Source organism: Sceloporus occidentalis, unplaced genomic scaffold, assembly GCF_023333645.1.
Source record: "Sceloporus occidentalis isolate IW3139 unplaced genomic scaffold, rSceOcc1.0.p SCAF_416, whole genome shotgun sequence".
NCBI lineage: Eukaryota > Metazoa > Chordata > Lepidosauria > Squamata > Phrynosomatidae > Sceloporus > Sceloporus occidentalis.
This window is the reverse complement of record NW_028317396.1, coordinates 542-72630: the sequence shown is the minus strand read 5'-3', so window position 1 is coordinate 72630 and position 72089 is coordinate 542. Positions and strand designations below refer to the sequence as shown.

The 72089-nt window shown below is 42.0% G+C and overlaps 3 protein-coding genes across 3 annotated transcripts; all 3 read right to left on the bottom strand.

Moving 5' to 3' along the window:
* Positions 1–4008: 4008 nt before the first annotated feature.
* Positions 4009–16114, bottom strand: LOC149272806 (sodium- and chloride-dependent creatine transporter 1-like). Its single transcript, XM_089506708.1, has 13 exons — positions 15919–16114; positions 12882–13013; positions 10432–10708; positions 10079–10211; positions 8380–8514; positions 7477–7580; positions 6693–6817; positions 6270–6382; positions 5675–5812; positions 5385–5487; positions 4867–4967; positions 4228–4398; positions 4009–4152 (listed from the first exon to the last, which is right to left on the bottom strand). The coding sequence occupies exons 1-13, from the start codon at positions 16055–16057 to the stop codon at positions 4009–4011; spliced, it is 1815 nt and encodes a 604-aa protein (XP_089362834.1). The 5' UTR covers positions 16058–16114.
* A 13461-nt stretch (positions 16115–29575) lies between these two features.
* LOC149272805 (ubiquitin carboxyl-terminal hydrolase 19-like) lies at positions 29576–50205 on the bottom strand. Its single transcript, XM_089506691.1, has 25 exons — positions 50064–50205; positions 47966–48094; positions 47587–47723; positions 47030–47482; positions 45780–46017; positions 44697–44853; positions 44298–44369; positions 44065–44180; positions 43370–43578; positions 42895–43084; positions 42639–42772; positions 42353–42511; positions 42144–42254; positions 41760–41870; positions 41568–41669; positions 41070–41210; positions 40472–40590; positions 40094–40231; positions 39623–39981; positions 39305–39415; positions 38903–39119; positions 38234–38386; positions 37549–37712; positions 36910–37088; positions 29576–29713 (listed from the first exon to the last, which is right to left on the bottom strand). The coding sequence occupies exons 1-25, from the start codon at positions 50203–50205 to the stop codon at positions 29576–29578; spliced, it is 4179 nt and encodes a 1392-aa protein (XP_089362817.1).
* A 4792-nt stretch (positions 50206–54997) lies between these two features.
* On the bottom strand, positions 54998–71104 carry LOC149272804 (laminin subunit beta-2-like). The gene is made up of 27 exons (XM_089506700.1): positions 70907–71104; positions 69977–70097; positions 69291–69479; positions 68914–69093; positions 68520–68632; positions 67217–67296; positions 66741–66876; positions 66428–66586; positions 65892–66019; positions 65358–65478; positions 64626–64818; positions 63950–64093; positions 63298–63529; positions 62768–62931; positions 60550–60774; positions 60239–60456; positions 59981–60077; positions 59425–59797; positions 58995–59179; positions 58396–58637; positions 57994–58197; positions 57758–57902; positions 57177–57384; positions 56417–56558; positions 55767–55943; positions 55526–55685; positions 54998–55134 (listed from the first exon to the last, which is right to left on the bottom strand). The coding sequence occupies exons 1-27, from the start codon at positions 71045–71047 to the stop codon at positions 54998–55000; spliced, it is 4614 nt and encodes a 1537-aa protein (XP_089362826.1). The 5' UTR covers positions 71048–71104.
* Positions 71105–72089: the final 985 nt, after the last annotated feature.

Genomic DNA, 72089 nt, shown 5'->3' with positions numbered 1-72089 from the left:
TAATATGTAACCACACCCACTATTAATCTCACATAGTGCCCGTAAACCAATGGTGCATCACTATCAACCACCCCCTATGTTGTATGCAAGTGACTTTGCTTGTTAACTAAATGAGGCGTTACGGGCAGGAGATCATACAATTTGCAAACAGCATTCTATCAAACCTTCTTGAGCTATCTGCCACTGAATTGGGTTAAAATGTGCAATTATGCTATTTAGGGAGAATCCAAAAAATGCTATTTATATTTTTTTACTTAGTAATATTTCCTCGAACCCTTCATGGTCGATTGTAATTATTGGCAAGAATAATATCAGTTTATCGGCATACAAAGAGTTAAAATAAGGTTGGCCGATCCATGAAACCTCTAGCTGCTAATGAACTAAAATTTTGGGAAGTAAATTTAAAAAATCTGGATTTATGCATCAGACAATAAGAAAAAAAATAATTTGTTTTATTTAAATATTAAAAAAAAAATTAATAATAATAATGAAAAAATCATTTATTTTGGCTACTACGGGTTGCACATTAACTTGCTATTTAATGTCACTGAAATTATAGGAATAAAAATAAGAAAAAGTGAATACAATAATCTGATTGGATGAAACGTCTCTACAGGGCCAGGTAAAGGAGGAATGGAAAGGAATCAGAGGGTTATCCTCACACAAAAGCCATACCATAAAGATGTTTCTCCATACAAGGTTGACTTGTGTGATCATTATTCGTATATTGGCCAACTCTCTACTTTTGGCAAACGTCCCTTATCTTGGACAGCTCGGTGTCTCTCAGCATGGGTATTTCCGAAGTGCCTATTTGCAAAAGTTCAAGGCATTGTAGAGGGAACTCATCTGACTTAACTCGAAAGCCAACTGGAACAGTGACTTGTCCGTGAAAAGTCAAGTGACTGTCCAGAAGTCCAGTTGAGTTCTACTCGATTGCCGTTGGGTTTGTCATCTAGTTGAGTTGCTAATGTGAGTTGGTTGTCAAGACGTCCATCAATCTTATGGTTTTAGTGAACTTCTATGTTCAACTTGGGCGCTCATACTAAGTTGGACCTGTCGCCCATGCATATGTGACATCTACAAACTCGGCTGTGCTTGACCTTTTGTGAATAGACCCATGAGAGATGCTTCCATACATGCTTCATTTTGGGTTGTAAAAGGACCTGCCATCATCCATTAGGTAAAACAGGGCATTTCTTGGTCAAAAGTAGCAATTATCGGCAGGTGACTATAGAATGATATTTTTAGTGCTACTTTGGAAGAGAAAACCTGAGAAGCACTGCTTGAAAGTCTCATCCTCGCCATTCCACCTGTCCTGAAATTCTGCTTAAAGTCCCTCTCTCTCTCTCGTTAAATAGGTGTTGGTATAAAAGGCAACGCGGCCTGGGTATTTATCTGTAGACAGCGAGTCTCTGCTGTCTGGGTCAAGGTAGGACGAGGCAAATTATTTTAGTTTTATAAATGTTTTGCCCCATTTTCAACCCCCAAAAAAAGACTAGGACTATTTTTTGTTTATGATAACGTCATGCGCAGCTTCCCCGATGGCCCTTTAAAAGTTTTAATGGCTGTATATTCTTTTAAGACACTATCAGTATCGGAAATACTTCCTTTAAGAGGACAGACAAATCTCCAAGCAATTGAGATGGCGCACGGCTTGTCTTAACACACATGCAAGGACATTAACAGGCGACGCTACAACAGACACGAGCGTTGGGTCTGAGGAATGTACCCCCCGTATCGCAAAACAGGGGGCACCGCATCTGACACCCAACACGTAAGGGCAAAGCGTCATGCTTACAGAGTGATGAGTAACAATGTATTGTGTCTCTACACGCATGTGCATGTACACATTAACACACGTCACGTGACCTCTAATCCTAAAAAGACGGGTGGGAGACTGGTGGAATGCTACGCAGCCAATGGGAGCTGGGATCTCTGTCCAGCTGCGCTCCCATTGGCTCGAAGTTGGAACACTGATGAGCTGATACGGACTCTTCCCATTCAAAATATATCTAATAATAATAATAATAATAATAATAATAATAAAAATAATAATAAATTCAAGGTATAGACTTCTTATTAGCAAATCTACGCCTATAAAAATACCAGTCTATTCCGTTTAAAAAATAAATTATTATCTTTGTTATTATCGGTTTAAATCTATTACTGTTACGAAAATAATAATTCCAGATACTTCTGACGGAAAATTGTTAAAGGATCCATTGCGTTTCGATTGGGCGGTGTATTCATTCATTAACGGAGATAGAAAAATACAATGTTACCCCGTAGTTAATCCGGGTTAATATAAATGCCGGGTTATCCCCAAGACTAGGAAAATATTATTTTATTTAATTAGTCCAGTTTTATCCAAATTCTGAGAGGTAGGGTATACATTATTCAGATTTAGGGACTACGGGTTGTGGATCCTTTTTTTTTTAAATAGGCGGTGTAGATTTTGTGAGCTTTGGACCTAGTGGTGCACAATAACAACAAAAAAATATATAAAAAATGTGCAACTATTTATCTGGCTGAGCAGGATAGGAGTTGGAGTCTGCAGCACCTTGGTTGCCTCTCAGTGGGTGGTTTAGTCGGGCTACTTAAACAGTTTTGGTTTTGAATCCTCAATTTAAATCATTTTAGGAGATATTTGTTTAATAATAAGGGACTGTTCAGCTCTTACCAATGAGAAGAAGTGACATTGAACGGGGAGGAATAATGATAATTATCCCAGAAGTTAATAGGGATACTACCACGATTTACAGAAAAGGCAGGTTTCTAATACTCATATTGATTTATTTAATCTCTGGTTACTATTACCTACGCTGATCCCTAAAACATAGGATTTGGGAATTTCAGCAGCTGTGGCCTCACCTCTCATGAAGCTCAGCCAGCCACCTTACCTAATAAATAAACATGTGAAGATATTAGGTAGGCATGGCGGGCATGGTCACCGGACGCACGTATGCAGCGCTAACCTGTGTGCATGCATGTTCACTGCCACGTCTAAAGCAGGGGACCCGTGCCATGGCTTATCCCGCTGCCAGGATATTGTTTGATGGGGTTGGGTGAAAAAGTGCCGCATTTTGCCCTGAAAAGAGACGGTCAACCTCTGGTGCCTTCGTTTCTATGACTACAACCCCCATGATGTGTATCCGGCACTGATCCCAGGGGTTATCCAGTCACGTGTTAAAGTTAGAATGTCCGTGAAATGATTTCAGAGCGTGGGCAGGATACACTTTGGAATTAACCCTTGGTAACCCAGCGCCATCACTATGGAACGCATGTTTAACACTGGGATGCTCCGGCATTCCATGTATTGTGGACTACCAATCTGAAGACTCTCAGCCAGGCACTAGGCTGGCAGTTGCACACAGCACAGCTAGAGGTTGTGTATCACGGGGTGTGTGTTAACCCTTTCTATCCTGCCTTTTGTAAATTTTGCATTAACCCTCCCAGGCTGAAGCATGCACAGCCCACCCTACCTCCAACCTTGGCTTAAGGGGACCCTGTTACTAAACAGCCTGAACAAAGCCGTTCAGGTCTTCTGGACTTGCAGGACTGCGAGGATCTGTTTGGGTCAAGTGACTTAAAAAAGTGCTTTAAAAAGTTTAGTTCCAACTTTTTATAACATCTTCATGGAGCACCGCATGCGGAGGAAAGACGATGGATTCCAGCAGCTCATTTGCATGCGTGGCCACCTAGGAATGTCATAACGGGCATGGGGTCAAGGAACATGATGATGATCTACGTGAAGGCTTATAGTTTTATGGGTGCGGATTGATTAGTTAGGATCTACACTCTCACTGTGAAAACTGTTTATGGAACAGGATCCCTTTAATTCATCAAGATAAGATTCAAATCAATTACAAGAATATTCCAAAAATGTTACTCTTCACGATGTCACCTTATCAGCTCTGCGGCATTTTGGAAAAGCTGCGTACGAACTAAATGGTAGGATTGGCACAAAAGACAATAAGCAAAACCGGGTGAGCCAGCGACGCGCTCCAATCAGATCACGGTCTCGAACAGGGTGGCTTTCTCTTTGCTGAGCGTGATCAGGGAATCCGGTGGGAGAAGTTTGGTCTCGGCCTCAGGAGTGAGATATTCCAAATGGTGGTGACCCCAAACTGGGGTGGTCAACAGGTGCCAGCGCTGTAATGGATCAACAGGTCAGACTGACTTCCGCACACATCAGGGACATATACATATTATATAACCCAAGCTCACCTCCCGCAGGGATCCCTTCGATCGAAGAAGCTTGATCACCACGGTCATCGGAATACACAACATTGATGACAACGCGAGCCCCCAGCCAATAGCTTCTCCCCACCAAGGGTAGACATAGGACTTGTTGTAAGTCAGCGGCTTGTAGTTGACAACATGAAACAAAAAGATACCCTGGAGAGAGAGAAGAACAAGAACAGCTTCAGCTTTATCCAAACTTTATTATTATCCGGTGTCTTCTGCTGCCAAATCATCTCGTCCTTCCTGACTTTCCATTCATGGGGCAGCTTTTCACAGCTAAATAACTTGGATTATAAAGAGGAAATCATCTAAAATGTCCAAAGTGCCCAAAGAAAACAGAGTTTGTGGTCCCTCTCGTGGTTTCACCTACTATGTAGTTTTACTAACTGTATCCTAAGCAAAGTATCAGGAGAGTTCCCAGGTATGGGACTGGAGACCACGGATGTTCTTCTGCAATAATTCTTGTTGGAACCTTGACACAAAGTGTATCATTTCTCGCGAGCGCCTTTTTCAGGCTCGTACCCCCTCTGTACCATTGGCAGCACCCTCTTAAAACATCTTGTTTCTTAAAGGATACATTGTATGGAGTGTGTAAATGGTGCAAATTGAAAACAACCTTACCACACAGACTAAAGGTGTGAGCACTGACCAGCACCATTTCATGTAAGGGAGAGGTCTGTAACCGATCATCCGGGCAATGTCATCCATAAATCTGTCAGCACCTGCGACGGAGAGCGACAACTTTTAATGGAAATCCGGATATTAAACCCAGAATCCCGGGCATCAAAAAATATTCTATGGGGTTAAGGAATACCCATCCCATTGTACAGTGCTACGGAATTTCATGGCGCTATATAAAACAATAAATAATAATAATGACACAAAGGAACGACAACCAGGGTTCGAAATTTGTTTCTGTGATGGCAGATACAATTTTTGTTGTTGCCTCCATAATTAAGCCTTGCGATTTAGTACATGATATACATTATAGATTTAAATATAGCATACTGATACTAATGTATGGAAATATTATGTCGTCTTTTTATTGTATTTTTTATTATTTAATATGGTATTGTTTGTTGAAATAATTTTTTTTTTTTTTTACAAGAAAATTGTATTACTTTTCTGAGCGATCTTACCATAAACCCAGGCGATGACCACACATTCCCAGAATGCCTGCCACAACAAAGTGATGCCGCTCGCTGAATAATAGTCGAAAAGCTGGAAGACGTACATCCCGCCCTGACGTGAAACATTCACAGAAGAAGACGTGTCAGAACGTTTCGGAGGAGATGACACCGAAGGCTAACGCGGGACATTGTTTTGGACTCTTAGGGTCGCCGGATCAAGTTTTAAGGTCATAAACCAGAACTTTGGGGGCTTCAATGAGTTCTAGGGCAAAGTTTTGAAGGCCATTTTTCACACTCACCTCGGTCACCATGGAGAGGTCAATGATGAAACATAAGAGGCAGCAGAGTGCAGCGGTGACCTCCCTGCGCACAAAGCCATTAATAGGGTGAGGAAATAAATCCATAATCCCGGTTAAGAATCCCTCGACCCCCACAAACTGTTTAGGGACAGAAGAGAAGATTGCATTGCGTTAGCGAGCATGGATAATCCAGATAGACTACCTAGTTCCCTAATTCCCAAAGCTCCTCTGCAGGGGCTGCTTCGTTGAGGTCTCATCTTTTTCTCCACCTCTGCTTTGTCAGGCTTTGCCCCGTGATGGGTTCAATATCTTCTCTGCCAGAGGTCCACATAAGAGTAGAGAAAGAGTGAAGAAAAGAGATTTTCCTGGAACGGGGCAAATTCTGCTCAGCACATAGAGATGTTAGAAAAAACCATAAAGTATATATATATATATATATATAATATATATTGTATCCTAGTCGTCTGGGAGGTGGAATAAAAAAATTGGAAGGTGGGGAAGAAGCAACTGGTTACTGGATCGGATCCTGACCCAACGAGCTGGTTCAGCAGAATGACAAATTATTCTACCCCGCTCCCAAATTCTTTGTACCTACCTGGCTATCTAGGCCAAGAACTAAGAGCATAAAGAAGAACAGAGCAGCCCAAATCGGTGCAAAGGGCATCAAGGTGACAGCTTTCGGGTAAGCAATAAATGCTAGTCCTGGACCTGGGAAATCAGACCAGCGAAAACCAGTTACAAAAGTTAGAACTGTTTGAACACTATTAATATCTTGCTAGGACCATAAGCCTGATAATAATTTCCCAAATTGTACCTACAAATATCTAGTTTTTTAATGTCTAAGATTAGCCTCATGCATTTTTCCCAGGATATTGTCAATTAAAAAAAATTCCCCCTGTTTCGCCCCGTTCCAGTTCGGTTACTGGGTTGCTACGACCTCAACTCAGCCAACGGAAATGGAAGCCCGCCAGCTGCAAAGCTTAGCTCCTCTTCTTTGTTCTCCATCTCCAGAACTCACCGGACTCTGCGACTTTTGATATGTCAACTCCTTGCTCAGAGGCCATGAAGCCCAGGACCGAGAAGACGACAAATCCGGAGAAGAAGCTGGTGGAACTGTTAATAGCAGCCAGTATGTAGGCATCTCTTTTTGGGAAGAAAGAAGATAATATATCAGAATCATGTCATCAACACCATGAAAATCAGATACATATTCTGTCTTCGTGGGCTTACAAATAACCTAACGAACCAATGAACCTAAGAACCTAATGTTCCAAAACATCTTCTCATCGCTATTAAATCCTAACTATTGTCAGGTCCCATCACAAGCTTAACAAAGTAATGATTGTAGGGTGGACCTACAACAAAGTAGAGGTTCTAATGATTACTGGGAGCTCTGTCTGCAGCTATGATGAGTACAAGAGTGGTGGACCCTTTGAGATCTACCTGGGCATCTATACACACTCTCAATACCCTTCTCAGACAAAAGGCAAGAGAGAAGACCACTAGCCCCTTGTTCCTGAACGAAGACACTCTAACATTGCTACATTGTTTAGTTTTTCCAAAGAACTTTTCATCCTAAAAGCAAAGCAACAACCTATAAAAATGTTTTGCAATATTTGTGTTCAATTCTTGGATCTAAGAGATTCCTGGACATAATAATCAAGAATGTTCCTTCTACATCTAACCTCATATGGCAGCGAATTCCATTATCTTAGCCGCTACTTTTTGTATAAAATAGACAAGTAGAAACCTTCCCTATGTTGAGTTTGTTTTATCTTGTCTTCGCTGATATATTTACTGACCTGTAACAGTTATTGTGAAATCTGTTGTAGCTACCGAGGGCTGTCAGGGCTCCTAACCCAATAGCATAAGAGAAGAATATCTGAGTTCCAGCATCAATCCACACCTGCCGGGGAGAGATGGATGAAAAGAAGCAGATTCTATTTTATTAATTATTAATCTTCAACGGAGAATTTGCAATGAATCCATCTGTACACTAGAGGGCAGTATAGCTCCAGAATTCATTTACAGTACAAGCATAATGTAAGGAATGAATCCATCATTCCTTATTTTAGCTCGGAGGCAAAGTCATTCAAGGCATATTTCACTTTAAATATAAAACATTATACACATATTTACACCTATATATATATATATATATATATATATATATATATCTATATACATACATTTAGGTTTTATAGCAACTTAAAAAAACATCATTTTATTCATAATAAAAATGATTCCGTTCTGGGAATTCCCATCTGGAATTATGATAATCACAGCTGGGATCAGTGATGTGTTTAAGTAGGGAACTGTCCAAAGCCTGACCCAGGGAAGTGCCCCTTTGCCATGAATAAGGAATTCAATTGGAGGGTCTTCTCCTACATGTAGGGGAAGAGATAATATGGAAGTCAGGGCCGGCCAAGTTCAGAAGCCGTGATGTAAATTGGTTACAAGGAAGATCTGAGATCTTTCTTGCTGGCCCGTCGATCCCCAATTGGGCGATATGCCCCTTCTCTCGTCTACCAATAGACATAAAGTACTTGGGAAGAGAGTATAAAGAGAGGTAAAAAAACAGATAAACACATAGATGATGGGAGAAAAACGAGCAGACAAATGGAATTACGAGAGACATTTAAATGTCATTCCATCAAAAAGCTCACCAGATTTACAACTTGTCCGAAATCTTAGTCGTAACTTACCTGAGCTTCAGCAAGCTTAGACCAGTTAGGTTTAAGATAGTACACAATGCCGTCCAGAGCTCCGGGGAGAGTGACTCCATGGGCCAAAAGGACTATCAGGACAACATACGGGAACAAAGCGGTGAAGTATACGACCTTAAATAATACATGAGTAAAATGATTACCGTTGGTCGTTTTTAAAGGCCCTGGCAAAAGACATTGCAAGCAATTCCATAAAATAATAGTAAAGATCTACAAATTAAAGGGTATTTTGGGTTTGAGATCCATATTTTTGACTCTGTGGTGGTTAGAGCGGAACGTGGATAATTTATATGAAATTTTGTTGCTGATGTAAAAACAAGTCTTGTCTTAGATTCAGGAGCCATATATCTATCCCATGTATTACCCTCTACCACTTCTGCTGGGAGGCTGTTCCACTTACCACCAGGAGGGTGACTGTAACAACCGCCGTTATTTTTCCTTATGACACAAAAACGGGGCTCATTTGATTTTCTTCATTAAATTCGGTCAGCGTTTTGATATATATATACGTTTGTATTATTACATTGCCACCAAACTAAACAATAAATCAAATAGATGAATGAGTCTCGTCGGGACTGTTACAGACCCAATAATATTAGATTTAAACATATTTTAGAACAATTTTATTATTTGTTTCGTCGGGCCCTACACTACTGTCTGTGGTGTAACTTTGTATCAATCATTGCGTTATTTCAAGCAATTGAATGAAAATGGACTTGAGCCTCTTCCCGTCTCTGGTCCTTTGATAAGCCCATTAGTATTGGAGGCAGAGCTGCAGAGATTAAACTCCGAAGCGACGTGATTAATCCTGCCGAGGAAAGCTCGACTCGTGACCTACATGACAATGAGCGCAGCGAGCTGAGAATTGTGCCTTTGGGGACGTTCAACAACAACAAAAAAAAAGGCGAAAATCTTCAGTACTTAAAGAGATTACTTATCAAGTATGATTCTCCCTCTTAGCACTTATTAGACATAAACCACGGACCGACCCCTGCATCTAGAACAAACAACGGCGGTTCGTGTATCAGTAAAGCTTTATGAGTGATACATTTATACATCTTCATGGCCGCCCACAGACGGGGAGAGGACAACCTCCTAGCCCTATCCAACGATCGATGGTTACCAATGGTTAAGATGCTTTATTAAGATCTTAAATAATGGGTTACATTTTTAAGTAGCACTTTATATAATAATTTGATACTATATATATATATATATATATATAAAAGAAAATGTATCTTTTAGGCTAGAGGGCTATTATTATCATTGGCACAGAGAGCAGAGGTTGAGGGTAACCTTGCTCCATTAGTAAAGGAAGCTCCCGAGACACCTATAATTAATTCATTTTTTTATTTATTATGAAAATGTATTAAGAAGTAAATTAGGAAATATTGTTTTGAGTTGTTCTAGGATAGATAGCTTCTTCTCCAGACATGGCGTATGCTGGTCTATCGAAGGTTACTCAGTGGTAGTCATGAGCTACATGTTGGGGTCTACTGCTTAGGATGGTGGTCTATCATCCTTAGTACATTGCTTTTGAGGGACCCGCAATGTCTTCACATGTTATAATGATGGATAAGACCGAAGATACTGCTGTTTGCAAAAGTTCTTTTAAGGAACAATGAGAACTCATTCATTAGCGGAATATACCGGGCTTTATCTATAAGAAGCTCTTTACCTTTCCCGTGGATTTTACTCCCTTCCAGATACAAAAATATACGATGACCCAGGTCGCCAGCAGGCAAAGTATCATCTGCCAGTTCAATTGGCCAGGTTCGCTCAAACCATTGGAGATCTGTAGGACTTTGTTCCTGGAAGAAACGCACAGGGTCAAGGCAGATAAGAACCAGTTGGCCCACAGAGGGTTGCTGGGTCCACAATGGAAGATTAGTGCCAAACGCTAGCAGGTGCATAGAGACATGCCCCAACCTTGTACATGGACCACGAAGGTCGCCCGTCCTACATCTGTGCCACGGTCATAAAACGAAGACCTCAGATCTACTAATATTAATGAGCATGTTTACTACTTACTCCCAGAACTCAATGACAGGTGAACGTTTGTTCACAAGGGCATCACAGCTGAGGTTGTAGACATTTCCAGAGCTTGTAACGTTGGCTGACGTCCCATTGATGCAATGGTCCAGACGGAAGACTTCAGTGCACTCCTTAGTATTCCACGCGTGGCCGCATGTGGCCCAGGGCAGGGTGTCGGTGAAGGAGTGCACCAGGTAATAGAGGCCCCAGACCAGGATCATGATGTAATAGGTGTTACAGAAGAATACAATCACCATTGAGGCAAAGCCGAGACCTGGCAGAAAGAATAAGCAATCAAACCTCATACTTCTATCCATACGAATTATTTATTGTTCCCAAAAGAAGGACATTTGGAAGGCATGTTAAATACAATAATACATAAACATTTTAGGATTCAAGCATAATGCTTACAAATATCTTGTGGCAAGCCTTCCCAGATGAGTGTTTTTACGGGTTTGGAATGGGTTGTGCAACAAGCTCATATAGGTGTGATGGTCAGGTGTCCAAATACTTTTGGCCATATATATATATATATATATATATATATATATATAATAAAACCATTCCTTCATATTATTGTTCACATGGCCTCGCGGTTTGCTTTGTACCGTCAGCTCCTTTCGTTATCGAACATGTGTTATTACAAATGTTCTCTCTTACATTTAAAAAAAATATATAAAAGGTTACAAACATAATGAAAGATTGTCAATTGTCTGCTTGATCTCATAAAGCAAGATTTGGGTGAAAGTCAGGATCAGATGAATTTCTTTTAAAGAGCTCAAACTCCGCTGCCTTCTAAAAGAAAATATTACTTTTAATCCAGTTCTTCTGTAAGTTGATATGCTTTTGTTAAACAGACATACCCCAAAAAAAAATATTTTAACAGCTTAAAAGTATTATGAACAATATACACTATTAATACAATAATATTGTGAATATTATATATTAACGCACGAGCACCCTGGGGGTTCTGATTATTAACAGCCAACAAAAATCAATGAATAAAAATGGTGTCAAGAGATTTATAGGGTTCAAAGGGCCAACCCTAGTGAGTTTCTCTCGCAACAAAGGCTGAGTTGACCCTGTAGGTGATTTGAGTTCTTTAACTCTCATCACCATAAATAAGAACTATCAGGGTTTGCCCCCGAGCCTCTGGGTGAAGGGGCAGATTCTCATGGTCCCACAGTCTGGATCTGACTCCTTCATATTCTCCCCCGCTGTGATCATATATAAGACTCCCGGTTTTGCTTTTGCTCCCAGTATGTTATGGTTGAGATCCCTGCTTGAATGCAGGTGACTCCATTTAGTGTATCTTTCAATAATGGCAAGTCAAGGTTTCCATGAGTACCAGTGTTACAGCCAATTGGTTAACAGATCCGGTTAGTCAGCATGTGCACACTTTTCACGATGGACTTATTATTTAAAGAGTCTCAGAGTCAGCTTATTTAGAAAGTTCCCAGGTATGGCCATCGCCGATTTAGCTATACATTGTACGGTGCACAGAAGAGGGCAGATAGGGTAGGCCATGCCATGGGTGGGCTGGACAGGATATGGATACCTGGGGTTTTTGAGACATTTGGGTCTATTCACTAAGAGGTTGAGTGATCAGTTGAGATAACCTTTGGCTCAACTGAACAGATTCAACTGAGTTTGCATGTCCTCGCATTATAACATACAACCGATTTGATATGTTGGGGGGTTTGCTAATAAAAAAAATAACATAATAAAAAACACTAAATGTATTCAAGAAACCATTAAGGGCAAAACTTATTTCTACATTATTTATACACCGGGTACAAATTCCCCACAAAAGTCACATTTCCTAAGTATTTTGTTATTTAACAATTTTGCAGAACCTGCGCGCTTCTGCCAAATAAACATTAAAATTAATTTAAAAACACAAATATTTTACTTAAATAAGCATTTGTTTGTGAGCTAACCATTAACCTTTATTGTTCTATATCCTTATCATCGAAATTGAAAAATTGGTCAACCGTGACATTTATCGGAAACAGCCTTTGTGGTTTAATCATTAAACAAATCATAATATTACGTGTAAGAAAACATTGGTGGATGTAATATTTATGATTAATACGGGATAATAACGTGTAATTAAACTATTATAACAAAGAGACAAGTGGACGGACTGTAGCTAACCTGTAGCTTTCCAGCTAATAAAAATAAACTATAATTCTCATAATGTTTCGCCGATCCGCAGCTACGCAGTCGCATTGTGCCCTGTCTAAGCCGGCAGTCCTCCCGCCGCAAAACCCTGGGGGGTGGGGGACAGATTGCCCCTCATGGTGTGCTGAATGGGCCAGTTACAAGGGAGATCTCTGATTTCCACCAAGGAAGCTGTACCAAGCCCCCTCCGTCTCTGTATAACCAATTTGTGCCTTTAGGTCACCCAGCGCCGTAATATGACGTCATATGTGACCGTTGGTTACCTTTAAATAATGGGGCGATGTTCCACGCTGCGATGCCACCTTGCTTCATGAATTGACCCAAAGCAATTTCCAGGAAGAATACCGGAATTCCTCCAACAAACACAATCAACAGATACGGGATCAGAAACACGCCTGCGTAGACAAGAAAGCAGAGTACGGTCATTACCGGGAAGCAGAGACCACCAACCTTCAAACAGAATAAACACACAAAATCCACCGGAGCGCCTCGGCAACCACCTCTCCGGACGCTGCGTGCTTTTAACCGGAATAATTACCATTTTTATATATATAAACCTCATTAAACACACATCAAATTCATGTGAACCGCTATATTATAAATAATTACACCCATGTAGTTCTTGGAACACGCTTACTTCGTTACAAATGTTAAATAAAATTATAAATTAAAGGACCAATCAGGACTTCTTATCACGGCGCAAGTCCAATCACTACCTTGAATCTGACAAATCCTGATCCACAAACTAATTAAAAACCTAGTTTTTCTCTAAATTCTGCTCTTACCTGTTATTTGTCCTCTTATATAATAAGGGTTTTAATATTCTGCTTCCATCATCTAATAATTACTGATATAATACTTTGACCATGGAGGAACCTGACTTTCCCCCATGGACACTGCTCCCTGAACCCAGGAGATCCGCTGCTGAATTCTTCCACATTCACATAAACCCATTACAGCGGAGTTCATGAGCTGTAGGTAGCCGGGGCTGTCATGGGGGGGGGAGGGAGGGTGGGAAGGTCAGTCAGAAAACAAGAACAAAATAAAAAAAGGAAAAAACAAACAAAAAAAAAAACAGTGAATGAGAACATATTAAATTACACGCAGTCTGTATTATATACCTAAGATCACATTATTTCAGCACGATTACGATATCACAAGGATAAATACACGGTAATTAGGCTAAATAATTCATTAAAATAGGGTTTGGCAGCCAATCCTGATCAACTGTTATCGTTCTTCTGATAATGCCCGTGTGATACAAAGGAAGAATATTTATAAAGAATAGAGACCAATGGACCAAAAAAACATAAAAATTTGTCTTTTCGTCCATTTGATAATGAATTCAGAGGGTTTTTTCCATCTTGGTACGAAATTCATTGATACTGACCCTTAATCACTCCTCACTCATGCTCATGCTCTCTAACACTCACGCTCTCTCGCACTCTCATTCCCTGTCTCCTTTTCCGCAGATGCACATCTTGTCTTCTTGTCATGGACAGGGTCACGGAAGCAGACAGCGGAGAAGGTAGAGAGACACTGAATGAGAGCATGAGAGAGAGAATGAGAGAGAGTGAGTGAGAGTGTAATAGAGAGAATGAGAGAGTGTGAGAGGAAATGTGGAGCTCTCTCCTTCATTTTCATTTGTTTCCTTGGGGGTCCCTCCTCGTTTTCAGGGAAATGCTAACAATTATTATTGTTATTATTATTTATTGTTTTATATAATGCCAACAATTATACACATTTTTAAATGTAGGCTTTTTGTTTGTTGAATTTCTGCGTCCTTATTGGATTTGGTTTTTGAGCAAAGCATTTATTTTTCTTCATTTTAAATTCTATCATTAATAGAAAATCACTGACGCCTGGTCCTTTACGGACCTTTTATTGTGGCTTCTTGCCATGTCCCCCCAAGGCCACCTCAGTTGGGTTGGTGAACTGAACCTATTCACTTTCAACAAGCCAAGAAGAAGAAGGACTATTTCAAACCTGAAGCAATAAGTCGAGGTTCAAGGTCCGTAAACGGGGTATTACGTACTTTAAAAGGTGTCATGGCCAAGAACCAGCTGTGTTTATGAATCTGTTCTAGGGGATGATGGAGGACGCTTAAAGAAGACCACTGAGACATTTTACGTGGACCCACCACCATCGTTTTTCTCTTTCAGAATCTGATGATGGTGTCCTCCTGTCCTCCTTCTCTAGACATAAATTATTTCGGGGCCAGACAGGGGAGGCAACACAGCATTGACGACGGTTACTTAAACTATCTAGGACCCTATAGTGCAGGGGGTCTCACCTTTCAAGGCTCGTCACAGGACGCTATGAAGCAGACACTGCCCCTAATTATTTCGGGAATATAATGTTTATCAAATTGTCTTAAATTTGGACGACATAAAAAACTGGCATCCTACACATGACTCGACATGCCAACGTCACGCGTGTGCAGCTATGTGCTCCATACATCGCCTCTGGCAGCTGCCTAGGGGCTGAGCCAGTTGGGTTCTCCTCTATATTACTAATAAGCAAGTATGCAGATATCTATACACATTCGTTACCTACGGCACCAGAAACCCTGGGCCCTGGGGACAACCCCCCCCCATCTATACGGTCTGCATGCTGGCGAGGGGGGGATGGGCAGCATTTTGTGATCCTCCATAGAATAAACGCTGTTCTAGTATTTCATGTAACGATATTCTTTTGTGCTTTAGCAGCTCCAGGGGTTTTGCAAATTACCGGGAGGGAACAAAATTGCAAACGAAATGGAGATACATTGTAGCAAAAATGTATAATTTATATGAGCTGCCATATCTGGTTCTCTGATCGTCCGCCCCGTTCCGCTCAGATCTCGGCATATTAGCTCCGACGGATGGCACTCCCCCCCCCCCTTCTTCCCTCGGCAGATTTCCATTTTTAGAGCGTGTGACTCTCTGTAAGTCTACGAAGTGGATGGGGGGGAGCGGAGTGGGAAACGGGCTCAGATTACTCATTTTTATATAGGTCATAGCGTCTTATTAGAGAAACACAAGCAGCGATTGCCCCGAAAAAAACAAAAAAAAACCCTGATTAAGGCGAAAAGGCTGAAAAATAATTATTGTCCCAGCAAAAGCAATGATATACCGGATAATCTGGGATCTTTATCGTTTAAAATTTCCATATTTTTACAGAAAGAAGATCGGAACTTACATCAGTTTTTTGTTTTTATTGGGGTGGGGGGGGGGCATATCGGTTAAATGGCAGATATTAAAGGGCCAAAAAACTCAATCAAAGTAACCTTCAACGTTCCATCGCGAACACGTGGTTTACCTCCTCCGTTTTTATAGCAGAGGTACGGGAACCTCCAGACATTCCCAAGTCCGACAGCAAATCCCACGCAAGACATGATGAAGTCCATCTGACGGGTCCAAGTCTCTCGTTCTGGGATGGGTATCTTGACTGGACCCATGGCAGGCGCCACCAAAGGGGCAACAACTGCCTTCTCATCCGGGATCGCTTCCCCCGCTCCCGTCCCCTCCATTTCTCGCGCCTGGGAGCATCCATCTTTTTCTGAAAAAGACACAAAAAGACATTTTATTCTACTTATATAGCTTGCTATCTCGACAACGGATACAACCCACGTCTTTCCACTAATAAATAATATGCTAACGCTCTATTAACCCTTTAAGGACAATGGGCGGTCCCTAAACCCATTGAAAACAATGCATTTTGAGCCCGTACATGTATGGGCTTTGTCATTAAGGGGTTAAAAAAGGTTATGGACCAATGGTGTATGCAGAATGAGTGTTATAGAGCCTTTAAGGAGGGGATACCATCATTTTTTTCTCCTCTGCATAAACCCCAGCGCTATATACAGTAATATAACCCCTAGCGCTGTATACAGTAATATAACCCCCCAGCGCTGTATACAGTAATATAACCCCCCGCAGCTCTGTATACAGTAATATAACCCCCCAGCGCTGTATACAGTAATATAACCCCCAGTACTGTATACAGTAATATAACCCCCCAGCACTGTATACAGTAATATAACCCCCCCAGCACTGTATACAGTAATATAACCCCCAGCACTGTATACAGTAATATAACCGCCCCAGCGCTGTATACAGTAATATAACCCCCCAGCACTGTATACAGTAATATAACCCCCAGCGCTGTATACAGTAATATAACCCCCAGCACTGTATACAGTAATATAACCGCCCCAGCGCTGTATACAGTAATATAACCCCCCAGCACTGTATACAGTAATAAAACCCCAGCGCTGTGTACAGTAATATAACCCCCAGCGCTGTATACAGTAATATAACCCCCAGCGCTGTATACAGTAATATAACCCCAGTGCTGTATACAGTAATAACCCCCCAGCGCTGTATACAGTAATAACCCCCCAGCACTGTATACAGTAATATAACCCCCAGCGCTGTATACAGTAATATAACCCCCAGCACTGTATACAGTAATATAACCCCAGTGCTGTATACAGTAATATAACCCCCCCAGCACTGCATACAGTAATATAACCCCCAGCGCTGTATACAGTAATATAACCCCTAGCGCTGTATACAGTAATATAACCTCCCCAGCGCTGTATACAGTAATATAACCCCCCAGCGCTGTATACAGTAATATAACCCCCCAGCACTGTATACAGTAATACAACCCCAGCGCTGTGTACAGTAATATAACCCCCAGCGCTGTATACAGTAATATAACCCCCAGCGCTGTATACAGTAATATAACCCCAGTGCTGTATACAGTAATAACCCCCCAGCGCTGTATACAGTAATAACCCCCCAGCACTGCATACAGTAATATAACCCCCAGCGCTGTATACAGTAATATAACCCCCCCAGCACTGCATACAGTAATATAACCCCCAGCGCTGTATACAGTAATATAACCCCCAGCGCTGTATACAGTAATATAACCCCAGTGCTGTATACAGTAATATAACCCCCCCAGCACTGCATACAGTAATATAACCCCCAGCGCTGTATACAGTAATATAACCCCCAGCGCTGTATACAGTAATAACCCCCAGTGCTATAAATTTCAATTTTGGTAGAAGCACATTTGCTGCTTTATAACCATAAAGAAATAACCCAGCATTTTTTTAAAGGTGCCCCCAGTAATTACTCAGCCCTGCTAAGTCTTCAGTCCGAAACATAAAATCTCCACTTAATTAATCACACGATTTTGCACAGTAATGTCAATTTCTCCTCCTTGTACAGCCAGGAAATTACTTGATGAAATTATGTAGCTGATTGGTTAATAATTATCTCCTAATTAGTGCATGGGTAACAAGAATCCGGTCAGGAAGGCTTTGGATGTGAAACTTAATCCAACTACAATTTACAGTAAAACTACCCAAAATAAATATAGAATGTGGATGTGTTTTATAGACAGTAGACTTTGTGCTGGTGAGATGTTTCTTGAGGCAACAAGGTCCTCTGCAACCTCAATGGCCTAGTAAGAAAACTCAGTATTGGTGTCTTCCGCACCCCGCTCTTTGTTATAGAATAAGAGGTTATGACATCATAGGTCAGATGAATTCCTTGGCTTATGGTGGTTGTGGAGTCACATGTTGATTGGTACGATGGGGTCTATGTCTTCTCTGGGACCAACAATGTAGAAAATGTCAAACTCACACTTGTAAGGATCCTTTCCTTAGGTTACTGCTGCTTATGTCCTCTGTCCTATCCAACTTCCATAGAAAGAAATGGTATGGCCCACTCCAAAAGTCAAGGCGCATTTGTGCAGCGTTTACTCAATGAGTGCTGCTAATGAGTGAATGTTTTGAGGGCCAAGTCCCTTTGTTAATGAACATATCTTGACATGAGTGGACCTTTATTGTTGGACTTTGTGAACCCTTTCTTTCAGTGGATCTTGTAAATAAGAGACTAGGCTGTTCTGGGACATCTTATACCACATCTTGGACCAAATTCACACAGAAAAACTTAAATTATGATCACACTTAAAGTGTCGGAGTGTTATTAAACCATGAACTGTTTAACCACAAGGGCAAATGTGTTCCTCTAGGCACCCAGACACGTTCTCATTGTTCTTCTTTGCTACACTGCAGCAGATACATCTTCATTTTTGCTTCTATGATTCCTGCCTTATGGACATCTAGAGCTTTTACTTTTCCATAGTAGTGAATCTACAGGAAAAAGATCCTAGATTGATATTAGATCATAATATATCATAATATGATGCCCTGCTTAGACTTCAATGTCTACCTTCAGGAGAAGACAAAGAATTCCAGCTCCAAAGATAAAGGATGCATTCTCGGCAAACTGTAATAGTTCTGGTGGAAAAGTGCACGTAAAATAGCGTGGCCCTTTATTTAAGAATGACTTATGGCATGTGCGCTTTGAGCAAAGAAGATCTGGGGTTAAAGGGGTTTGACTACAAACTCCGTAGTACTACATTTCTCTGCGGTTGTTTAACGAGCTCCTCTAGAGGCTACGTTTATATGTAGAAAAATGCCTCGTGACCAATCAGCAGCCTCAGACATGCGCGATATATATATATAAGTCGACTATGTGATAAAGTGCCTCCCGGGGCCTGCTAAGAGGATTCTGTAAAACGGTCTTCTGCTGGCGTAATTGATATGAGTGCTCGTTTAATCATGTAGAGCCTGGCCATGCCTGTCTGAGCCGGGATTTCAGCTGTGCTAAAGCAGTGAGAAGTTCACCGGTTGGAATGGAATTAAATGAGTAGAATAAGAAGGCGTCAGCTCCAGGCACGGGGAGGGCAAACCTAAGTGTGCTTTTATTGCCCTGTTACTCGTATGTTTTGGGTGCCCCTTAAAGCGAATGTTCACCTTCACGGCTTTCAATTGACAGGAGAAGACAGTATAAGAAACAGGGATAGTACCGAAGCCGTGTAGAAACCCCAAAAAGAAAAAATAGTATCCCAGGATCATTTGAACTGGAATTATGACATCATTTGGGTAACAAACCTTCCTTTCTATGGTTAACAGAATCAGAGGTTCTCAACTACGGTCAACGTTCCGTGATTTATCTATATCAGGTTCACTATGTTTTAGGAGAACATCATGAAATGTTTCTATTATGAAATTACTGAAATGGATGGAGAAATAATGCAATTAGAACCCAGAATCTTCGCTGTCATTTCTATGCCCGCCGTCTCTTATTAACCGTGAAACACTCAGAAGGGTCCAAGCTGGGTCAGAAGTCCTAAACCCAAGCGGGGAAGAAAGAAAGCAAATCTAGGTTTACTTCACCAATCCCAACGGGGGTGGGGGGGGGATTCGGGGCATCAGCACCCCTGACGTTTAACCCTTTAATTTCCAGGAGAGGCAAAATAATCCCATTCTCTGGCAAAGAAAGTGCAACATTCTTCTCTTTTAATGAAGCCAATGGCACAATGACAGATTTTAATTACTGAGTAGTAAATAGCAGCGCAACAGGGATCTGCTTCCAAGCAACACATATCTTCTGTTTCCTTCCCAATCTCCTGGTAAACAGGCATTCCAGATCCGGGCCGCAGCTTTACTTGGCTTTATTACGCTCGTACTATATCACTAATATAACAGCATCTTTCATTACACCAAATATCAAGAAGGGGGTAATAGTTTTGTCGATGAATTTGGCAAATGAAGTGATGGTGCCTAATGATCTCAAAGTAAAGTGTGGTTCCCTTTAACTCTGGGAATATCGGATAGAGGTATCCCGCGGTATTCTTCGTTAATTATTATTATCCTCCATAAATAAGTCAAAGTTTCCATGACATCAGAGCCATTTGGTTGCACGTTTTGAGAGCTACTACATAAAATCTTAGCTGTGGACTATTAAAGGGTTAATATTTCGTACGTCTCAGGGTCGGCTCATTGAGAAAGTTCCCAGGTATGACCATGAGGCCCAAAAATGGACACAGTTTCCGCAGTTTGTGTCAATATTGTTGAGATTTTTAGGGCTCTACAACCCTGAGCTCCTAGAAAAGAGGGGGGGGGAATCGGGGGAGGAAAAAGTGATTTGGGCATCAAAGAGGGAATCAGAATAAAAATATGTTCAGTTATTTCAATAAATGCTGCAGTTACCTAATTACTTATCAATAAGTCACAGGGTCGTATAAAAAGATCTTGCTGAAGACCATAACCCCCAAAGTAAAATTGTCCGTCTCCGAGGTGGTGGGAGATAATCATTGTTTTCCGGGGAAGTATCACAGGAAAACATCAATGAAAACATGGGAAAAATCAGAAAGGCTTTGCAGGCAGAACAATTAAAAAAAAGAAAACGTGGGCTTCGGAGACGACCAACGTTCTGGATTGAAGGTCGTTGCAGCCGACGATGACCTTGGCAGCTTTGGCTATGAAAACGGCCTCCTTTCCCCCGTCATTTGTATTCAAAGCTCGTTCCAGGATTAGGCTTCTTCTGACATCACAATGCAGAGAAGTGACTCATCATTCTAGCCCTAAATCATGGCACGCAGCCAGCCCACAGACACCTACACACGTTGGGGGAGGACTAAAAAATAAAACCCACTGCAGAACCAACGTGAGCCTCGCCGGCAGGAATTACGAAGGAGATTATCAATTCACACACAATCCGTCCCTTCGTCCAGAGCCAGGAGAGAATATTATCACGGCGGGGGGGGGGGTGTGTGAATTGGATACATTTGTCTGCGCCCTCTTGCCGTCTTTTGAATGAAATTATCTCAAGGACAACGTTAATGATCGGGTCACCTTGAACGGATAGCAGGGTTTTATATATAAATAGAATTGTTGGACGGTACGGTTTGAAAATATGAAAATATAACACGATAGAACAAACAGAATGGAGAAGGAAAACAGATGTAGGCAGCATAGTGAAATCACTAGGACGGAGGGGAAAGGTGGTCTTGAATATGAAACAAGCTTGAACATCGAACATGGGAAGAACTCAAACCCACTCTGGCATTCCCCACACTACTCTAGATAGAGAAGGCGAAGGGGATCTAGAAGTAGGTATCTTCGGGTACATAATAACATTCCAAGGTTCACACGTATGATCAACATTTTTCAGGGAGATGACATGGTGGCCCTGGCACTTTAAGGCCTGTGTGGCCGATGGCTATATATGCGCGGCTGCGCGCTTTGTTCTTACGCCCACGTATATCCAGTTTGCTACTGGAGTGGGAGATGTAGGAGTGAGTGGCGCCGTCGGCCAGCAGTTCACCGGGCAGTGGCCAGCTGTGGCAGATGGCCAGTCTGAGCCTCTGTGTTCCTTCCACTTGGGATCTGGAACCAAAGAGAATTAGGGGTTCTGGTGCCTGTGATTTGATGCCCCGTTGCCCACATCAAGTGCACATTGTATGAGGAGATAATGAGATGATGATGGATAAGCCCCCTGGATCCCACCATTGAGTTCTCAAGCAAGGAACCCAAGCTGACATGAGTTTTGGTAAATACAATGTATCCGCTGTTCCAATTATTATTACAGAGTGATTATTTTAAGGGTCAAAAAACGATGCTGGGGGTTCATAAGGTTGCAGGAGTAGAACATTATCATTGGAAGCTCCTCACATCCAGTTGTGTCCTACAGCATCATCCTACTCAGGAAGTGCTCCAGTGAGCAGGTGCGAAGGTAAATATCTTCCTCCCAGGCTGGAAACAGCACATTTATACCAAAGATAGAAGTCCGAAGTCAACTTTTATGCACCTTTGCTCTTGCATTCTTTTTATATCCCTCACACACCGGCAAGATATTTGAAAATGCCCAAATTATCAATTTTACAGACATGTCTCAGGAAAATGAGCACACGTAGCAATGTAGGATGCATTATAGAGGTCAAAATTCAATTTAACATTTTGTTTAAATCTCTTACGGCTCTCTGGCCAAGATATCATTTCCCATGGGTAGGACCTCAAACAAATCCAAACTGCATTACCAGCAAGCACACGGAAACGGCGCATATATCGCAGACCTTTACACTAAGACATCCTTCCTCGTAAATAAACGAATGGTATCGCGTTAGTGATTACAGGGTCATTCTCTGTTTAAACCGCAAGCCACCTACAGCTGTCGGGACGACCTAGACACAGCAACGAGTGCTGACGCATTCCGCCTCCTTAATCAGGTTCACGCAAGACTTCTCAACTTTGACTTCCTTTTCTTTTTAACTCTTAATCCCAGGATCATTTTCCAGTCCTTAGTGAGTTGGGACACCGTTAACCGAGCCAACATGTTCACGATCATTCATCGATCACGCTCATTCATGAGCATTTATTTTTTTTTGCTAAAACTCTCTGGATCTCCAAAGGTTAAGTGTATCGGTGTTGTTTCGTAGAGGAACAATGGCCACTCAGTGAGTGAGAGACGACACACACTGTTACCCACCTCCTATGCTCCTAATACAATGAGGACGTTTGTACATGCGCCTCCTGACTGTGGTCTCAATGCAGTCCCAAGTGCCGAGCTGCAGTGTTGACCTTCGACCTTCTGACTTTGGTGGAAGCTTGTGCTTTGCACTAATAATCATTAAGAATCTTTGGGGACCGTCAACCTCTTACATCATAGTTCTATTTTGAGCTGACGGTTAAGAAAGGACAATAGCAGTAGGTATAGACGGAACGCTCTTTCCAAACCACGTTTGAGGAGGTATGTGAGATAACCCCGGTTGCGTTGCATACGGGGAATATCCTTTTAATGAAATTATATTAAAATCAGCTGTGGCATCCATGGCACGTCCAAACCTTGTGTCATTGTTGGGTTTGATTTGGTGACCTTGAGAAAGCCAACGTCCTTCTACAGGGAAGAAGACTACAAAGCCAAGTTTGGGGCCAAAACGTGACGACCTTCTTAGAGCCCCGGCCGAAAGTTTTTTAGATGAAAAACACCTCTGCATTTCGTTTAAAAGGCTCTATGGTGCCCGCCTTGTCCGTAGGGGCCAAGGCTCAGCGGAGAGTCAAGCTTATCTACACTGTATTTTTAATAACGGTTCTTAACATCCTTGGGAGGTCACCCAAAATGTTTTTTGGCTCATTAAATTAATTGGTGGTACAAGAACCGAGAACGATTCACTCGGCCAAACAAAAGGGTTGACAGAATACGATAGGTTGGGATTATTCCTGCGCTGGCATCCAATGGGTTAACCTGACATGATTCTCTGTTATTACAAGGCTCTGTCGTGATGCACGTTTCATATGTACGTGGGGTTCATACCCCGTAACGTGCGCAATGCTAGGAACCCTTGGCCAGTGGAGGTGAACCCTAACGATAGAAAACGATGAATACTTGTGGCCGAGGTTACCGGCGACGGGAGGATTTTTTATGTTACATTAAAAAAAGAATATTTTGTATCCGTCGCAATTCTTTCATAAATCAATTATATCCCGAAGTATCCATCTCGACGAAAAGAGTCATTTGTAATAATTGTATTTATTTTAATTCACAAAAAAAGAATGTTTGTTAAATGAGAATCAGCAGTTCGATTACTGGGGGGGGGGGGTGTTAAACACTATAGTATGTTCATATTAATAATCGCGGCCGATAAAATAATACAATTTAAGATCTGATCCGTAGACTCCAGAACGGGGAGCAGATGACATGCGCATCCAGGCGTCCCACCGTTCCTCTGAATGGAGTCATTGGGACACAATACGTGCGTACGTGTCTATCCAGACGTAAGCAGCCCCCCACCCCAAACACTAATGCGGACTGCATATGCGGAAACGGGCACCAAACTGGGAGCTTTGCGCATGTACTGCGCTGCTAGATAACACACAAATCAGGCTGGAGGCAAATCAGATCTACACATCATATATATATATATATATATATATATAAATATAATATAAATCAGATATCGCATTTCTTTACACCAATTCCAGTAATTAAATGCTGTTTTAACGCAGATGTCATAAAACACGTATACAAAGACCATATATAATATATATATATTATATAATATATACTATATACATATTATATATATTATATACTATATAGCGTGCCACGCCATTCTTAACGGTCATGGCAGATGGCAGAATCTCTGATGCACACAGATGACCCTTATTTATTTTAATGTTTTTTTTTTTATTACTGTAATTATATATATATCTATCTATCTATCTATATATATATATATCTCTATATATATATATATATATATATATATAAGGGCATTGTAACATTGTAACATACCTGCGTGCTTCTCTTTCGGAGTCGTTGGTATACTTCTCATTTTTGATGTTTAGATTTCTTCTGGTTTTTTTTGTGTTTTTTTTGTTGTTTTTTTCAAAGCAAATAAAAATTGGTTTTACTTTTCTTTATTTTTATTATTCAGTCTTAAGACAAAAAAAAAAAAAAAAAAGATAGAGAGAACCTCGATGAGCCGGGGAGGGGGTTCAGAAGCAATCCACAAAACACTTAAACGTGAGTCTGAAGAACCGCATTGATGAGGTTTCCGAATGAGGGAATGAAGCGTCAGCAAACGGACCGCTGGCGAGGAGAGAGCTTCTTCAGAAACGGAGAAGAACGTCCATCGCACACGGCGTCTCACGAGCCACTGGATACTCGTCTCCAAATAAAGAATGGAAATAACGGTGGTGGAAAAAAAAAAATCCCAGCTCTCTCGCTCGCTCCCTCCCGGCTGATCCTGATTGGTCAGAGGCTTGTGCTGTCGGAGCGGCATCGACAAAGGGAGATGCACCTGCCAACGCTCTGCCGGAATCACAATCCTCTTAATATTTATTCTTTCTCTGCCAGACAGAAAACAGAGACCCCGCACCCCACCGCCTCCGACGACACATCGCCAGCCTGGGGGCTCTCACACGTCCCGCTTTATTATCCCCGCATACATTATATCCCCCGATTTCACAACGGAGAGACGGTCATTCCAGACCGTAGCGAGAATTAACCCCGCGTAGCCTGATTTAGAAACATAAGACTCTGCAGGCAGATCGGACCCCCACCCGCCTAGTCGCCCGTTTCTCCTGCTGTAAAGACTCAGACCTTAACCAGCTGTCGTCTCGTCTTAGATTCAGGAGCCGTATGCTTTAAATCCTTCACTGCGTTAATGTCTACCATTTCTGCCGGGAGACTATTCCACTTATCTACCACCCTCTTGGAACAGTAAAACCTCCTTATATTATATCAGCCTCTGGCTCTCTAGCTTTAGATTATGGCTTCTTGTTCTAACATTTCTCCTCCTTTAAAACAAATATACATTTTTTAATTCCCTTTAAGTATTTAAATAGTTGTCACATGGTCTCTTTCTCCTCCAATGTGCCGCAGTCTTACATAAAGCTGCGATAAGCGCCGTTTGAGGGTAGCCGCTTTTCCTTTCTTTTTTTCTTTACATTTTTATTAGTTTTATTGTAATGATTTTGCAGGGAGTGATGCAATTTTTTAATTACCTTTTTCAGATTTTTAAATATCTTCAATTTGCAATTTTTAGACCGTTTTAAGCTTATAGCCAAGAGACCCCTCTGTGGCAATGCTGCTTATTTTGTACCCCAAATTCCTGTACCCCTATTTCCTCCCCCGATGCCCCTCTTTTCTAGGAGCTCGGAATGTCTTGTTAAAGCCACGCCCTCTAAAGCCAACCTATCCATATATGGTTATGTGGAATGTGGGGATATACGATGATCTATTCGGATGCTGTTTTGTTTTACACCTATATACCCAAATTCTTTCCTGAATCAGTTACCTATAAATATATTTTATTTATTGCTAATTTGGGGGATTTGATGCAATTATTGCAGCATGCATACTTTAGTTACTCGAGATAGAAAATGATAATTTTATGTAACTCCGCCCCTCGGCTGCCTCATCTGAAACCAGGAAGCATTTCTATGTACACTTTCTGCACATGCTCAGTAGCGCTCCCATTGAGAACGATGACGCAGCAGCGAATTGTACGTAGGGCTAGCAAAACACTCAAGACAGCATGCATGTGATTGGCTGCTGCTGCTCCATACGATGGGAGTTCTACCGGGCATGTGCATTAGGCATACTGCGGTATGCTCCCTGCTTTCAGTAGAGGCGGCTGGGGGGAGGAGTTAAATAATTCTGCTTCTATCTGTGCGCTGGAGCCCACAACAAATAGATTAAAAGATGAATTTTACATAAAAATATATCGAGAGAGCAGGAATGCGTAACTACAGCAGGATCTCCTTGTTTCAATCAAGATAAACCAATGACTACGGGTCTTACGGAAAGATCCTCCGAATCATCGAAAATGAACGGAGTGGTTAAGGTCACGTGACTTTTTTTTTTTTTTTTTTAAGGCCGGTCCTAACGACTCAGCTACTCAGTTGGCTAATGACAGCGAGGCTTTCACATAAAACAGCGTATTGTGTTAACAATATGGTGACAACCCCACTTTAATGCCCCCCCCGAGGGGATTTAAACATGCATGCCACGTGTTTTCCAACAGTCTTACTTATACAGCCGAGCCTCCTTGTATTGCCGTATTATCAGAATGTTTAGGAGTCAGATTTCTTGAGTTTCTCTTATCCTTGTGACTGTAGTAGATGCAGGGATGACAGTCCCTGTACCTGCTTCTTCAGGATACAGGTAGGTTACTGGACAGAAAGTCAAATCCAAGGGAATTGCCAAGGTAGTATACATTGAACCGTCTGTAGGAAGGTCAATGGTTTCCATGGGATGGGCAAAAGACAGTACCTTAAGAGGGCCATCTGAAGAAGAGACCTCTGAGGCTTAAAATGCGAATCTACATCTGTATTGGTGATTGTTCTCTATCTGAAGCCTCTAGATGTGACCATGCGCGTGTATCAGACAAAAATAATCTCACACGCTTCATCTCTGAGCAGAATTTAATGATTCTTTTTCTGAAGACATACACCATATTTATAAACCAAAAACCCTGTGTACCCTTGTTCCACCCGCACCCACCGGTCCTCCGAACGCATTTCTTTAACTCATCTTCTGCAGGGGACGGGGGTCCAACCGCTAAGGGGGGGGACCTCTAACAAGATACAGTGTACATGCGCGTCCAATGAGGATTAAGGTTTCTTTTTTATTTTAATACAGCAGCAATTCTTATCACAAAGTGGAAATAGTTAATATGCATAGAAATCAGACTAAATCACATCCGGACAAAACCCAATCCATGTAAACACCGGTCAAAAAAAAAAACAAACCCACAAAACTTGCTTTTACTGGGTCAAGAGGCGATTAGAAGCCTCGATCGCTACGAGGTCCGCCCGGCACAGCGGATTAGCAGCTCTTTCTAGCATTTTTTTTTTGTTTGTTTAATCGAGAAAGATCTTTTGAGCTGAAAACAGAAAATCATGCGTTTCCAGGAAATAAAATGCAAAACAAAAGAATAATCTGATCTACTCAAGTGAAATATTCATTGAGAAATCGGCCCTACAGCCATGAAGGTGTTAACTCCCATACTACGCACTCATTGTTAATGTAACAATGTTACAGCAAAATCAGTAAATTACTGTAACTCATTCAGATTCCCACGAGTGACACCATATGCAAATGAATTAATCTCTGCTGTAGCTTCTCATTTGCATATGAGGGCGCATGTCTATGTAACAAAGAGAGGCAGAACTAAAATATCTTGCTGACCTTGTAATCTCACTTTATTACCTACTCTTTATGAAGCCTCGTTTAGGTGACAGAGCCTTTTCAACAAATTCCCAAATAAGCTTAACACTCGAGTTAATTAAAATGCCAGCATTAAGGTCGCCTATCCCCCAAAAATACATAATCAAAAGCAGTTTATGTTTATGTTAAATTTTAAACACAATTTACCCAAATATTTTTTTCCTTTGTATTAAGGTTTTTACCCCCCCCACCGCAAAAATTAAGGTTCAAGATGACATTTGTCCGAGTGTTTTATTATAGGTTACGGTTTGATAAGGAAACAGAAGACTGTATTAACAGATGTATATTAAAAGAGATGACGGTAATTACATAGCCAAGTGTCTAGAAATAAAGTTTAACCCTCTAAGCACCAGGGAAGCATGCAAAACCTGGTAGGCAAAGCCATGTCACACTCAAAGGGTTAAAAAAACAAAACAAAAAAACAAAAAACACACCCCAAAAATAAATCAGTCGATGGGCTGAGAGTTTTGTGCCGCGCAAGCGCCTTCTGCGAAGGAACACAAACATCTCGATGCTTCCTGCACTAAGGTAACATTTGTATTAAATCAATAGACGACCATTACAACGCGTTTCAACCGCGAGCCGGAGTGCAACGCCACGAAGACGAGAGCTATTTACGTTCAGTGCTACGAAACTTATCCTCTTTGGGTGGTTTTAACGAAGAACACAAGGTTCTCTCCGGAATCGGATCATCAAGGTCGACGTCGGAACGAGGTCATCTTTAATCATCGGAACGTTCATGAGACCTCGCGGCACTGGCTTCCATGTATTCTTTCATGAACCAAAAAAAACCCTAACGTTTTAGTCTTTTTTGCTTAATGCCATCATTATAGAAATCCGGCGTTATCGATGAGCCCCAATCTAGCTATGGGGGGGGGGGGGTGAACGCCGCAGAAAGCACCTCTGACGGCCTGGTATGGATTTGGGCACAAGAGCGCCATGGGTTAGTGTAAGTGATAGGAGGCCGTACAGATTACAAGCACATGGGCAATCAAAATTAACTATTTTCAAGCAGAGTGCATTAGGAGGGGGTCCAAACCACAACATAAAACAAGGTGCATGGGTGCATTAACCCCTACAGTGCTTAACGAGAATACAGTGGCTTTGATGGGCAACCTCTGACACTGCAGAGATTAGGGAGGAATTCCGATACGGTTGCGCAAAAAAACAAAAACCTAATATGGGTGAAAGCAAAAAGGACGGTGGTTTAAGACGTCCTCTCGCAGATCCCATAGGAAAGAAACCAAAATACAAAAAAAAAGCATAAAAATATTCAAAACGCTTTTAAACAGATATTTACAAATGTCCCAGATGTGCGATTCTAAGGACAAAAAGGAGAAAAACAGAGCTTTTCTTGTCTTCCAACGCTGCGGCTAATCCACGTCCTCCATGTTGCTGTAAGAGGTTGCGGGCTCCGCGGGGTGAGAGAAGAGATCGGAAACGGCTCCTGCCGTCATCGGGGGGGCATCGTCTGAGGCGACGTTGGGTCCAAAAGACACCTGGCTCCCTCCCTAGAACGGATTTGAGAGAGAGATTGTTACATCGGATCGTATAAGCCAGGGGTAGGCAATCTTCGGCTGTCCAGATGTTGTGAACTACATTTCCCGTGATGCTTTGCCAGCATTATGACTGTAAGAGCATTATGGGAGATGTAGTCCACAACATCAGGAGAGCCAAAGATTGCCTACCCCTGGTATAAGCGGTTTGAACGGTGCTCAATTAATACAGGGGACACTTCATATGACGTCTGTGTGGACCCTTTAAATTTTCATGGCGCTCCTTTTGCAAAGCCCCCCACATGCATTTGCCCCTTTACCCCACTCCCCAACCATATGCCAAGCAGGAGATGGGTTTGGCTGGACACTTCTCCCTGCGGGCGAGGGTCTATTCATGGACCCCTGTGCACGTGCTCGGCAAGCGCCCCCAATTTATTTCAGTTGACGGAGTTTCCAGCAACCGATTGGCTGCTTGGAGCAGCCAATCAGTGGCAAGAACTGTTGGAACACAGAGGAGGAGGGCAGCTGCAGCATCTATCCTAATGCTATACTTGGATTACCATTTAACAAAGATTTCTATAATGGTCAATGCACCTCAGAGGTCTCACGAGGTCTTTTTCAATGGCCATGAAGAGTCAAGTCAACAGTGAAATCAAAGAGCACTTAACACCCAGACACGGTGTTACTTACTGAATCCCCCGATCATTCCTCGGCCCACCAATGACACCGAGTTCTAGCAAAGTTGACTTATCTTAGTAGACAATCGCCATAATGATGCGAACAATGAGGGGTCAAGCTTTGTAAGAAAACTTATCGATTTTCTCAAAGAAGAGAGAATTCAAGAAGTAGAACAAATTTGTTTTAAGACTTATTGAATTCACGCTCATTGCGGGCAGATTTAACCCCAGATCCATAGAGAATACGGCCCCGTGTCCTTAGCAATGGCCCCGGTGGCGGGTCATCTCGGTAACGGAGAACACGTCTACCTGCGTCGAAGAGCGTTTTAAAGATGAAATCCTGTAAATAAGTCTTTACTCAGACTGCTGCTTTTACATTAAATTTATTCGTTTAAACAAGATATTTTCTTTGTAACGTTACACCGTATATATATATTTTTTAAACGCACCATTTAACACGGCATGAAAAATAGAAGACAGTATTTTAAAACAGTGTTGTGCAGAAAGCTTGGCTTCTTATAAATACAAAATATATATATATATATCAGATCTAATGCCCGTCTGGTGTTAACAGTCAGAAGTTATTGCAAATAGTTTTTTGTTTTTTTAAATAACATTGGACAATCATTCAAACACTCAGCCATCAACCACCACTTGCTACTAAAGGGTTAAGTCTCCCAAAGACAGAAGTTACTGTGCTGTCGCATTGCAACTCCCATCATACGCAGTCATTAAGTTGCAATCCAGAAGGCGGAGATGTTAATTCCTAGGAATGCATGAAATCGCTGCCTCGAACATATTACATGTATGTTCTGAAGCCGACCTTCTCAACAATGTATCTTCCAAAGTCCATTTGAAATACAGATCACGTCAACGTTTGCCCACAAATCATTATCATGTGCGTTTGCTTGTTCCCGAATATATGCAATAGGAGAAGGAAGTATTCAGCATCAAAACCGTACCATATTTACGAGCGTTTGGGCTCGCCGAGACCATTCACACATCTCGCTGCATGAGCGTAAGACTCGATAAGGTTTGGTTTGCCGCAAGACTTCCCGCATCGAGAAATTACTGGACGGTAAGAGCTGAAAGGGTACGTCGAGGGGTTAAATACACAGGGACTACAGCAGGGAATAAAAAAAAAAACGCAAAACAGGACAGCACACTAGGGGTTAACTACAGCGGGTATTTAACTCTAGAATACCATAGAAAGGGCTAAAGAGCAGCATAAGCTCAAACCATGTGGACCCCCCCCATGATAAAAAATATATATATAAAATCACGCTAGGGTTAATTATAGCCGCCACTGGGCCGTGACAGGACACTCGAGGGGTTAAACATAGTGGTGATTCTTTTAATGTAAGAAAACACAGGTTTTATCTAAAATACACACTTTTATATTAAAGTTAGAAGTCTTTCAGCTTTGCGGCCGGAACATCACGTTTTAGAGCATACGGGAGAAGAACGTTAGAACGCGGAGCTTTATAAATAGTTAAAATAATTATGTTCTACCCCTTGATTGGTGGAAATACGGACCCAGGCCAGGTTTACCCTGAAGATATAGCCCGGGGGGGGGGGGGGGGAGGTTAGACGGAGACTGAACACGCGTTCTATAACAATGCTAAGGTGGGAAAGCGTGCGCAGCCAAGAGAACCGGCCCCCGGGCCACACCGTTTATACACATATATGGTAAGGTTCGGCAGGAAAAGAACGCGTCGACAGGCGAACGGCCTTCGGACAACCGGGAAAACAAAAAGTCACGAGACTCCTTCAGCACACGAGTCTCCATCGAAGGAGCCGTAACTCGCCAAGCGCATTCATCACGGGATTTCATTGGATTAATAAATCTTAAATCCCCGGCAATTTAAGAAACGGGGCAAAGAAAAAATAAATTAAAAAAAGATCAAAGCTGGGATTATTTGACACACGTGATATAAAAATTCCCCTCTCTCGCAATACGACATTAACGTCGTCAGACAGGACGCTCTCTAAAATAAATCTCAATACAGCCAGCTTGCTTGCATCGAGTGCTAATTTAAAGAAAGCGCCATTTTTTTTTTCTATTTTGTGATAGAATTACTTGTAAATAATTGCATAAAAAGAACGGGTGAGATATTAACATTTACACATTCATTTTTATAACCAATATGGCTGCTCCGGCTATCCACGCTAAACACATGGGGCAAATTAAGAAGAAAACCCTAAAACTTCTCTACAAGAAGAAAAAGATTTAAAAAATATAAATAAAACAAAGAAAAATCATAGCCGAATAAAAAGGAGACTCCGCTACATGACGCGCCCCACCGGTATACGGAGAACGTATTACTATCCCTGCTTCTTCCAGCAGCCTACAGATGAGGTAGCCGGTCAAACAATACGGCGGCTTAGCCACAACCTATTCTCTACATAGATGATGTCTCTAATGGCTTCCTAACCAACACTCAACTCAAAGAAGGTCTGAGAGAGTGTCCTGGTTTCTCCAAGTCGTTCCTCAGGCTCATTGAGAAAGAAACCTACCCTTACGAGCCTCTCCGGCACCGGCCATACTGCGGGCTACAAAACGTTCAGCAGACCCAGCCATGTCCCTCTCAGAGCATGCGTGACCAGGTGATGCCCTACCGTGTCGGAACGCACGTCAACAGAGTCTGGGTTCCACCACAAGGAGTAAAAGGTCCACCTGCTTCACAACGGAAATTAACGGCGTTCGGAGCTTTTAGGGTATCGACGCCGAACACGTCACGGCTCGCCATGATAATATAGCCATGCGCGAGTTCAGAGAACCACTGAGGGCTTTCCACCCAGAGTACCGGGTTTTCTTTTAGTCCTCCCCTTCCCTTTAAGGTGCTTGGGGGTAAATGCTTAAAACCCCTGCTATAAGTGTTTGAGATAAAGGTGTAGGGACAAAAACTTACATCGATATCACAGCAACGGCTCATCTGCTATCAACGTGGAGGCATTAAATATCACGCGGCTCGGAGGAGCGGATATTAATGCTTCTTGTTGGCTCTTATTTTCTGTGAATAACATGTAAATTGTGGTTTTCCCGGAACGGACGTATCGCTTTGGGTTGGTATCCTGCGAACAGATCACTTTTTTTTTTTTTTTTATTCTCCAAGACATTATTTGCGCACGACCTTGCCCAGTTACATTCAGAGAGATAAAACGATAAACATTACGGCGGTTCCAGGAAAATATTCGGAGCCGGGAGATAGAAAGCGACCATCCTCCGGAATCCACAGAGGGGAAAGCTGTTATTTTTAACGTTATCGGCCTTGGGACTGGTACACGAGGGGGTAGAAAATATTCAGGAAGAAGGCAACAATCGCCGCCACGGTGCCCAGCACAAAATATCGGATGCGGGTTTCGTCGGAGTAGTCCGAAAGCTGGAGGTCGTTGGGGTCGCGGGCGGACTGAGGTCTGAAGCTCCGCCGTAGGTTCGGACGCAGGTGAAGTTCCTCCTCTTCGTCGGCCTCTAGTTCCTGCCAGATCAGAGAAGCCTGCGGTGTGCGGAAACCTGTGTCAGAGCCGTGGGAAGATACACTGCGACGACACAAACTACACACTCATACACACAACACCTTGGAGATCCACGAGCCGCTAACGCCACCAGGAATCGGTTTGGCGGAGGGACTTCTTCCGTCCCCCACCCGGCTATTTCCCTACGAGACGGAGGTCGAGTGATTATTGGCCGTCTAAATAAATAATTCTATTTATTTTTACACTAAAAAGGTTAAATATTCTCCCTTAATGACATCGCATTAAGTGGGTGAAGAACGTACCCTCTGAACAGAGAGCTGATCGGCTTTAACGCGATATCATGGTCTAAGCTCAGGGGTGTCCAACCTGCGGCCCCCCAGCTGCTGCAGGACTACATCCCATACTCCTCTGCCAGGTCCTTAGCTGAAAAAGCATCATGGGAGATGTAGTCCTGCAGCAGCTGGAGGGCCGCAGGTTGGACACCCCTGGTGTAGCTCAATAGATACGGATGCATGAAGCAAAATAAAGATTGCCGTGGGATACTCACATAGTTTTCCTCTCTTTTCAGAACATTTCAGCAATTTTTGTACAGATACTCGTTATAATGAACAATAAATATCTACCATATTATAACAATTTGCGGTTCACTGCATTCAAACATACAAATTATGGATACCCCTCATATTTTATTGATCCGCGCAACCGTGGACCCGCATCTTCTTTACAAAATCACTTGGTTAATCTGATGACATCGCCAATTCGAATGGCGCAAACTGTTCCCAGAGAGCCGATTGGCTGAGGTCATTCAACAGCGCTGTGATGTCAGCAGAGTGCAGCCCATCCCCCACCAAACTCCGCTTAAAGCTTTGAAAGGGTGGCGCGGGGAACCAAAAAGCATTAAAAGGTTACTTGAAAGGGGATAGCGGCGTGCGCAGCGCTCCGTGCTTGTCTTATAAGTATTTCTGGGATGTGATGTCATACTTGCGCTCTTGTACAAAGCCCCCCCTGGGTCAGCAAACATTCCTATGCGACTCTCCAACAAGATGGCATTCATGGGACGCCTGGGAATTAACCCACGCTTTCCTAAACTGCCTAGACAGCCGCAAGAGCCGTTTCGGAATAACCTCCTGCAGAACCCCAACCATGCGTTTACAAAGAGGACCCCGCAAAAATGCGAAAAGGGACCCTCAACTATCACATGCATTAAAGTGCATATAAAGGATGGAGATTCCCTTTAAATATGGCGGGTCCAGAAAAAACTGCCCTCCTCTGCAATCCATAACGGTCTCACCCATCACCGACCTCCTGATACATTCTGCCAGCCCGTCTTCGACCAAAAACCTAACGACGGTTGATCCGTACTGGAGATCATGAATACAACCAGTGAAAAAAAAACCTACAGGGCCACCCCGCTTCCAGAGATCGCATTTACCAGTAATGACTACTCATCTAAAGTGTTCAGGCGCGTCCCACCGCATCAAGGTCAAGAGCGTAATAAAGGACTGAGAGTTCCTCCGATATTCGCTAATGTCATTTGAGCGGCGGCTGCCAAAACGCAAATAGCTTTCTATTTTCAATTACGTCAAGGAAAATAAAAGAATTGATCCATAAAAATGCACCGAAATCAGCAGCTGCAGATAGTCCCCGGGAAAATGAACGCAGTTTATACGCAGTATTCCGTGGAACGAGCGTTTGGAGGAACTCGCACCGGATACATTGAGACAACCTAAAGCTCCTTAGGCTACGGAGAGGTACAAGAGCCTAGAAATATAGTAATAATAAAAAGATACTAGGAATCGGCTGTAATCAATTTTATGGCTCGCTAGCCAAGTACAGGACGATCTATACGCTGCCTCATATACAGTAGACAGCTATAAATAAATAAAAAGAAAATTAATGCAAAAAATATATATTATAATCTAATCTATTAAATTCTAATCTCTCCAGGCCTGTTCATTATAAAAGATTTTATTACAATACAATAGCTATTGTGAGTTGGGTCACCTTATCTAGGTAGTGGCATTGCGGTCCAAAATGCGTACCAGCCAACATTCCTAATGCTCATGATCCAGTCCACACGATCGCCAATACAAACAAAATCCAAAATTATAAAAATAAACGGTGTATATTTTCAGACCGATGTCTTTTCTCTTCCAAGCCTGAAGAAGAATATACATTTTTGGAATTGAACCAACGCATTTTTAACAGTTAAGAGTAGACTCTGGCGCCCAGAGCGTCCCAAAACATTTTATTTTCTTGGCATTTCCCAGCAAGCTTGAAAATTGTGAGATGCCCTCAAATCCTATTGTACATATATCCAAGAACCATTCAAACCACGCAAAACACAAGTATTGGAAATCTAGCCACTCGATTTGTATGGCCTTCATCAACCTATTTTACATTCTTTCCCAAAGCCCACCACCGCTCAGCCTTCTCTAAACTCCACTGTCCACACAAAAAAAAGCACAAAACATCCCATTATTTATTCCCAAACTCTGACCTTTCAACGACACATCACCTGCACGTTATGCGATTACCGCAGAACCATAACACGCACGATTGTCTGAACTTCCATAAACTGTTCTGGGAGCGTTTGCAGGAAAAAAAGAGGTCAGAGGTATCAGAATCTCCATTATTATGGTTTCTACTCTGTTGAACATTCCGATATTTATTGCCCAAATCATCAAATTCAGATCTAACCGGTTTACATACTATCTGACTTGTAACATAGGATATGCTGGCAGAAGCGGTACGTCACGTCTGATTTTCACCAAAAGCAGTGAAAGAAACGGAATAATGTAGCAAGTGCAGCTACGTCAGCTGGTGTCTTCTGGAAGAAGACGATGGCCACCCAGTTGTGGGTTAAATTGGACAACTTTGTGAAAGAAGGAGAGAAAAAAAAAAAAAAAAAAATCACAAGAACTAGGATAACAGTTTCGTACCACCTGCCTTTAGACAGGTATAGGTAAAAATTCCAAAATAATCATTTTCTTCAGCACGTGAACGCCAATTATCTCATTTATGAACAACCCCCTGCGGCACTAATTCTCTGCTCACCTGACTCACAGAGCTGTCAGCAGATGCCCCCGTATCAGTTCTTCGATCCGTTGGACGTCCCCGCGTAGGTCTCTCCACAGGCGAGTTGCGTCTTCTATAGAAGAGCACGTACGCGTATCGGGTCACCACCTGACTCTCATCTACAGTGGTCACCGTACTGTCGTCAAACAACCTCCAGCCTGAGAAGACAAGTCAACGCGAGGAGGTTAAAAGCCGGCAAGTTCTGTTGTCTGACGCGTTTAGACAAAGTTTGCACAAAAGGATGGTTTTTTGTTGTTTTTTTTTTTAACGGCAACAGAAAAAAAACCAAGAAATTAAACAAGAACCAAGAATGGAATTTTGTAAACAGAGTTTTTAATATTCTTCTTAATACTTTAAACAGACTTTTGTTTTAAGGTTCCATTTAAATTATTTACCTTGAAGAACACAACTAAGTCAGCTAGGGGATCGGTTATTTGGGTTATACCCGAGCTGGCTGCTTGGGATAAGTCAAACAGAGACCTCGTGGCTTAACGAACAGACCCTAGAAATGTTGTTAAAGGAGGATAACTCTGGGGTTGTCCCTTTAATAGAGAAGAACCACAAGAGACCTGAAATCATCAACATTCTCCCCCGTATTTAAAAAGGTTTGTTACGTACCCACGTCGCTGCGTTGGCTGTTTTTATCATTGGGAAGCCTGGCGTAAGCCGTGTAGTGTCCTCCAATCATACCCCCGTAATGATTAATCACAGCATAGAGGTCATAAATAGGTTGCTGGTGGTCCTCTTTTTGTCCAATACAAAACGTACTTAAGTCCAGATTCCTGAAATAAATGACATCATTGATCATTCATAGATCTTTTCAGCACCTTTTTAAAAACGGACACAAGCACAAATATCTCCCACTTCCCCATTCATTTATTTATTTGCTACATACTGTACTTTTTCCCCTGTTAATACCAGATTTTTCACAACAGATCCCTAATTCTTTATTTTGTGCTGTACCATAGAGTGTGATGTCATCGTGAGCTTTAAAATTCACACACATTCCGTGACGGCTCTAACCAGATGACCACCGTAATAAAAACGTGATCTATTGGTCCACCTGCCATGCGTGGCGTAGAACCAACGGCAGGTCATTTAATAACCAGTACAATTAAAAGGTTTTTAGGGAGAATTACAAAAAAAAAAATAAGATTCTACCAGAGACAGTAAACTAACTTAGTGATGAAGTAAGCATATGGTGGGCTATTTATAAATATATATATATTGACTAGCTTATTCTTAAAATAAGACTGGGCAGAGATTATACTATTGTTCAGGAGAGCTGTTACAAGGTCCTCACCTGACGGGGAAATCCACCATATCGTTAATCTTGTCTCTCCAGATAAACGTGCGGAAGGAGAAGCGCTTGAGCTGGATGATCAGAATGTTCGGGAGCCTCCAGAGCATCAGCTGTTTGGACGCCTCTCTGTGCTGGTTACATTTGGGGCAGTACCTAGATTACAAGAACCACGAAAGGAACATAAAAGGTCATCACGCAGCATGGAGAAGAATCAGATTCAAAATGGCATGGTTTTTAGTTTTGTACAGATAAGTACATGATTTGTGGAAATTAAACGATGGGTGTCTGGTGACAATTACTCAGGACACTGCCACGGAGCTTAATACACGGCATGTGTTCAACATGGCAGACCGGTCTCAGTCCTACCTTTGGGGGGTGAAAGCACCGTGTTTCGGGAGGGTTGTAGGTAAGAATAAGTTGAATAGCAGCAAGTTTCCAGAACAACAATGGCCGACACAGCAACTGGAGGAACTCCAAATGCAGATCACTACCCATTATATTGGCTATAAGCATGGATTTGCAGACACTCGGGTGTTTTCCCATTAGCTGGAGCTCTAATCTAAGCTTAGTTTTTTGGGAGGGTATTGTTATGCCAGTAGGATGTATCATAAGTGCATCCCTTGAAAATTCCATTGAAGATTCAGGTCTCCATATCCCCAGATAGCTCACCATGCTTCTTCGGGGGCCAAGACCTCAGGCTTAGTAAATAGATTGAGGCATTGCTCCAGCGTAAAGAGCCCAGCCCTAGCAGCTTCACTGGCCGATCCCGGATCCTCTTCATACTCCAGTTCCTTGGACTCAACTAGAACGAACTCCTTCATTCGCTCGTTGTTCTTCCAGACTAGAGCAAGTGAGCAGTCATCACTCAAATCCAGCAGCGCATCACCTGCAGTATGCGTAGATCACGTTAAAAAGGCTACGTCCCCCCCCCCAGAGTCAACCATATAACATCTGTCAATCTTGGGAAGCAGATACAAAAGTAGTTGCCAACAGATATGTCGGCTTGTACCATATACCTTTAAGAATAAACTATCACTACTTTAAAGGTGCTGTTCCACCTACGGTACCCACCTTTATCTTCTAGCTTAACTTCTTTGTTGGATGAATCAATAAGGTTGATGTAGAACTGGGAGGCATTAGAATTAGGGGACTCTGTGGACTGTTGGTAACCCGGGACAGCAGCTGAAAAAAAATGAAGACGTTTAGCTCCTTCAAGGATAAGATAACGTCGCTTCGCCATGAGATGTATAGGCCATTATGTAAACAGTGGAGGCTTTACTGGATTTGTTTGAACAATCAGAACTTTACATTTACACATTGTCTTGTAAATACAGTTTAAAATCAGCAAAAAAAATCATGGCTTTACATGAAATCTGGAACAAATAATACCTTCAGGCTTTAGTGATTTTTCATATGATGTCTCCTTCTCACCCCCCTCTGTCTCTGTCAGCGTCTCTGCGGGATGCTCAGAGAAACCAGAGTCTGTGCTATGCAGAGAATGTCTATCCACAGTCTTTCCTTGGACCGCAGTGGGTTCTTCCGAATTTGGATGAAGTGCAAGAGATTGTGGATCAGCATGGGGGTCTGGCTGCGGCTGGCAGTCTCTGTTATCCTCACCGGCCTCTCCTGAGCAGGTGAAGCTGGAATGCGCCGTTAAATCCGGCTTCTCGGGACTCAGTGGTTGAGGAGGGTGATCTGGAGAAGTCCTTCCATGGAGGAACGGTGGCTGGAACACATTTACAGAATACCTTTGAGAACAAAAACGAGAATTTAAATGCAAGATTCAGCAGTTGGAGACAATTGTTGGAGTTCTTCTGAAAGCAGAACAGCGTCGGTTCTGTTACTCAGGGACAGACGGACCTTGCGTAGCCCTCTAGGAGCTGAGTGAGGCGAGAATACGTCAGCCGGGACTCTGGGACGCTGATGAGGAATGGATACCCGATGTTCTCTGGTCGGCAGGCAGCTTTATGGTCAGGCCAGTGCAACTTCTGACAGTTCCTACAGGGAAAGAGCATTAGCAAGAATCAATGTTATTCTGTATCAATAACTCAGGACACATAGCGACAAAAGGAAATGTAGTTAACTAAGGGGGAAAAAAAAAATAAAAAAGATAACTGCACCCAAAAACGTTATTTAGGTGATTTCATTTGTTGTACATATGTAACCATATTTTGTGCAAAATTACCCTTAACCTACTAGACCACACTTCTTACAGAGAAGCTAAGAAAGGGCACTTACTGGTTGCAATACCCCACACGGTAGCACCGAGTACACCGCTTCAGCTTTTCTTCTTCCGACACCTGCTTCTTCTGGCAAGCCGCGCACTTTGTGATTGGGATGTTGGTTACCTGGGGTCGCTGCACACGAGGAAGATGAGGACAACGGTAAAATACCGACTTCAGAACATCAGTGGAACATAGAGCAATAACATTCAAGATCAATAGCAACGCCACAATCTGCATGTAAACTGTTAAAAGCCATTAAATTAGCAAACATGTTCTTCAGTCTCCTTTAAGGGAAACCTTCTGACACCTTCTAAAGACTATATGTGTTCCCTCATACCACACCGACCAAGCCTAGAGTTACCCTCTCCGACAAACCAAGTCAAGACTAAAGAAAGGTATTGTTAAATTAACATCTTCCACAATAGAATAGGAGAGACAATTAAAAGTGAGAGATTGCAGGAGATAATGGTGAAGAATCTAAACAGGATACTGCATGCTAACTTTTCAAACATCTAGCGAAGCTTTGTGTCTTGTATGTTTCGAAGGGATTGCTTAAATCAAACATACCTTCTAAAGAAGTTAAACTTAATAATGAATTCTGGGGTTCATACCTGCTGGACTTGAAGCACAACCACTCGTTCCTTGGCCAGTTCCACGGAGAGCAGCTCGAAACAGAAGAGCAAGTCTGAGGGGGAGACAGAGTCCAAGGAGCACGACGGTCTAAATATGCGGTGGAAACGATTCTTCGCCACCTGCGGCAACACCAGAGAAGAGCGAGTGATAATCGGCAAGAGACGAGTTGATATTACTACAACGGCCTAGTGTTTGGATACGATTATTTGTATGTGCCAGTTCTTCAATAGCAGAAAATGAGCCACACAAGACAGGTTACCAGTAGCACACGACTCGTCACTGATATTTAAGAAGTCAAGATTAAATTATTAGAGATGGCAGCAGGCCTAGCTTGTCACCTCAGCAATGTAAGGAAAGTTCTCACCGTATAGAAATCCTAGCAAGACGAGGAATTTAACCTGCCTGACTGGGATAAGCTCTTGATGAGCCAGGCTCCCCCCCCCCCCCAAATAAAAATTACCAGACCAACTTCTCACCTCCGCCAACCTCAGATTTTCAGTCTTCACCCTGACACTTTGAGAGATGGATCCAAGAACATCAGCCGCGCAGGAGTTTTCCTTACTTATACTAACCAAGAACTAGGGAAGAGACGCAAGGGGTTAAAAATGTATGTTGGCGGAATGTTGTTAAATCGATTCCGACGAAACGATAAGTAAAACAAGAATTACCTTCACGGGTTTTTTGTGAGGTTCCTTGGCAAAATAGTACACGGTTAATACCTTCTGCTTCTGGGGTAGGGGAACGGGCAGATACAGGAAAGGGTCAAATGTAATGGAGACCTGAAGAAGATGGACGTTTAAATGAGTTTTTATTAGGGTTACAAAATGTATTTTCTTGACACAGCTCTGTGCAAATGATGTATTATATCATATAAAAGATCATTTTCTAAGTTAGGTTTATTTGTTCCATTGAGAAGTTTAAGCAAATAGGAATAAACAGTAAAATTACTTTCCTAATATTTTGGAACAATGTATTACATTTTACTTTTGAAGGAAAGAAACAAGCTCTGGATTTCAACTGTGAGATCTGGTTTAAAAACCAGAAGCCCTCACCTTAGCACAGACTGGGCAAACCAGCTTCGACTTGTATTGACCTTGGAACAAATCCACCACAAACGAGTCGTTCCTCATCTTGTGTCGTAGCCAAGCTTCGTCTGCCACTTCCTGACCAGAGAACGCAGGACAGGGTTAACACATCACAGTCAAGGGCATTTATCACTTAAAGAGTTATACCATGATAACCATTATAGGAAGAATTATACCTCGTCGGGTCTCCCGTCCGAATCCACTGTCTCGGTGTATGGCTTATTTTGAATCCTGTTTAGATCTTCATGGAGTCCATCGAGCAGAAAAGCCATGAACTCCTGGGCATCGTGCTGCGCGTAACCCGTGAACTGACTCGCTTTGCTTGCAACTATCGCCTGTATGGGGGGGGGGGGCACAGATTTTAATTCTGCGATTTACATACTGTAAGGATTACATTAAAAGCCCGGCACCGATCAGCTGTCACAACTATATGAAGTGTAAGCAGACAGGTATTGTAGATACCTTGAGTTTCGATGGCTGAAAGGCATGATGAGTCCCTTTCCAAAGGGCACTTAACAACACCGCAAAACTAACTGCTAGGCGGCCATTGGTTCCGAGCGGATTGTTGCAGTTTATGTCCGATTCAAAAGAACGGTCTATTGAAAAGTAAAAAAACGAAACAATTTAAAAGAAAAAATAGCGAATATAAGGCTTAAAGTCTCAAAACACTGGCTGATTGTGTTCAGGTCTTTTAAGCAAGGTGTGAGGTGGCTGTTACCTTGGAAGTAGTCCCTCAGCTCCCGGGTGTTAGAAAGAGACTGTATCACGCTGTTCATGAAACAGGTATTACCCAGGTTAACCAGACCGGTAAATCCTGGAAGACACACTCGTTTCTCCTCTTCTTCCTGGACGCTCTCGCTGCTTACAGAGCTGTGCGTCATCGGAGGCACCATGCACGTTGGCTTAGCCTGAGAAAAGAAGGCTGGATTTAAAGGGGTTGCGTTGGGCCAAGACAGCTGTAGGAATAATCGTGTATTTCCAGGTATTATGATTCTGCTCTTGGGGGATAGATAACCCATTTCAGTATACAATTCTAGCTGGATATGCCATTCTGATCATGTCTTGCAATGGCCAAACTGGGATCAAAATGATTATCCCATCAGCCTAGTGGCCCAGCAGGCATTTGACCAAGCACCCAGTGGTCAGTCCAGTAACATATTTCACCCCAACACAATCAAAGCTTAAAATCTTACTGATGCCATGAGCTGCTCTGATTTTACAGTCACGTGTTCGGCAGTTGTTCTTGATGAAACCTTATCCAGGGTCGTATCCTGGGGTTTCTCCTTCTCTACTGCCCTGGCCTCCTCTTTGTTGGATAAAGGATGCTGATTACTCCCAGGCTGGGTTTTGTCGAGGGGAGAAGGGCCTGAAGGCATGGCCACCTTCGCACCACCCACTGCACCTTAAAAAGGGGGAGAGACGTTTCTGTTTAGCAACAGACATTTTTAATGCGATATCTACATAAACAAGGAATCTTCCGGTTCTGTTCCAGATATGAACTTTCTGACATGTGGGATGGGACTTTTAATCCCTGAGTGTTAAAGTAGTGCGATGACTCCACCCACCAATGAAACTGCCTGCCCACTGCCACGCCCAAGAGGAACAGGAAGGACAGCATGCTACAGATTCTGTTACCACGTGTTGTCAGATTACTGAGAAAATATACATTTGTCCTGTGGAAGGCGACATCTGCAGTCTGATTTGGCTTCATTAGCACAGTATCAAAGAAAACTGAATAGTTAAGCTAGAAAAAAAATGGCATGTTTCAATAGGAAATTAGATTTACCAAGAGATTATGCTCAGGGCAAACCCGTGACATCCCAAAAGAGTTTAGATGTTGTCTAAAAAACGTTTAGTTTACTCAAAAGATAGAATTCAGGGTGCAGACCTTGTGCAGCGGGGGCCTCCAATCCCCCCCATCTCTGGCACTGTTTCTTCTGCAAGGAAATATCAATCCGAGAGCCCGTGAAATTGTATCGGCATAAATCGGGTTCTATAAGGTTCCTGGAATGCAGTAGAAGGTGGAGAAACCCAGGTCAGATGCAAACACTTTCAAGGGGATTTGGAGAACGTTTGTCAACATCTCATGAGACATTAAAAAAAAAAAAAAGTCTTCCTTACCGGAGTTTCACTTGCCACCTAAACACAGTATCAGGTCCGCAGCCGGGATGGAGCCTCAGGAAACTTGGATCGCTACAAAAACACATGTTATTCTTACTACAGCATCCACCAAACCACAAAGGAACTCAACAAATCTTAACAATGCAGAACCTCTGGATATTTGAATTCAGAATTATAGCAAATAAAGTATAAACTTTGTAGAAGGATATAAAGAGATTTTAAAACCTAATCTAATGGTGACTTTAGTATTAATCTTACATCAGGAAGACAGATGTACAAAAAAAATGAAAAAAATTACGAGGCACAATTTGGGGAACAGGTCTGAAGCCATTGAAGGTCTTTATAGCGGCTTGGAAGGACTTATGTGTTTATCCATCTTTCCTCGGCCCAGATTCATACCTTGTCTGAAAGACCAGGGTGAAATCCTGTTCTCGAAATAGCACTCGAGAAGTTTGTTTGCAGATCTCCTTCACGTACACGTGGACCACCACTACGTCGTTACCCTTCTCGTAGAAATCATTTTTCACAAACGTCAGGTTCACCATCGGCTCCGGATCTAAACCAAAAAGAAAGAAAAATATCCCGTAAAGGCAGAAAATCAATCACACAGCATGCTGTAACTTTAAGCTAAAGTTGAAAGAAAACCTGCAATTATTTTTTCTATTTTGTCCTCTAAAGTATAGAAAAACAAAGATGTCAGAGGTTCTAGTACCTAAACTAATGATTGTCCATCCCATGGGGTGTTCATTCTTCAGGTCTCCAAAAAATATAAAAGTTCCGCTTCCGATACCATCAATTAGATTAACAATCCCCAATCCATGCCTTATATTATATAAAAACATTCAGAGCGGCTTACCTGGAAAAAAGGGGCTCAAACTGCAGACCGAGGAACAGGACATAATATTCCAGAACTAAGACAGATTCCTCCAACTACCAAAACATCAGTCTTTAAATTCTTAACGTGCCCCCATTTACAAAAAGACAATTATAACTCAAGAGAACGTAAAAGGGATATAATAATAATAAATGTAATTTGCTCTTCAGGCCCTCAAGAAAGTCACGCAGCTTGTAACACAATCCGAGAAGGGACATGACTGGGGGTGGGGGGGGAACCGTAACCTTTTCGGCTAAATCCATCTGCGACACGAGGTGATTCGTGATCAAGGGCAGACGTCTGAAAAACCAGCGACAACACAGCCACCCCGGTGTTGATATGCACATCAAGCAGTGTGGTACATTTACTACGTTGTATATCAATAAATAATAGTTTAGCATATTGCTATTTTTTAATTAATCATGCATTTACACTATTGTGTACTGTGCTACAGGGGAGGAATAATCATTACATAGATTTATGTTAGATTTGTACATTACCTTCAGCTGAATCCTCCAGAAAAAACGCGTTAGAAGAATCCGCTCTGTGCGCTGAATGAATATATTGATGGGTCGTGGTTAACGATGGCGGTCTCGGGAAGGTCTTACCGACTTCTTCTTTATCCTCGAGTGGCTCAGTTATAGGGAGGTCCTGTTGTCGTTCACGGTCTTCTTCCGGGTTCGCTGTGGGGACTTCTTCACATGGCTGGACAAGTTCAGCATCCAGGTCGACCTGCATAGAGGTGTCGGTGGCAGAGGAAGACACCGGATGCATGGGCGTTTTAGCCGATTGTAGCAGCAGCTTGTGATCTGGAAGGCGCTTTTTTGCCTCATTTGAAACACAGGGCTTTATAGAACAAAACAAAACAAAAACTCACATTAACCCACCACAAAATATGCATTTTCCAATTCTGGGAGATTTAAAAAAACAATATCTGCATTCAAGCCATAGCAACGCACTAACACCATGGCCTCTCCTGCTTCACCGTACAAAAGAGGTTAAAATATTCCATCAAAGACTAAGGAGCTTGCAGAGCGACTTCTTCGGTGAAAATTACCTAGCAGGATTTTGGGTCCAAATCATACATTATTCGTGATACACAGTCCGTATTCTAACTGTGGTTATTGTATCTGCCCCATAAAACATAGGCTACTATATGTTGCCTAAGCAGCTGAAATGTACATTTGGTAACCAGAGCTTGCAGCTGTATACGCCGACGGCTAATTTTAGACCCGCAAGCCCCAAGCACCTCCTAACATGTTTACTGCGGGACCCTTCTGAACCACCGCAGGACTGTTCTGGGGAGTATAAGAAAAATACGGCATTTAGAAAAGGAACCGAATGGTAATTTTGAATGTATTTAACAGTGAAACGTTCCGAGGTATTGTATCGGGAAGAAGGGCTGAAAATATCCCATTAAGGATTTGAGCTGCAATATGCAGTTGTCAAACAAGGCTGGATTTATACAATTCATTGTAAGTGGTGTGAGACAAGAAAAGCATCTGAACAATGCTAAAGAGACCTCCCGCTGTCACCAGGGATAGAATGGGGAAAAGCTTATTACTGGCACTGGATCAGAAGTTGATGGTCTCTTGCAAAAACCTAAATAATAACTTAAAAATTGATGGTGATGGGGGATGTTAGGTTAGAAATACTATAAATACTAAATGGCCAAAATCGCACTCACAAGTATGAACCAACAGCCGGCGGGACTCAAACTAAACAGGAGCTGGAGGCTCGTTTTGCCGGGGGGGGGGGGGGGGGGCATCATTTGCTTGCTGAAACATGCATGTAGGGTTTATAAAACAGAACTAAAATGGTTAATAAATTCAACATAAACAATATGATTAACGCTCACCTGGTCTCCTTTGGCATTGTGTTGTTCCACACTAGCAGCTATGGGTTTCTGTGCTGTTGGGGTGTCCGCGCAGTGGATTCGATCTATCCTTTTGCTTTGACCTTTAACACACTTCGAGCCGTCCTCGGAGCTGGCAGTTTTCTGGCTCCGAGGACTGGCTTCCCTTACGGACGCTGCCCCGGGGGATCTGTGAAGTCCACCTTTTCTCCCCTGTATCCCGCTTTGCCCGGCAGACGATGGCGTGTTTTTCCTCGCATGGCTGTTATCCGCTCCAGCGCTTGAATCGTCCTGGCCTCGTCTTGTGCTTCTGAGATCTGGCTTACTACTGCGGGTCTCCACGGACTCAGACCGATCAGAGGCTTTTGCCGTTAATCTTAACGATGCTTTAGATCTCTCATTCTTTTTTGGGATAGTGGTCTTGACCTGTTCCTTCAAGATATCTTTTTTCTTCTTCTACGCAAAAAAAAACCCCAAACCCAAACATGTAAGATGAGCAGGTCCAGATATACGACGGCGCAGCAATTCTTTTTATTTCAACCAAATAGTAAAAGTTTTACCTGTAGAGACGGCCATTTGTTCAGTGGAATTTTTTTCTGCAGTATAAGCTGCAAGAAGTTCCCTTTTTCTTTATACTGCAATTTACTACAAGAGCCTTCGATTTCTTCGTGAAAGCAGCAGCTCCATTGACGCCCTTCTGCAAGAAGAATAAGCCCCCAAATGTGCGAGGGGGTACAGTCTTAGTGTTGTTCCTAGCCCTGGCTTAAGGAATGAACAGAGTTTTCATATAAATATATATGGACTTAAATGTATACGAGTTTTATTTGAATCTCCTGTCCATTTCTGAAATGGAAATCCAAACTGCTAGCTCATAAACTTCTAGCCATCCATGCTGGGAAAATGAGACATCGCTAGCTCACCGGACCAGCCGACAATTACCTGGAAAGTTGATAACGCAGTCTGTGTCGGTAAATTCGGCATCAACGTCTTCGATGTTTAATGCTCCGGACCCGGTATTCAGCTTCACGATAACCTCATCTGAATTTTGCTTCCAGTCAATAAGCATTTCTAGGTACGACAATAGAAAACGGCGTTAGAGGGTCAATGAATAAAGTTAAAAACGTACCACCATGTTCTGAACAACAGTACAACTCCATCGATTTCAAAGAGATAATTTACTACGTGTACCCGCAGAGCGGGAGCCCTTCGTAAATACAACGCAAGACCAATGTAGGGCAGAAGACAGGGCAATTGCCCCAATTGCAACAGAAAACTAATTACCCCAGACAGATTATAGAAATTCGTTATTCTACTAAAGGTACACTATTGCTCATAAATTTGGGGTCACTTAAAAATGTCCTTTCTTCTTTGTCCATTCAAATAACATCAAATGGATCAGACGGGGTTAAAGTTGTAAACGACTATTGTAGCTGGAAACGGCTAATTTTTAATGGAATCTCTTCGTAGGTGTACAGCGGCCCCTTATCACTCCCATCACTCCTGCGTTCCAATGGCCCCTTATCACTCCCATCACTCCTGCGTTCCAATGGCCCCTTATCACTCCCATCACTCCTGCGTTCCAATGGCCCTTTATCACTCCCATCACTCCTGCGTTCCAATGGCCCTTTATCACTCCCATCACTCCTGCGTTCCAATGGCATGTTGTGTTCCCTGATCCAAGTTTAAAAGCCTGATCGTTATAAAACTCTTTTGTGATTATGTTACAGTGAGAAAGTTCCTAGTTTTCCATGAAAACAGCTCATTGACTCCAAACCTTTGAACGATAGTTTGTCCCCAGCATAAAATTGAAAATAGCCATAACATCCTTGGCAAGATCACAAGAGCCCATTACTGCTCTGCATTATAGTATACAACTTACCCTAAAGCCTTATATAGGATTGACCCACGGAAATGAACATGGGCTATAAAGCAGGTATTGCAGGAGTCGGGGGACACATGCTGATGTCGCATAGCAATACATTATTTATAACACACTTGAAGAATAATGGACTGCAACAGCCCTTCTAACACCGCCATACATAAACTACTGCCCAGTCCTGCTATTATTATGCCCCTTTAAATTCAATTCAGGCAAAAAAAAGCAAAAAGAAGATAAAATACAATTATGAGGTTGTCTGCCTTTTACAGAACAAAATCTGTTCAACTGGTCAAAATTACTGCGCATGAAGTCAAATGCTTGTCTAATCAGAAAGGAGCAAACATATGTAAAAGATGGTCTCAAATTAATCGGATTTCTCAGACATCAAAGCGTTGTGTACATAAGAAAGCCATGGGAATGGTAATTCATGGTACAAAGTTCAGGATGACGATGGCTGAACGGTACAACGTGGGTGGCCGGGCAACTGCATTACCGGCCATGCTTAGCGAATTGGTCCTACCCCTAAGATGACTCTCCTGGTTTAGTTCTGCATTTACAAAGCAGAACAAGAAAAAAAGGCCACGTGACGAGCTCTACCGTATAACACCTGCATCTGTGATGCTCACTTATATGCACTGATCGACATTTTAACACGGAGGGCGACATGCCACCAAGTAGGGGACAGTTTATTGTCACAGGGAGCCTCTGATTGAAGAAGACAATCAGTGGCTGGAAATCACGTCTACAGAAACCAAGAGGAGAGCTATTGATACAGGAGGTAGATGTAAATGGTACCAGCAGCGAGCTGACTGGTGGAAAATGGGGGGGGGGGGGATTTGAAGGGAAAGGAGACAAATGCATATTGAGAAATTCTGCAGGACCCCATTATATTTGCATAGGGGGGACACCACATCAATTTAAAGGGACCTCTCAGCTATCGCATGCATTTAAGCTCAGATAATGGCTGGAGTGTCCCTTTAACCAGACCTTACGACCTTTTATTCAATAGAATGCATTTTCCAAACCAGAGGCTAAAAAGCTTAATAACGCCAATCCAGAGAAGTAACAAAGTGTCAGCCAACCAGAAGTAACATTCTGTATTTTTCACAACAATAAACAGCGTTAGGAAATGTTTATTTATCAGACACTGATAACCACCTTTCTTGGGCTCGCTGACGATGGCCGCCCGGCTCTCTTTGCTCTCCTGATTAACTCTGTCCTTCTGTTTCTTCTTATTAACGGCATCTTCGTTTCCGCGGGTCCCTCTCCTCTGGCCGGTGCCCTCGGCAGACTGCGACATCTTCTGCCTCTTGGTGCAAACAGAAGGGCCCCCGGGGTCTGTAACGGAGTCTGGGTCAGGGGTTCTGCGTTTTCTACCTGGGCCAGCTATCTTGGCGACTCTTTGTGGGTAAACTCTTTGTCAAGGAACATATAGTCTGCGTTGAAAAAGCAGAGATGCCGTTAAAATCGAGTAAGCTGTGTTTGTAATAAATCACATTATCTAATAATAAAGTAAATTAATCAATTATAACGATCTACTGGTTTTAAGGACTTTCTCCAAGGAGTGAAGGTTTTTCCATAGAAGTCACCTATAAATTAATAATCATGGAAATAATAATAATAATAATAATAATAATAATAATAATAATGGCAAGCTGGTGTATCCAAGCACTTAGTCAACGCCTGTGAACGGAATATGGGATGCTTTTGAATTGTCTCGATGTTCAAGCACTCGGTGGCTACATAAGTGAAAGAAGTCTCTCCGGGAGAGGGATTCGCGTATTCCCGACGCCCTGCGCAGACCGTAACCCCAAAAAGGCTTTTCAATGGGTGGGCACGGCCATTTAAATGGGCGTATGAATTATTCACAGCCTCGTATCGCTACATCTGCTGCTTCCCGCATCGTAAGAAGACACAGATGTGAGCTTCGGGATTACGTGGTGACCATCTGTGCGGGATAAGTATAAGGAACCCAGCTACAAGTATTCGCTTTCCGTCTGCTGTACGGAGGCAACACCAAGCCCAAACAATGAAACGTGTGATCGGGATTCATATTAAACGTACAAATCAAGATTACACACAATGTACTTCTGCATTAGTGCCTCATAACCTAGTAGGGAGACACGGTCGTTTGTACGAGGAATTCTATTCTTTAGTAATATCAAACTTCTGAGCTCGTTTTAAAATATATATATATATATATATATATATATATATATATATATATTGGATATACTACTAATTTCACATAACATAATATTTGTGACTTATCAATGCACAAGGATCCATCTGCCTGACTAGCCCAGGGTATTTTTATTAGCCACCCCATATTTAAATTGTACAGCGCTGTGGAATATGTTAGCAGTTCTTAAATAAAGGATAAGAATAATTCCACTGGAATTGTAGATCCTTGACTAATTCCAGGAAGACCTTTACTTGGCATTTAAAATAAAAATGTCGTATTTTAACTCAATCCCCATACAGTTTGTACGTTTATCGCTGTTGTAAATCAGTTAAAGAGTTCTACCTTCAGCGGCAAATATTGTGAAAAAAAAATAAAAAGAAAACAAAGTACATAAGATACATAAGTAACTAGAGTCTATAAACATCCATGCGTTATACTGTTTATTGATTGTAAGATTGTTTGAGCAGAGCCCTCCTCACCTGTTTCTGTTATATACTACTTCTTATGTCCTGTCTACCTGTTGTACAGCGCTATGGAATATGAGGGTGGTATATTAAAATATAATAACGACGCTGTATGAATCGTGTTTTCCACTAAGCGGATGTATTAGACGGGTCACACAGCTGAGATGAGCTACGGATCGGCATCTCAGAGACTTAAGAAGCTCAGTTACTGTAACTGTCCCCAAAATATAAAAGCCGCTCATCTCCGCACATGAAGCATCTCATAAGCTAAGCAAGCTCATTAGCGAACCCTAAAACTATCTCTGGCCCCTAAACATCTTTCTATAAAGTGGAGAATCGGAACAATTATAATATACATATATATATATATAGCCATGCGCATTCCCAGAAGCGGGATCCTTGCGCATGGACGCAGCACTCCTGGCCGGACCATGTTTAGTAAATGATCCTGCAACGTGTAAAGGATTTAACCCCCGACAGGCTCCGGAACACAATGTTCTACACTAAGCTGCTTCCTGGCCATAAAGCACAGAAACGGAAAAGTGTTATGACCGCCTCTGGAATCAGGTATATAATGAGGCAAAGCATCACAAGTGAGAAAGGTACACGGATATTCTTATAGCACTTTTATTTTCTCTCTCAAATATATATAACGGTAGGGAGAGAGGGAAGGGTCATGTTTGATGTCTGCATTAAATAAAGACGCTCATCTGTGACACTGGGAAAGCTGCTCTGCTTGACAATTCCCATCATGCATTGTTGGATGAGGGTGCTGGGAGTTGCAGCCGGCAGCAGTAATCTCCTGCCTTGTCAGGCAGGCCTGCTCACCCTGGTGGCGCCCTATGCCCGTCTCCTTGATGCTCGGGGGGCTGTCTCCTCTCCCGGTCCCCGCAGGCCCGGCTCCTCTCCCGCTGACTCACCCTGCACTTGCTCCCAGCCGGTTTCCTGTCGCTGGGCCGCGGAGAGGCCTCTCCCATGCACCTACCAAGTGCCGGGGCCCAGCTGCCGATTCTTCCCCTACTTGTCACCCCGAGGAATCGGTGCTGAGTTCGGCGCAGCCTCCGACGGCCGCTTCCGGCCTGACAGAGCCTTTTTTTCCCTTTCGTTTATCTGCTTCGATCCGAACGTTTCCCAGGGCCCCGCGAACATAAACAGAACACTAGGACGCACTTCCGGAAGCCGGAATGGCGGGGCACGTGACCGGTCGGGATGGGCCATGTGACACGGGCGACCCGGAGGCAGCAGTCACGTGACGACGGCAAGGCTCTCGCCTGCTGAGCCTTGTAACCATGGCAACATTGTCAACCATCAATAACGCCCAGGCTTGATCTGACGCGATTGAAGTTGTTTTTTTTCCAGCACTTGACATTGAGTTGCCCTTCAGGAGTGTGTGGCTGGGAGTTGTAGGGTGTGGTGTGTGTGGCTGGGAGTTGTAGGGTGTGGTGTGTGTGGCTGGGAGTTGTAGGGTGTGGTGATATCATAATGGAAAACACTCAGAGCCAGGGCTGGCCTTTCCACTAACAGATACAAAACAAGCAGTAAAAGTGTGACACAAGCACAAAGCCATACTAACCAATCTGCCGGGACTGTGCAGGCAAACGCTCCATGTACTTGTGTATAGTTTTATTTATTTAGCACTAACGGGTATTCTGAGCACTTTATAGGGATGATATAATCCATCCATTCAGTATAGGACGTTACAGCCATTCTCTATACGAGGTAATGTGGCTCATATCACGGGACGGTTGGCTGCCAAAACAAGCTCAGTTGGTGGTTCTGCCCTGGTAAATATGTGACAGTCGGCAGGTATTAAGCATCAGATTGCAGCCACTTGCATTCACTCATACAGTTACTTTCCTGGAAGCTTGTATGCCAGGTTCTTTCCCCCATATTTCCCACGTGTCTCTATCTAAGAGGGACCTAAACCCTTGATGTCCCTTTTTCCTCCCCTGATGCCCTCTTTTCTAGGAGCTTGGAATGTTTGCTGGGTATGAGGGGATCGCAGGGTTCTACAGCCCTAAAAGCCCCGATAATGTGTATAGAAACAGCAAGAGATTGATTTATGAATAAAACTGTGTACATAAAATATGATTGACTTGACCGTTCTGTCTTGCTTTTGCTGCGTATAATCATACCCATGGTTTGCCCCCCAGTCTCATGGTAAAGGGGCAGATTTTTAGGGTTGTGCAGTCTGGAACTGCCTTCTTCCTATTCTACCCCGCTGTGATCATATACAAGACTCTGAAATGTTGCTTTTGCTTCTAGTATATTAGGGTTGATATCCCTGCTTGAATGCAGGTGATTTAAAAACGTGTATCTTTAAACAATGATGAGTCAAGGTTTCCGTGGCGACCGGTGTTAGAGCCATTTGTGTGACACGTTGTCGTAGAGCAAGCTTTGAAAACCCTCTGCCAAAGAAATGAATAAAACCTGAACTTTTGATTACAAGCAGAAATACTCACATTAATAGAGCGAGCAAAATATTTATTTCTTATATTGTTAATATTTTTAAAATAATTACGTAAAATGTGACATAAGAAAATATTTTTTAAGGTTTTTTTTAAAACACTGTGTGCTGAATGGAAACTGTTTTTTAATCAGAGTTATTTTTAATATTTTGCATACATTCCTTTGATAAAAAAGTAAAACTATATTTTCAAGTTTTGTTTGCATTTTTTTTTAAATTATTTTATTATTGTATCCGTTAAAAAGTTAAAACATTTGTAGGTTGTGAGTTTTTTTGTTACTGGTACATTGTTATCACTATAGCAACCAACAGGTTGGCCCAATGAGCAAGTACAGTCCATCAGTTGCTATGGTGATTACACCAATTTGCATTAGAATGGCTTCTTTTACATAACGCCTGTGATTTATTTATTGGGTAAATTTTTTAATATCTGGTACATGTGCCCGCAGCTTTTGTGATGGAAATTAACCAAAAACAAGAATATTTGTGTTATATTTTAAAAGATATTAATGATATCCAGCGGTATATTTTTAATATTGAGCTAGGGATATTTTTTTTAGGAATCTGTGATTTTTGCCTGGCAGAAGTAGAAGCAGCAAATATGATTTATCTGCTAAAACATTGAAAACATCAGAAAACGCAAAAAAAAAATGTAACCATTCATTTAAGATGACAAACAAAACTGCTGTTACCTATTTAAGAAATCAACGTGCCATTAAGTACTGTTAAAAGAATAAAAAATAAGTAAATAACGATAAAGTAACTTTTTTTATACAGTTAGACAAACCTAAATTTTATCAGTTTTAGAATTTTGGGGTTTTTTATGAGTAAAAAAAAGTTTATTGCCACTTAAGAATCTTCTGTTATAGTGTAAAAGTTTTTCAGTGTTGGATGTTTTTTTGTTGTTTTTTTTAACAATTACGGTGTTTCCTATAGAAAAGTGTTATTTATTGACATTTTGATTTAGGATTAAGTATTATTGGCATGTATTGTAGATCTGAATTTGTTGGTTTATAGTATTCAGAATTTCTTTCATTTTGTCTTCCAAGCCGTCGAGCTGCTTCGTCTTCTCTTGAAGAATAATCTCGTTCTTCTCATACTGAGCTTCGAGTTCTGCGAGTAAGAAAAGAAAGAAAAAAACAACACGTTCACTATAATTAAAATATGCAATAAAATAAAAATATGGGTATAAACAATTAGCAAATTATTTATTAATATATTATTATATTATAATATTAATTTATAAATACGGCTCCAAACTATGTAAAGGTTATATTGTCCAATTGGCTACAGCTATATTTTATATATATTTATACCATACGCTCTACTGTATTCAAATAAGGATACCAGTGAGGTCCAAACTTCTTACAATGCATTAACCCTTTGTTAGAGAACACAGGGCTGGCTTTACCCCGACTTTAAGATTTCTTTAAGTATCGAAGGAGCTAGCCAGAATGTCACCCTATTGGGTTTAATCCAGTGTACTGATTAAGAATGGACGCACCTTGTAGCCTTTTCAGCTTATCCTGAGCGTTATCCAATAAGGCCTTTGCTTCATCTCTTAGTTGATCTGCTTTATTCTTTGCTTCTTTAATGGTTTTCGCTTTCCGTTCCACGTGATTCTGAACCATTTTATATCTGACTCCAAGTTGCCCGTCCAGTATCTTTAAACGAAGGGCGTAAAGATTTGTGTTAGTCTCCGTACCATACAAGATTCGACAACGTGAGGGTATATTTAGTCTCACCTTTTTGGCCTCGTTGGCTTTATCCAGTGCCGCGCCGGCAGTCTCCTCCGCGCGATTGGCCGCCAAGCTGTTGCTGGCCCTCTTGACCTTGAGGGCATCAATTTGTTTGTCCAGCTGCCCTACTCGCTCCATGGCGTCGTTGAGTCGATTCTCGGCGTTTGATGTGGCCGAGTGGATCTATAAATGAGAGTCATTAGTTGTGAATATTTCTTAGTATTAGCTGGGTTGGTAATCTATTTTCCACCGCGTTCTGCTTCACTTTAGGTAGAAAAATCTGGACTCTGACCATCTTTGTTCAACCTGGTGAACAGTAATTCCTCGATGAGGTGAATCAGGATTAGTCCCTCAGTAGCAACATGAGCCAAAAACACATAAAACCAGAAGCATAGATGTGGTATCAGACGCCATAAGTGGCCCCTTGGGTCTAAAATCGAAATAATGGAAAACCTGGGAGATGGTTATACGTAGGCTGTACCTCTCCAGATCTTTGAAGATCCAAACTCTGACCCTATTGTCAGTAAATTTGCCATAGTTATAAGATTTTCTTGTGATGGACGTTTTAGTGCGGTGGAAATTTCAATGCGTGTTTTTATATATTCAGGACTTGTCAGTGAAGGGTAAGATTTCCGAGGGCCGGTTTATGATCTTACCTCCGTGAGCTTCACTTCTGTGTCTTCAATGTCATTATTGGCGCTCTGAATAGCCCCTTCGGCAGCACCCTGAGCTCTCTTGGCATCTTCTAAAGCCCTTTTTACAGACTCAGCTGTGTTTTTCACGCTCTCAGCTCGACTCCTGCGAAAGTACAACAATGCTCCACGATAAATCATATAAAACCAAAAGAGTAATAATGTCTTGGATGGACATGGAGCTTTGTTATCGGAGTTACTTTCCTCTCGACTTCATACATACGAGACTTAAACCATGTTTCACATATAGCTTCACCTGTCCTCGACTGGCTAATTCAACAGCCCGTACAAATCATGTCTGTTGTCCGCGTTGACCCTGGGCCGTCTAGCCAAACCTTTAGTGAGTTTAGCACAAGAGCTTGCATCCTTTTTTACAATGCTCTCATTGGCGTTTGAAATCTCTGTATATTTTATATATGTATAGATATATCTCAAGAGCAGCGTCCCTCGCTTCATCTGTACCAGTATGTCTTACATTCGTTCATGATATTGCTAATTTTGAATATTGTTCATTTTAATGTCATTGTTCATTTTGTTTTCTAACAGCGCTATGGAATCTGCGGGAGCTCTTTAAATAAAATGTCAAAATAATCGTTTTTAAAATTGGTTTTAGAAAACCCAAGGTGCTAATTTTTGGAAAACTGGAATTTAAATTGTCCTAAATGAATCATTTATTTAATGACATAATTTCAAATGATTGTTGCAGTCCTACACGTGCACTCACTTGGCTCTCTTGGCTTCTAGTAGCAAGTGTTCGGCTTTCCGGACGTCATCTGCTGTATAATCTAATATGGCATCCACATTGGAGAGGGTTCTCACTCTGTCTTTGATCTCCTCTGCCAGACGTTGTATCTGCTGTGGGGTGGCAGGGATCGAGAGGTCCAAAACACGGCTTGCCACCATCTCAATGCTGTCTGGGTCCGCACCTTCCTCTGTTTCGGAAAATGATTAATTTAATGATTAAAGAGTCTTGGTACGGCAAATGCCAGCCTTATTTTCATTAAACAATCTGAATTCTATTAAATGAAAGAGCTTTTATAAGAATGAAATATTTGCAGAACTGAAGCTCGGCTGAAAACATCAAAGCCGTGGTTTTTAAACAAGTGGGTGAAGAAGTTCCACAGAAGAGGGAATATCTGTGATTATATTTAAGAACTTAATCTGTATTTATTTTACCCTTCCTTCTAAAATGTTTATCCCGAAGCAGTAGAGACTAGTTTTGCATCAGGGAGGCATTCTAAACCCCTTGCTATTATTTATACCCTTGCTTTCTATTGGGTTCCTGTTAAGAGACCGTGTACTTACGGCTCAGAAAGTCTTTGATTTGCTGGATGAGTTCCCTCATTTCTTTGTTGGAGCGCTCTAATCTTGCCTTTGTTTCCTCTGCTCTGTCGAGAGTGGCCTGGGCTCTCAGTTTGGCTCTGTCTGCCTTTGCCTTGGCATCTGCAACCTTCACAGATGATACGACAAACATCTCTTACACATCAGTGTTTTATTAAATTCTTTATGGATCACTCCGGTTGGGGAGATGTCTACTCTACCTTCTGGAATAGGACTTCCACCTCTCCCAATGCTTTCTGGAGCTCTTCTTCTGCGTGACGAGCTCGGTCCAGGGCATTGTCAGCGGTGGCCACTGCTCCATTGCAGTTCAGGCCACCGCAGTGTCTTTTGCCCTCATCATCCCGACAGCCTGCTCCACCACAGGGACTCTCAGAGCATGGAACGTCTCCAGGAGCTCCGCAGACCTGTGTGTAGAGCGCATTGATACTGTCATGGTCACATGGTACATATCTTACAAAATCACATAGACCTCAGAGGTCCGATCTTCAGATGTACTTTAGATTACACCTAAAAAGGGACCTTTAAGGTATTGAAGGCTCAGGTGACTCTACATCTTACCATATGATCACTGGTCTGCTAAAAAGTAATCACCTAGAACTGACCTTTTCATTAATCTTTTTTGTATCAAGGGTTTCAGCTCTAGCCGACAGATCATTCAATGCCCGGCGGTTTGCTGCATTCTTGCGGTTGAAGTCATCCCGACTTTGTCCCATCAGTTTCTCCGTCTTTTGCCGGATTTTTGCAGAGTCACTAACGGGGCTGGGGACGTCGATGGCAGATGCATTGGCTAAACTCTCAGCCTCTCTGGACTTGGTATAAGACTCATGAATGCTGTCATATGCTCCTGTAACAACACACATTTAAAACATTTAAGGGTATAATACATGTATTGTGCTCAATGTGGCTTAAATGTATATATATATATATAATAGGGGACCCAAAACTGTACATACATTTATAAGTTTCTTAATAGTACTGTTTCACCTAGACAAAACAAACTGACCACAATGATTCTTATTAAATCTGTGATTTACTCTTTCCTCAAAAAGAAAACCAAAAAAATGAAAAAAATATACAAATATTTAAGAAACTTTTTTAGAGAAATCACTGTCCCCTTACCTCTCGACCTTCTAAAACTTTCTATCTTTGAAGAGACAGTGTGTGATGATACATTAAAACTCTAAATTCTAAACACTCGTACCTAGAAAGTTCGAGTTCTTGAGGACATCGAGCTGATGAGAATGCTCTTTGGCAGTCATGTTCAAATTTCGAACGTCCCTCTCCAGCTCTGAAATATCATGGTTGGCATCAAAGTTTTCGTCCTGAATGCTGGTCAGCTCTCCTTCCAGCTGGGTCAGGGTCTCCGTAGACTCGTTTATTTTATTCCTGATTAATAAAATGTGTTACCAGATAATAATGAAATCATTTTTACATAATTACATAATTACGCCATTGAAAACAGACTTAAAGCCCATCAAGTTCAACTGTTCTAAGTGCCTGTATCTGTTGGTCCATTATTTAGGAAAATAAACCTGCTCTTATAGACATTTAACGTCCATTCAGGATCCAGGCTAGGTCTTCCCTGAATCAAATTAGTTTATATATGACTATAGGTATTTGTGTCTACTGACCGAAGGTCGTCCATTATCTTCATAAGGTTTGTAACAGACTCCACAGTGGCGTTACGGGCATTCACAATCGCACGAGCTTTGGCTAGTTTGGCCTCAATGTCACGGAAATTCTTTTTAAAGGTCCCTGCTACGCCAGTCTGCTGGACATCCTTGCTCCGACGTACTAAATCCCGCGTGCGGGTGGCCAGATCTTGAACAATCCGATCCCAGTCTCCGAAGCACTGGTGACATGGCTGACAATCCGGAAAGTGGCCGGAGAAGCCACGGGCACACTGATCACAGCGAACACCTGATACCCCCTGGCGGCAAGTGCAGTGACCGGTAGCCCTGTTACATTGTGGCGTTTCGATGCCTCGGCCATCACAGTCGCATGCTACCAAAAGAAAGACAGCAGGGTGATCAGGACGACTATAGCAGGGTTAAAAGAACAATGAAAAATAAATCCCATAGTGCACACCAACATCTTATTATTATTATTATTATTATTTATTTATTTTTGGCTGCTCTGTGGAGTCATTCAGATTCACAGTAATGGAGGTATGTTGATAATATTTACCCCTGCATTGAACATTGGGATTTCCCCAATAATTCTCTTGACAGTCGGTACACGTCAGTCCACCAAATCCAGGCCGGCATTGGCACTTCCCTGTAAACTAGCCAATAAATAAAGAGGAAGACAAATTATTTGGCTTCATTTGTCTATGATTCCTATTCAGTGTTCTGTTATTGTCTATTTTAATTGGATATGCTATGTCCTTATAGTTGATGTAAAACAATGGGGGAATTGAGTTTGGAAGAGAGCTATGCGTTGTACCTCATTGCAAGCCAGGCTGAAGGAGTTGTGGGGGTCACAGTTGCAAGGGACGCAGCCTTTGGCGCTGGCCAAGTTCCAGAAGTTAGGACCGCATCGATCGCAGCTCAGACCTGTGACGTTGGGCAAACATTGGCACTGGCCGGTATTCCTGTTACAAACACAATCATCTCTGGAGGAACATTGGCTACCATCTGTTCCAAGGAAATTGCAAATGCACCCTAAAACCCAAAGACAGCCATTAGATTTCTAGCCAACAATTCTATTACAGTAAAGTAAATGTAATTGAATCTTCTAGAATCTGCGTCACTTACTTCTACAATTACGTCTTGATGCATCACCATAGTAGCCAATCCGGCAGTGCTCGCAAAAAGTCCCTTCTGTGTTGTACTTGCATTTGAGGCATTGTCCGGTGCGACGGTCGCATGCCCCAGTGTCTGTCATATCGATGTTATTGTTACATTGGCAGAGAAGGCATCGTCCTCCGATCTGGAATGGGTTCCCATAATATCCCGGAGCACACTCGTCACATCGTGAGCCTGGAGAAGAGATTCCATTGTTACTCCCCATGCACATCTCTTTTCAATGAATTAAGGTTTCTGTTCCACTTTGACAAATCATTAATTGCGCTCTGTAGCGTGTTAAGAAAATAAAACTTAGCAGATCTGTCATTTTATTTTCCTTTGAAGATTTGCTCAGATTAAAAACAATCAAGATGCTTTTTCAATTTCTACAGCATCCGAGAAGACATGTTCTACCCCTTGATGGAACTCCGTACATTTGTCTAATTGATGTTGTCTCAGAGTATCTGTTCACATGGAACTCTTCGGTTTCATGGTTTTAAATACTTCTTAAAGGCTCATTTCTTCACAGAAGCAGAGACGATGAAGAAAACGTTCTTATATAGCATTTTGTAATATTTGTAACCATGTTTCCCCAAACTGACAACGCCAACTAAAATAATGCCGGACTTAGAAACAGACATTTTTGGATCAAGTATGTTCTTTACACTACGGCCACTTCTATTTTAACTGCTGTTCCCTTGAGGAAAGTTATCCCCATTATGGAGAAAAAAATATATTTAGATTTGATTCTCTACATTTCAGATACTGGAGAGCTCTCCTATATTGGCAGCAGCTCTTGATACAGAATCCTGGGTTACGGAGATGAACGTTCTGTGAGTTACAGACGACGCGCCGTGACGTTAGGAGATCACCAAGCACTAAATGCTCATTAGTGACATTAGCATGAGTATGAGATGCAGCCGTAGCTTCGTAGTCTTTAGAGCATGTAAGTGCTCACTTATCCTTGACTTTGAGAGTAAGAGAAGAGTCCTTACGTGACACATAAATGCATTGGCTTGAGTTGTGAGCACCAGGACCTCTGGGGGTTCCACGATGATACTTACCCTCATGCGAAGATATTAGAACCGAGTATTTCAATAAATTACCAATGGTAATACGTCACTTTTGGTCCTTCTTCAGTCTCTCAGAGACTGGGAAGGTGAACCCCTCGCTAATTTACAATTGCAACTAGGACCGCCATGTGCTTCAAGATGGAACATTGGCAAGAAGAGAGAGGACATAATAAAAAAGATGGGTGTCCCATACAGTATATCCTCTTGAGGTAGCCATAAACATGTGCTCCAAGCAAGTGCCGAAAACTTGTGGAAAACACCAGCAGTGCTAATTCATTTTGCCAAACATGTAACCACCTTTTTGAACAACCTTTGGGCTGATTAGATACACTAACGAAATACTATCCCAGCACGAGTGGGGTGAAGCCATGCATGGGGTGGTTGAGTGATCGAGAAATCATTTACTCACGTCGTACCCCTCCTGACCGCTTTACCAGTCCTGAGGAGAAAAAATTGTAAAAGACACTAGACACAAGCCGTTCCTAGTTACAGGTAGCCAACGAGAAAACAGGGCCAATGCTAGCCGTATTCTGGAAAAGAACCATAGTGAGCAAGTTCCTCTACAGTTCGATGGTTGGTTGTACACGTGGGGTCGAAGAATAGGTGTCAGGAGAAGGTTTCTTACCCCCTGTAGAAGTGGTAAAGGCATATGGCTCCTGAATCTAAGACGAGACCAACGACTGATTAAGGTTTGAGTCTTTACAGCAGGAGAAACGGGCGACTAGACGGGGGCCGAATAGGGCTGATCTGCAGGCAAATTCTATGTTTCTATGCTTTGGATAACAGAATTAACCAGCCTTTATCTCTAGCTGAACTATTTATATTAATTATATATATGATAAAGTATAAATATGATAAAGTAGTATTGATAAATCTTTGAGTATTTTGATTTGTTAGTGTTCCTCGTAACAGTAAACTATTTCCATTTATGAAATTTTCATATCATTGTTCAGACTGGGAACCATGGAGCTGGAATGTTAAGTTCATTTGTATCTGTTATATATTTTTTTAAATAAATAAATGGGAATTTGCTGCGGAATGTTCTTGGTAAAGCCTGAAAACCAGATATTTATTGTTGTTGGAGTGATAGCTGCCCGGCCCAGCCCGAGTCTCACCTGTATAACCCTGGTTACAATTGCAGATGACCTGCTTGGAGCGAGGATCTTGATGGCAGGACGCGGCAAAATGTCGTCCGCTGTTAGGGCCATCGGGGCAAGGACAAGGCCGGCAGTGATCACCGGAGCCGAGGACAGGGTTTCCGTAAAAACCAGAAATGCATCTGCAAAGTAAATTGTGTGTTAGACCTTGTTAGAGGATACATTAAAGCAGATCTGTTACTTTTACCAGTCCTGCTATGGGAACGACCAACCTAACTTCCTATGATCAGCATCTGCATGATTATTCCTCCCCTTTACGGATCCCTTTTAACATTTTTGGGAATTTTATACCAATGACACTATTCTCGATAGCAGATTGGCCATTGACCCCATTTAGAATTGCCATTTCTTGGATGATATTTGCTATTCTTTCTTCTACATGAAATGGATGCTGTAGGCAATGGATTACTCACAAGATGTTTCTCGAAAAGCCAATATTTTCCAGAAATAAACAGCTTTGGTTCAGACGGTAACAATAGTTGAATCACCTTTCACATCTGTCTCCTGTGCTGTGGTCTCTGCAGTTCAGACAGACGCCTGTCCTCTGGTCGCACTCTTCAGAATGGCCGTTGCACTGACACCTCCTGCAATTTGGGAAGCCCCAGTGCCCGGGCTGGCAGCGATCACACCTCGATCCAAATGCCCCGGGCCGGCAAGGGCACTGTCCGTTGTACTGGTCACAGAAGTTATGGAAGGAGCCCTCTGCGCTGCATTCACAGGCTGAAACAAGAGATCAACATCGAACAAATGTGTATGTCACCGAGACTTATTCTTCAAGAAATGTCCCATGATTCTGAAGGATACAGAAAATCTGTCAATTAAAAACTTAAATTAAAGCAAAAAAAATGTGTATGTTCCATTTTATAACACTCTAAATAGCATTTATAATCAGAAATGTCTATGTAAATAATACACTTTATATGTTCTGTCTCTTCTGATGAGCAGACAATGGATCCCAACCAGCCTTCTTAACTGGCTGATGATTTAGCCGTTTAAAATAAATATATTTTAACCTTATTTTTCAAAAGCTGGTTCAAAAAACAGGACAAGGGAAGTGGTTTGGATGCAGTACGGATACTTTCATGACAACCACACAATGTTTAGTGTCATTCTTGGATCCATAGCTAAGCTTGTGGTTACCTTTGCATCCTGCTGGTCCAAAGCCATGTGTTCCGGGAGCGCATCGATCACATCTACGGCCAATAACGTTGGCTTTACACTGGCATTGCCCACCATTGGGGTCACATTCTGAGCTCAAGGACCCTTGAGGATCGCAGTTACAAGCTGGAGAGAAACCGGAATTCAATTTACTGTAGAGTGTTGTCCCTGCTAGATCGCTTAAAATATAATTAGCTTTTTCCATGTTTTATTATTTTTTTGTTATTTCTGGAGAAAAAGTCAATATTAGATAGATACAGTGTTATACTGTTGAGTAACATCTAACCGTGTTGATTGTACTTGGGAAATCCATATGGTGTGAACCATATGGTGTCAGCATTAGCTGTAGTTCTCCTTTATAATCAGGAGGTGGCGTTATATCCATTCATACAGGAGAAAAGCTACTGATTGGTCTCAGTCGTTTGCTTCTTAGTGGGTCACAGAAAATGTTAATAAGTATCAGAAGCTTGAAAACTCCAAGGGCCCCTCTCTTGATCTCCTACGGCCTGTACAAAAATCCTATGGAAGGTGACAAAATGATGACCTAGCCCTTTATACTTATGTTTATGTATGTCTGTGTGTATATATTGTATTGGTAGTTATACATTCCCAAGGGCATGAACAGAAAGACGTTATTTCACCCACAATTTTAACTCACCGAGCGCTCCGTCATGAACGACGGCTGACATGCTTGTGATTAAGTTGGAGCACACCTCCGTGGTGGGGGATTTTATTACACTTCCGCTGTTACCATGACAATGATAGCGCTCAAAGGTCTCTTTGCGATGAATGGAGGGTGGGTCGCCTCCTATGAACATTTCCAAAGAAGAGTAGCGAGGAATCAACACAATCTGTGAGAAGACAGAATCAAAGAGGAGGTCCTCCTTAAGACACGGCGTCATGAGAACATGTTATTATACCTAAATCTTCTCCGGTTATCTCATATGTATGATTCTATGCCTCCATCCTCCATGCCTCCATCTATGCCTCCATCTGGACTGTTGTAACGGTTCGGCCACCACAACCTAGGGAGCTCCTGGTTTAACCATTCCTCATCATCTAGTATCTTCTTTACAGCTACCTTTCTGCATTCACTAACTCCCAAGTTATTAATACAATGTTTCTTTACAATTGTTACTCTTATTACAATGTATGTGTATGTTGCCATCAGAAAATTGTGTGGCTAGCGGGAAACACGCTCGCAATGGCGTCTCTCGTTGTCACCTTTTTGTTTCTTTATGTCCAAATTGTTATGCGATGCGCTACTTTTTATGTCCCGTTTTCCAATCGTACAATGCTGTGGAATATGGTGGTGCTATATAAATCAACAAGTAATACTAAACTCTGCTTATTATTACAAATAAGTAGAATAGACGATCGAGGCTCTCACCGAATCAATAAGGATGCTGGCTCCCAACACCTGCTCCCAAGAGCTGTACCTGATGAATTCTAGGTGGATTGTGTAGCTGACGCCGCGTTCCAGACAGACAGGCTGCTCCAGGATAACATACCTAGAAATCACAACCATACACGTGAATTGTGATATCTTATTCCTATCACACCCTGTTGTGTTGTTTCTTAGAAGCATTTCTAAAGCGTTACCCTACATCTCAAGGTAATGTTTTGTGCTTCTTGTATTGAGTTAAGCGAAGAAGTCTGTATTATGAGATAAGCCTAACAACACCTTGAAGAAAAGAACATTCTTGGCAAAACCAACGTGGGCATAAGTCACCTACTAAACTTCTCTTAGACTCTCAAGAACGTGGATGCTGTTGAGTTGAAAGCAGTAGCAGCTTATATGACCTTGAGGAAATCATGGCTCATATCCTTGGGATCAGTCAATGAAATATCTGACAAAGCCATCTATAAGGTTTCTAGTATTTAATGGCAGGCAGCTTCATCCCTATAAGTATATGTATCTCACCTGGAGCCTGGGGGTAGAGATGCAGTTAGGAGGTCATCTGATGGGATGGTGTTTCCACAAGGGCTACTGGTTGGGATAGCTCCAGGTCTAATCACAGATATCTTGACCAGCTCCCACCTGTTTGGAAGCTTTCAGAAAATGCAATGGTAGACATTTAGACTTCTCAATTTCATTGCTCATATTCTAATAGGCTTTCTTCCTTTCGTGTTCTATTCATTGGCCCTCTACCACCTACTGCCATCACAGAATCAGGTTAAGATTTGACTGTGCCATAGCATGAACTAGAGCACTGGGACATCATAGTGAGAGTAAACTAGTTGTTGGCCATGGCAGGATATCACACATTGCTTTAAACCCCTAGACAGTTGTACCTTGTACATAATATCCCGTGGCCCAAAGGTTCTGTTACCAAACCTTGGGTATTTGAGAATACAGCCCTATGTCCTATATCCATCATATGAAATATTAACCTTTCTACCAAATCCCAACCTGACTTTTCAATTTCCGTCCAGTTTTCTTATATAGTTGTTGTTTACCTGGGGCTCGTAACGGATGACTAAGTCGTACTCCATAGAATATGGAATGTTGCTGATCTGAAACTCTAGAACCCCTTCCTCGGGGACAAGCGCAAACCCAGCACCGGTCCAAGTAGCTGGACGACCCTGTGGATGTTCCCTCTCTGACACCGAGCATCCCTGTGTTAAAAAGACAAAGGGAAGAACAGCTTTTAAAATTTACAAGTTAAATCAGGAACAATAACTATATCTGATGGGGGAAAACAATAGATAACTTTTTTTTTTTTTTTTGGAATATGTTATTTTGTGTCCTGAGAGTTGAAACAACGCTTACATGTCTGTGCAAGGCTGTCTCTGCCTCATAGGTATAATGATCCAGGTTGATACGGTAGTGACCAGACTTTACTAGGTTACACTGCCTTCCGACCATATGACTTCTGCAGCGACACTGTCCAGTCTCTGTAGCACAACTGGCATGGAAATAAAAACAGATTGTAAGCTCCCAAGATCAGGGCCCTCTTCTCCCTGTGTGCCAGTATGTCTTAGCGTGTATCAATTTGAATGTTCTTGTTCATTTTCATTCTCCCTTATTGTAATAGCGGTATGGAATCTGCTGGAGCTCTATTACTACATGGTATTTAAATAGGCACAAGAAGAAACGGATTATGGCATATGCTCTTTCAGTGCATTACGAGCCACCTAGAACCAAAAGGGTGATCATATGACTATGATCTACAACAATAATCTTAATGTTGTTCTTATACCTCTTTAAGGTACTCCTCATCAAAGATTAGAGGGGTTTCTACTCACTTGTTATCCCATGCACCCCCAATGTCACAGTCGCACGCTCGGCATCCGTAGATATCATGGCTGAGAGCCCAGTATTCTGGCTGTTAACATCAACAAAAAAATAAGACATTCTACCAGTCAACAAGACCAGACATTTCAATGGCTTATATGGACAACTGTGTAGAGTGTTGAATTTGGGGCAACAAGGCTCGGCACAGGAGGCAATGGTTGGCAAACGGAGTCTGTGCTGATGTTCTAGAGCTTGGAATTGGATACATCAATGGTTGCTTGTCAATATGGACATCCCTTCGGGGATCAGAGCTTTTAAATTGGTGAAGTGAGTAGGTCTTATTGTCTCTGATAGAAAACACCATAGAGATGCATGGTCAGCTTCAATAAAGTATTATATAACCTCATGCTTCTTCTCTATATGATGTTCTCCGTGGGGTATCAGTTCAGCCACACAAAGACATCTCCAAGTAGCAGGAAGCGGCACAATAGAAGAGGATTTATCTGTTACGCGGCATCAGCAAAAAACAGCACAAACGCTGAGTGCATATAAAGTTACGCATTCTATAATAATGGCCATAGAGTACACAACCGGTACAGTCTTTGTCTGCTTCCGTCCAGTTATTACAAAGACACCATAAACCACTATAATTAGGATTAAAAACGATTGTAGACCTTTTTTTCTCATGTTGCGTAGACCACACACACTTTGGGTAATCTTAAAATTACAAACTGGATTATGTTGGCGGTGGGGGGGGGGGTTTGATTGGCAGCCTTGTTCCTATCAGCAAATTCTCTACATTTCCAGTTGGAGGATGGATGTCGTTACCGGCAGCTGCTGTCTGGAATGCCCAGGAGGATATGTGGAGTAGACGCACGGAAATGACATTTCCTGCGACAGCCCTTTAGGTGCGTGTACCGACATAACGGCCCCTGGATGTTTAGAGCTTTTCATTCGCTGTTATTGATTCCATTAGTTAAGTATCTCCCTTCTTAAAGGTGAACAGAAGACCTTACACTTATTGACTCTAGATTGTAAGCTCTTTGAGCAGGGCTTTCCTTACCCCTTGCTTCTGTCAAATTATTAGGTTTTATATACTACGTAATATGTTCCTGTTTATAAAACAATAAATAATAATAATAAGTATAAAAAAAAGTATAATGCCTCATTCAGAATAAAGTAAAAACCAAAGCAAAGTTGTAAAAAGAGAACATTGAAAGAACAAACGTTCATGCCCTGAGATTAAATTGTTGAGCTATACAAGTCATTTATATATATATATATATATATTTTTTTTTTAAACATTTTGCTTACAAGGCACTGATTGCAGCTTCGTCCGGTCACAAAGCGCTTGCAGAAACAGTCCCCGCTGATTGCGTCACACTGGGAGCCATCGGACACAGTCCCTCTGGGGTCACACTGGCATCCTATGTAAAAAAATAAATACAATTATACAATTATTTAAAAACAAGCCATTTCCTGTAGTACTATACCTGCTAACTGTCTTGGATTTCCAGACAAAATCCAATTATGGGCGATGAAAGGTTTTAATCTGACAAATATATTTAATATAATTCGGGAGTGTATATAATTATATTACATTTCAATAGCTATATGGATTATGTTATTGATCTCCTATAGAGTAATGTAAAGAATTATGGTTCTGTTATTTTGTGCTTTTCCCAATGATCCACCGTTTCTCACTTACGTTGACAGCCTTGGAAATTATCTGCACTGAGCCCGAAGAATCCAGCCTTGCATCTATCACAGCGTGGCCCTTCTACAAAATCCTTGCACCGACACTGTCCAGCAATGAGTCCCAAACTTGGGTTATCTTGAGAGTCACACAGACCCCCGTCTAGAGAGCCTTCCGGATCACAGTCACAGGCTACAAGTGAAGGCAAATTTAGAATGAAACCATGCAAGTACAAAATATCAAAATACCCTGCCCTCCTTCCATTGCTAAAGTCATTGAAGATCAATGTTGGAGTGGCAGTTCCAACCTCACTCTAAATGTATCTCAAATATTTGAAGGTCTCCTGTTGAAGAACAAAGAAGACCCATCACGCTGAGGTTTTTCCGCACCTCTGCAGACAGTACTGTCCCTGATGTCCTTGGCCGGATCTTTGTAGAAGAAAGGCTTGCAGAGCTCACAGTTCCGGCCCATAGTGTTGTGCTGGCAGTCGTCACACACTCCACCGCTCACATTCCTGGTGGACAGGTACACGGCCATATCAAAGTGACACTTCCTCGAGTGATTGTTACAGTTGCACTCTGAAAAACACAGAAAGAAAAAGCTCTGTTACTCTGGCATGAAAACAGGTTACCCCGTGTCAAGTTTTTACAAGAGGATGGCCTAATATACATAACGTTTCTAAAGATCCTTGTAAGTTGAGCAAACTTGGATCTTTACTTAACTTTAACTCATGTGTTAGTCTGGACCATATCTCTTACTCTTATTTGACAGTCTTGAGTCATACATAGGTTATGTTTTAAACCTGCGCAGAGACCCATTTAATTAAAATGTTTCTATAAACTTCCTTCTACAAACCTGTGGGATCTCTAGATTCCAAAAACAACTTGTAGACCCACTTAAAGAAAATTAAAGAAGGTAAAGTATGACGTCTCCTTCTAAGTGAAGACAACGGATGTTACAGCCCAGTAGCAGGCCAACTATTGTCTGCTAGCAAGAGATAAGGTCAATACTAACAGAGGCAGCAAAGGAACCATTTAAGGTCATGTCTTATAGTTCAACATCCTAGTGAACTCACTTTTACAGGCGTTGGTGCTGCGTCCCTCAGCTGGTCTCCAGGGAACTTCATTGAAGAAGCTATCACATTGCTCACAGTTGAGCCCCTTTGTGTTGTGTTTGCACACGCATCTCCCATGTACCTATTGGACGAGAAGATACGTTGTTCATGATATTATAGTCACCAGGAAACCGCGGAATTCCGTTTAGGGATAAATGGAAAGTAGGCATCTCTTCTTCTCCATCAGCATAAACTATAACCCACCTCACCTTCTGCCAGCATCAAGGCTGATAAGTAGTTGACCAAGAAGGGGGGACACCTCCATAAACATACACCAAACATTTAAAAGTAGGCCCTGAAAAGCTCCTATGATCGTTTTGGATTTACAATAATGGCCTTCATCAGGATGGAGCTAATAATATAGCAAAGATCAGCTTCAAGGTCAGTTCGTGGAGATTTTTTTTGTTGTTCTACTTGGTATTTTATTAATCAGGCTGACCTAAACTCTTAGAAGAAATGCATACAATGCATACCAGGAGATTCACGTTACATATTTTAAAATGGCAGCGAGACATCAAAGAGAGAATTGCATTCAAGGTATGCTGCGTTTTATCTTTTGCAATAAAACACGGCTCGGTGGATTTCCTTCCTTAGTAATTACTGAGTAAAGCAGGAGATTAGCAGGGCATGTTTTCAAGAGATAAATATACAGGATTCCTTACATGTTCACGTTGCTGAAGTCAGGTTTGGATTGGGAGATTGAGGAAACAATGTATTTGCTTCCATCTCAATAAGAGTCCTCTGAGGTCCTAAAACTTAGGTAACTTAACATTATTTTATGTCCTTTTTTAAAACAGAAATCAACTTTAACTAAAGACTGTTTTTTTCTTGGGCTATATACATTTTTCTTGTGTACAAGTAAATCACAAAGACACATTTGGGTTTCCATACCATGCCCTCTGCGTCTTCGGAGATGCCTTGAATGGGTGCGCATTCCGATGCGTGGCCATAACAGAAGCAGTTTCCTCGCACCACCAGCTCATACAGGGCATAGTAATACTTTTCCTTAATCTCCAGGCGCGAGTCGAGCATGTTGTCCCCCAACGTGTGCAACTTGGTGAAATTAATCCTGAGATTGGTGATTTTCAGGAGGTCTAGGAAAAAAAATCAGACAGTTCAGAAGGAGAGACCGGTCAGAGAAGAACACCTGGTGGTTTTGTTTTCTTTTGTGGTCCTTTTCTTTTTATGAGGCACCCCCCCCCATTTCAATGTACATGGCTATTGTAGCTGGAAACGGATGATTTTTAATAGAATCTCTTCATAGGCGTACAGAGGCCCTTTATCACTCCCATCACTCCTGTGTTCCAATGGTCCTTTATCACTCCCATCACTCCTGTGTTCCAATGGCCTTTTACCACTCCCATCACTCCTGTGTTCCAATGGCCCTTTATCACTCCCATCACTCCTGTGTTCCAATGGCACGTTGTGTTCGCTGATCCAAGTTTAAGTTTAAAAGGCTGATTAATCATTAGAAAACCCTTTTGTAATTATGTTACAGCCAGAAATGTCCTTGTTTTCCAGTGACCCCAAACTTTTGAATGGTGGTGTAAAAAGGTCCAATAACCCTAACATGGTTAACCCATTCAGTATCAGAAAGGCAACCAATTCATTTAGAGCCTGTGTCAAAGGTTCCGTGTCCAATAATACAGGTAATGTCACCTGCATGGATCAAGCGTAACCCAAGATTGCCATGTTTGGGTTTTAACCTCAGGTAATCTATCAGAGTAAGTAAATCTATCTGAATAGGGTTGTCACTTATTAACTCGCCTGTGGAAAAGCACAAATATCATTAGAATATGGTCTTCTTGCAGCACTGAACAAAATAAATTGTGTATTTCTCTGTGAGATGAATGGGATAGTAAGTCTGAGTCTGGATAACTAGAAAAAATGTTAAATTCTGATATTCCAGTTCACTTTTTAACTTAAATTTATAATTAAATTATTTATAATAATCTAGTAAATTACTGAGAAAATAAAATGTTTTTTAAGATACAGTCCCACCGTGTCACATAGGGAGCGGTGGAAAGACATGCTGTTTAGCCCTCTAATAAAAGGTTATTATGTGTTGTGTTAG

Coding starts and splice junctions, on each gene's coding strand:
- LOC149272806 (XM_089506708.1), bottom strand. CDS start 16,057: ATGGGTCCAGTCAAGATACCCATCCCAGAACGAGAGACTTGGACCCGT. Junction 4,399..4,866: donor TCACACCTTTAGTCTGTGTG/GTAAGGTTGTTT, acceptor CTCTCTCTCCAG/GGTATCTTTTTGTTTCATGT. Junction 4,153..4,227: donor CGAAGGGATCCCTGCGGGAG/GTGAGCTTGGGT, acceptor GATCCATTACAG/CGCTGGCACCTGTTGACCAC.
- LOC149272805 (XM_089506691.1), bottom strand. CDS start 50,205: ATGTCGCAGTCTGCCGAGGGCACCGGCCAGAGGAGAGGGACCCGCGGA. Junction 42,512..42,638: donor TTCAGCCATCGAAACTCAAG/GTATCTACAATA, acceptor CCCCCCATACAG/GCGATAGTTGCAAGCAAAGC. Junction 37,089..37,548: donor CAGCCAACGCAGCGACGTGG/GTACGTAACAAA, acceptor TTGTCTTCTCAG/GCTGGAGGTTGTTTGACGAC.
- LOC149272804 (XM_089506700.1), bottom strand. CDS start 71,047: ATGCTCGACTCGCGCCTGGAGATTAAGGAAAAGTATTACTATGCCCTG. Junction 64,819..65,357: donor CCAGCATCCTTATTGATTCG/GTGAGAGCCTCG, acceptor GTCTTCTCACAG/ATTGTGTTGATTCCTCGCTA. Junction 60,457..60,549: donor ATCAAGACGTAATTGTAGAA/GTAAGTGACGCA, acceptor TTTGGGTTTTAG/GGTGCATTTGCAATTTCCTT.